Source organism: Ictalurus furcatus, chromosome 14 (assembly GCF_023375685.1).
Source record: "Ictalurus furcatus strain D&B chromosome 14, Billie_1.0, whole genome shotgun sequence".
Classification (NCBI taxonomy): domain Eukaryota; kingdom Metazoa; phylum Chordata; class Actinopteri; order Siluriformes; family Ictaluridae; genus Ictalurus; species Ictalurus furcatus.
In genome coordinates, this window is record NC_071268.1 from 3,747,038 (window position 1) to 3,817,877 (window position 70,840).

At 43.7% G+C, this 70,840-nt stretch overlaps 4 protein-coding genes across 12 annotated transcripts in view; 2 read left to right on the forward strand and 2 right to left on the reverse strand.

Annotated features, from left to right (window-relative positions):
* Nucleotides 1–1,255: 1,255 nt before the first annotated feature.
* gas2l3 (growth arrest-specific 2 like 3) lies at nt 1,256–16,992 on the forward strand. 8 transcript variants are annotated; one of them, XM_053640839.1, is made up of 10 exons: nt 1,256–1,492; nt 2,043–5,026; nt 5,310–5,775; nt 8,018–8,183; nt 9,476–9,594; nt 9,677–9,818; nt 10,075–10,138; nt 11,464–11,602; nt 11,971–12,075; nt 13,777–16,992. In XM_053640839.1, exons 3-10 carry the CDS (start codon nt 5,752–5,754, stop codon nt 14,959–14,961), a joined length of 1,944 nt encoding a protein of 647 aa, XP_053496814.1. In that variant the 5' UTR covers nt 1,256–1,492; nt 2,043–5,026; nt 5,310–5,751; the 3' UTR covers nt 14,962–16,992. The 8 variants fall into 8 exon arrangements, with proteins under 8 accessions (XP_053496814.1, XP_053496815.1, XP_053496817.1 ...); XM_053640841.1 differs by lacking the exon at nt 1,256–1,492 and having other exon boundaries at nt 1,942–5,026; nt 5,310–5,379; nt 5,720–5,775; XM_053640840.1 differs by lacking the exon at nt 2,043–5,026.
* Nucleotides 16,993–18,544: 1,552 nt separating this feature from the next.
* Nucleotides 18,545–43,251, forward strand: arid2 (AT rich interactive domain 2 (ARID, RFX-like)). Of its 2 annotated transcripts, none has more exons than XM_053640834.1 (22): nt 18,545–19,069; nt 21,048–21,233; nt 21,354–21,447; nt 22,227–22,324; nt 29,369–29,502; nt 29,699–29,917; nt 30,004–30,071; nt 30,167–30,236; nt 31,040–31,290; nt 31,473–31,569; nt 31,788–31,997; nt 32,312–32,476; nt 32,912–32,987; nt 33,501–33,635; nt 33,751–33,953; nt 34,040–36,540; nt 40,218–40,381; nt 40,630–40,768; nt 40,920–40,999; nt 42,281–42,407; nt 42,514–42,605; nt 42,718–43,251. In XM_053640834.1, exons 1-22 carry the CDS (start codon nt 18,954–18,956, stop codon nt 42,827–42,829), a joined length of 5,337 nt encoding a protein of 1,778 aa, XP_053496809.1. In that variant the 5' UTR covers nt 18,545–18,953; the 3' UTR covers nt 42,830–43,251. The 2 variants fall into 2 exon arrangements, with proteins under 2 accessions (XP_053496809.1, XP_053496810.1); XM_053640835.1 differs by lacking the exon at nt 18,545–19,069 and adding an exon at nt 19,599–19,804.
* Nucleotides 43,252–44,622: 1,371 nt separating this feature from the next.
* Nucleotides 44,623–56,932, reverse strand: scaf11 (SR-related CTD-associated factor 11). The gene is made up of 15 exons (XM_053640836.1): nt 56,481–56,932; nt 55,609–55,671; nt 53,837–53,982; nt 52,786–52,863; nt 52,572–52,642; nt 52,399–52,463; nt 52,235–52,263; nt 51,420–51,520; nt 50,353–50,478; nt 50,161–50,246; nt 47,881–50,049; nt 47,206–47,522; nt 46,965–47,108; nt 46,761–46,880; nt 44,623–45,442 (listed from the first exon to the last, which is right to left on the reverse strand). The coding sequence occupies exons 2-15, from the start codon at nt 55,628–55,630 to the stop codon at nt 45,332–45,334; spliced, it is 3,585 nt and encodes a 1,194-aa protein (XP_053496811.1). The 5' UTR covers nt 55,631–55,671; nt 56,481–56,932; the 3' UTR covers nt 44,623–45,331.
* Nucleotides 56,933–63,852: 6,920 nt separating this feature from the next.
* slc38a2 (solute carrier family 38 member 2) overlaps nt 63,853–70,840 on the reverse strand; it is an 8,560-nt gene continuing 1,572 nt past the window's right edge. The window contains exons 3-16 of the mRNA XM_053642213.1: nt 70,708–70,789; nt 69,764–69,879; nt 68,786–68,859; nt 68,612–68,704; nt 68,370–68,442; nt 67,856–67,938; nt 67,689–67,747; nt 67,414–67,563; nt 67,220–67,299; nt 66,999–67,099; nt 66,498–66,622; nt 66,222–66,366; nt 65,979–66,076; nt 63,853–65,853 (exon numbers count right to left, since the gene is read on the reverse strand). Of these exons, the coding sequence (XP_053498188.1) occupies nt 65,749–65,853; nt 65,979–66,076; nt 66,222–66,366; nt 66,498–66,622; nt 66,999–67,099; nt 67,220–67,299; nt 67,414–67,563; nt 67,689–67,747; nt 67,856–67,938; nt 68,370–68,442; nt 68,612–68,704; nt 68,786–68,859; nt 69,764–69,879; nt 70,708–70,789 (1,384 nt within the window). The 3' untranslated portion in view covers nt 63,853–65,748. The remainder of the gene's footprint in view (nt 65,854–65,978; nt 66,077–66,221; nt 66,367–66,497; nt 66,623–66,998; nt 67,100–67,219; nt 67,300–67,413; nt 67,564–67,688; nt 67,748–67,855; nt 67,939–68,369; nt 68,443–68,611; nt 68,705–68,785; nt 68,860–69,763; nt 69,880–70,707; nt 70,790–70,840) is intronic.

Genomic DNA, 70,840 nt, shown 5'->3' on the forward strand with positions numbered 1-70,840 from the left:
CTTACAGTGGCGCTTGAAAGTTTGTGAACCCTTTAGAATGTTCTGTATTTCTGCATAAATATGACCCAAAACATCATCAGATTTTCACACAAGTCCTAAAAATAGATAAAGAGAACCCAATTAAACAAATGAGACAAAAAAATATTATAGTTGGTCATTTATTTATTGAGGAAAATGACCCAATATTACATATCTGTGAGTGGCAAAAGTATGTGAACCTCTAGGATTAGCAGTTCATTTGAAGGTGAGATTAGAGTCAGGTGTTTTCAGTCAGTGGGATGATGATCAGGTGTGAGTGAGTGAGCGTCCTGTTTTATTTAAAGAACAGGGATCTATCATAGTCTGATCTTCACGACACGTGTTTGTGGAAGTGTATCATGGCACGAACAAAGGAGATTTCTGAGGACCGCAGAAAAAGAGTTGTTGAAGCTCATCAGGCTGGAAAAGGTCACAATCCCATCTCTAATTCTAAAGAATTTGGATGTATTATTGTTCCTCCTTTAAAAGACTAGGATATAAATGAGTTTCAAGTTGAGGAGGTGTATTCTCTGGCTTTCTGTGGTTGAATTTTGGGAATTAAATGTTGTGACATGAGTTGAAAAAGCTCCTTCCTGAGAGCTCCAGGTGGTTCAGCTACAGTTAGTGTGTGTGCTAATTAGAATTAGCACTAGCAAGAACTGTCATGACATCACTTTCAAGCGCTCTTATGAGCAGTAAGTATTAGCATGTTAGCTTGTGGCTAGCTGAGAATGGAGTGAAAGTGCTAAGGGGCGTGTCTAAAGGATGACGTACAGGATGCACAATCCAAACAAACAAGCTTTCCAGACCGGAACTCTGTTTTCCAGGTCGCTTTCCTCATCCATGTAATACTTTTATCATGATGCCATGTCTTAAATAATTATTTTCTAAATCATTGTTTACATACTTTACCGTGTTATTTGCGTTAGTAAGAAATGGTTATTGCACCTTTAAACTACAGGCTTCAGGTAGTTTACAGTCCTATAATTACAGAAGATGCTACAGCTTACAAAGCCGTTCTAAACAACTGTGTGCTTCCCGACACTTGTGGCAACAGTTTGGGGCAGAATCACGTGGTCAGGGGTGCACAAACTTCTGGAGTATCTCGAGTCTTTATTATATGAACACCTTGCTGTATTTCATTCGGAGCTTTAGCGGTAAAGTCTCTGCTGCGCGCGCTGTGTCCATATGCACCATGTACCACGCCCCCTTTCCCCAGTCTGCGCTGTGATTGGTTGTTTCGAACAGCATTTCCTCCTGCTCAACTGAAATTCCAAGCACGCGGACTGCAAACGTTTTCCAGAAGATGCCGAGCTGGAGAGTGTGTGCGCGCGCGCGTTAGAGCGCGAGACACTGAGTGTGTGTGTGTGTGTGTGTGTTCACCTCGGGCTTCTTTGGAGTACAGGAAGTGTGTGGTTCGGATTTCGCACATATTTAAAGCCATTATTCTGAGATTCCTGATTTTATAGCGCTGGTAAGTTGGCGTGTATCTTGGTGGTGGTGTGTTTGTTTTATTTATTTATTTATTTGTTTGTTTGTTTGTTTATTTTCCATATGAGGCTGAGTCATGTTCTAGGAGAGAGTCTTTCCTGCCTGGTTTAAGAGCAGAGGAACTGGAATAATCCTGGATGCTAAACTGCTTTCTGAAGTTAATAAACACAGGACGTCTTGTAGTTTTGTGAGGAAGTTTGCAGCTGGATAAAAAGTTTTACAGGCTGTTTAAGTTTATTAAACACACACACACACACACACACACACTGCTAGTGCCAAATTTACACCTAGACACCTATTATCTGATTTTCTTACACATATTTGGTACTGCACCCCCCCCACCTTTAGAGGTTTAAATGTCACACATCACCCAGTTCTCTCTCTCTCTCTCTCTCTCTCTCTCTCTCTCTCTCTCTCTCTCTGTGTGTGTGTGTGGCCAGATTTCATTTTGTAAATTGGATTTAAAGGTGTATTCATGTGATCTGCATTGTGTTGAAGGATGTAAAACTCCATATAGTCCCTCTTCTCCACAGCCAAAAAACACGACTCCATCGCTGCCTTGCCAGCAGAAGTGGACTAAACCGAGAGCCTGTTCTCCGTGTCGTTAACGTTTGAAGGTAAAAGGTCGAGGTTGTTCTGGTCGTACTTCCTTTCCCACGGGAGGACAGAAGAGCAGGTGTTTCCCTTTACAGCGCCAGCGCAGGACCTGCTTATTTAAGCTATGTGAAGCTCTTTTGTTTTTGAAGACGTCTCCCGTATTGGATACACCTTAAGTCATGTAAATCTCTAAATCATGACCCAAATTTTGCGATTCGCTGCCACAAATAATGCTTGATTTTTGTTCTGGCATGTGGAATGAGATTGGGCACATGGGAAAGGTGTGAAATGTTGGAGAACCCTGTTGTGAAACGAAAGGAAGGCTCGATGCTGCCTCCAACAATAGAAAACGCTTAGTTTATTAACTAGATCAGTTTACTTATTTGTTTTGGGGCGGAGGGAAAATGAAAACGTCGCCGAGGCGACGGTATCTATTTGCTTTTCCCTTCGTTTTCTATACTCCAACTTCAGCTGTATCGTTGTGTGACTTAAGCATTAGGCCTAGACCAATTCATCTGAAGTGAGGAATAAAGCGCACAATTACATCCGCTTGCGATTAAATAATAGTAAAAAAAATTCCGCAGATTTTGGCCCAAGACGCGTCATGTGACGTCATCATGACACGCGTTCAGCCAAACTTCTTCGATTCATGTGCGTCGAACACGAGTACGGCGAAAAGGTCTCGTTTGCCGGCAGACGTCGCTGCCGAAAGATTGTGCAAAACCTTTTTGTGCCATTGCGATTTTTGCCAATTCAAGTTGTTTTTCGTAAACAAACAAACAAAAACATAACCCTGTCATTCATGTTTATCTTCTGACCAATCAGATTCGGGAATTTGCGTCATGCTTTAAGGTTGCTTATTAAGCTCGACTACTGATCTGTAGGACACTAGTCCTAATTTCAAACAATAGAAGTCGAGGTTTCTACCTACGGCGTCTGTTTCGATCGTGTGCGTGCGCTTGGCCAAGCGGCTCAGCTGTTCGGCGTGGATCTTCATTACCCGAGATCGGGGTTCTCCGGGTAGCAGCTGCGTCCCCGTTTAATTGGACTGTAAAGATGGGTTTTCCTAGAGGAAGCGGGGTGGAGGCTGTGCGCCTTGAGGACGCTATTCAACATTGATCTCATACACACTAATTGTGGGTGTGTGTGTTTGGAGACTCCAGTGAAAATAACTGACGAGTCAATTAAGCACACACACACATACAGAGGCACATCTATCAACAAAAGACAACAATGAGAAAGGATGAGGTGCCCTATCCGTGGATAATTGAAGGGAGGGTGGGGGTTGCTTTCGGGCACGTGTACTTGTGTACTGGCTGGGTGACGTGAGCGCCGAGGGCCACGTCTGCAGCGCTGATCCTCTTAGGCGATTACAGAGATGACCTGCATGAGGAGCGCGCTGATGCCGTCCCTATACTGCGTTTACTCTACTCTTCAGCCTCGGTGTCTGCACATTTAATTACAAATCCCAAATCTGGACAGTGACATCTTCAGCCGGTCATTATTATAGGATTAGGATATTCACACCCGTGAAACAGGCACCTTTTGTTCTGTAAAAGTCCCGGAGTGAAAGATAGAATTGTATTTATTTGTAGTTTTCTTATGTGTCTAGAGTTGAATAAAACGAGCCGTGCCGTCTCTCGGATGCAGCCAAATGTGGTGACCGTTACTGACGGAGACTTTCCGCTTGTCGTGACCGTTGGCCCCGGGCTGAAGCTTGGCATTGCTCTGTGCCCCGAGTCTTGGCGTGCTGCTGAGGGAGAGGAATGTGTCCGAGCCCTCTTGAGAATGTGGCATTGCCCTGCCCAGAGCACCGGGTCACGGCCCGGCCTTTGTGCTGTAAGATCCCCCTCTCAGCTGGGACATAAAACGCCTTTTGTTTTTTCCACTATTTTCCCCTTTCTTTCCCTCCATCCCGTGGCTGTTTGACATTTAGTAGGCTTGAGGCTCAACGCCAACCCAGACGCTTCAAAAGTTGGTCTTTTGTACTTCCTTTTCACCCCCTTGTTTGCAATTGTTTCTCTTGTCCTCTCTTTCTCTCGGCCCTTCTCACTAATTCTCACGCACTTAATTTAAAAAAAAAAAAAAAAAAGAAAAGATTCTTTTACCCTTCCACTGAGACAATCTCAGAATTTCAGGACTTCTATTTTATTAAATGGGCTCAACGCCACATTCGTCTTACCTCGCAAGTAGGAACGTCATTTTTCGACCGCCGTGGTTTCGAGATAGCACGGGAGGGGGGCGGGGGCGTGAGTGAAACATGGACGCTCCATGTTCATCTTTTATTCGCAACAAACTAGCCAACCGTGTAATCAGTGTGTCTGGGTGTTGATCGATCTTGCGCTTGTATGTACAGTGGAACCCATTTAAAGCTAAGAAGTGACGCTGTGTTTACGGTTCTCGCTGTGAGCGGCCATTTTGATTTGACGTCACTTGCTGAACTCTGGGTTTAGGAGACCGCCGTGAGACCTCCCGAGCAGGAGTTCCAACTTGAGGGGGCGTTTTCTTTGGTTTTTCCTAGTCCGAGTTACATGACTAACTTTAGTCTAACGGAGAGTAAACCCCTTTCTCCTGTGTCTGTGTGTGGAGCGAGAGAGGGAGCGATGGAGGAGGGGGGCGGAGGGGTGTAACAATAGGGTTTTTTGTAAACGCCTGGCCAGCATCTGTGGGATAGCTCCACGTCTCAGCCGAGGCACTTCATTAGCCAGTCCCCGAGCTTACCCCTCCTTCCCTACTTCCCTCTCTCCCTCACTCTTCACAACACTCCGTCTCCCCGCTCTGTCGCCGTATCACATCGCGACTGTTTGGGTCTCCTCTTGTTCGGAATACAGCACTGATAGTATTTGATGTACAGCTCATTAATCGAGCCAGTCAGTCTTTACCCATCTGCGGAAAGGAATCTTTTGTTTGTGCCTCTCAGGTGAGCCTGTACTCCACTCTTCGCTGTCATGCTTTGTAATGTGATGCTCTGTATGGTTGTTTATGTATGTATTTCTTTTCCTTCTCATCAAGGTGTGGTGGGGGGGGGGACAACAACTTTGAAATGCTCCATGATTTAAACGTGTGTGAATTTACTGCTCGTTAACTTGCCGACTCATGTCATGATTGTAGCAGTAGATAAATAACGTTGAGTCTAGTTCACCAGGTCCTGTAGGGTGTGTGTGTGTGTGTGTGTGCGCACATGTCCTGCTTTGTTTCCTCAGCTGTGCTGATGTTGACCGAACGGTCTTGATCCACAGGGAAGACGAAGCTTCGGTTGTTACTCTTCTCCTCGTACGTTTTGTGACGTGCTTCGTTCACACGCACAGGGAACCGGAGCAAGGAACTCGGCTGAAGAAATGACTCATTTATTATTTCAGGATAAAACTCTCTTTTTTTTTTTTTTCGCTAAAAAGAACCAAACCTTTTCGAGTCACTATGTGGTTGGTGAAGTCATGTTGGGAACGGGACTGTTTGAGTGGACGTGAACAGATTATGTAGACATGAGGTGGGGTTTGGTGGGTGGGTGGGTGTTTGGTTGCACTGAACTCTCATGTTCTCTCTCTCTCTCTTTAATCATGACTCTCTCCAACACACACACACACACACACTTGACTCTTGTGCTGTGTTTCAGAATGAAGCAGTGAAGAAGTCCTGATCGCAGCGATGGCCGTCCAAGCTAGCCTGCAGGTACCAACCTCATTTCCTCAAACTTTATTTACACACGTGTATTCTGGAATATGACATTTAAATATGACAGGGGCCGTTTAAATGTGTGCCTAGTGCACGATTTGTGACGTAGGGTTAAAATATACATCATGGACATTTCCCGAGTGAAAACCAATCGCTCGATTTTGCACCAAAAAAAAAACCCCCAACCACTCGACACACTAGAACGAATGTAACGGTGTTATTTCAGTGAGTGTAATGATCTAGTATCAGGAGGTTTATTATGAAACACGTGTGTTCATTAAATATTTACTTAATTGTGCTCTGGTGACTGGTGCTCAGTGGATGCCGTTGATTTGTCATCATTTAAAAAAAGATTATATAAATAAATAAATAATTTGATCTTCTTGGTCTTTGTAGGCATTAAAGAGAAGTATCGTCAAACTTGGTTTAATGGGGGGGTTTTTGGAGGTTTATTTTACTACTGTTTTTGCAGACGGTTTGTTAACTCTGTCACGTACCATGATACGCGTCATGTATTTTATAAATGTCCTCAAGAATCGTGATGAGTGGTGAGAGATGGATAGATGGATTAGTCACTCATATGGACAAATGAATGTATAAAAAAATGACATGCACAACTGAATAAACTCCTACATTTTAAAATCTATATCCTGAATTGATGTATTTCTGTAAAGCTGCTTTGGGACAACGTCCGTCGTTAAAAGCGCTATACGATATATCTGGAAGTGAATAGTTTCCTTTACAAACCGGAGAGAGAATTACAGCTTCAGGTTTCGAGTGAAACTTCCCGAAAGGGCGGAGTGACTTATGATACTCCAGCACGTAATCCTGTGCGGTAAGATAATCTCGGATTGATTGTACAGCGCAAAGGTACGCCATCTTCCACGCAACACCTGCACCTGCTTCGAGGGCCGCTCGCGCTCGTTCAGTTTGTGGGCGACCGAGTCTCGGCCCAGGATGTGTAACTCTACCACGCGGCGTGCCTTAAAGTCATAAATGTGGTGCAAACATGGGGGGGGGGGGGGGGAAGGAGGAGGAGAAACCCCCCCCCCCTATTTTACTCCTATTTTAAGGAGTAAAATAGTTTTCTAGGCTTTAGTTCCTTATGATGGACCGAGTTGTGTGTACGTCCTGTGTGAACGGAGAAGTACAGACTCCTCACTCCTCAGCATCAATGAGACACATTATGCGCATTAATCTGGTCAGGTTACATTTCTGGGAAAACACCAATCTGATACCCAGCACCATTATCGTGGCCGATACCGGCGACGACAACAACAAAAAAACGGATAGCGGAGAAAATGCTGGATATCGGATCCTGGAATTGTAAAAGGAATTTTGGAAGTGGGAACTTTTACATGTAAACACACATGACTGGGTTTCTTTTCTTTTTTTTTTTAGGCTGTATTTACAATGTAAGCGATATCTGTGTGGAAGAGTTTGTCTATGAAGTGCTTCAGTTTTTAAAAAAAAAAAACAAAACAACAAAAACCCTGGATTTTAAAGCTTGGTAGTTTTGAAAGAAAATCGTATGGGATGGTTATCGGTTCAGACTGAAGGTTTCAGTAATGTGAGAGAAATGTTTCAGAAATGTGTAAATAAACCCGAGTGTGGTCTGCGTTACCGTGGATACTCTAGTGCTCTGGATGTGACATGACCGAACAGTCCAGAAACTGTTGGGTTAAACGTATGAAAGAATTGTAACAGGAGTGCAGAAGGTAAGCTAACAATAAAGCGAAATTAATTACGGCTTTAAAACCGTGTTGATTAACTGCGGTGTCAGTTTTAGTGTGAAGTTGACCTTCTTTTTTCTTTCCCCTTTACCCCACATTCTTCAAAAATGACCTTCATGCTCAGTTCCACTGCTGCATCTGATGTTCTTGGTTCACTTACGTAACGAGAGAGAGAGAGAGAGAGGTGTTTCTTTTCTCTCTTTCTCTCCATTCTTTTTGCTGTTATCAAGAGCTGGGACAAAAACGAGCGCTGACGGGTCGGGGAGGAAGAGCCATCCCACGCTGCTCAGCTCCAGCACAGTTTCCACCTTAACGTTCCTGGGAATCCCCGATTAGTCAGATTTCTTTCCTCACTCGCGTACGAGTCATCATGTTTTGGAGTGATTCAGACAGCTGATGGGGTTTTATTTTTGGCAGATTCAAAACTACACTAGAGCCTCGCAAAAAAGCAAAAATTGACCGTCAGTCTCTCTCTCTCTCTCTCTCGCTCTCGCTCTCTCAACCAGGCTTGGTTTGGAGAAAAGTTTGAGTCACCACTGCAAACCCTCAGCCCACGCCATGGCCCTGGCCTTGCAGACGTCTTCCAGTACGACCGGTGGATCGCTGTACGACACGAAGCGACACTTTTCCCCATGCAGGAAGACCTCGCCATCTGGCTCACTGACATTCTAGGTGAGTCACGTGACGTTTAGGTTGGTGGTCTACTGAGGATAAATGATCGAGATCAATAAATGATCAGCCTGCGTTAACATCTCTCCTGAATCCACAAAAGCGAGTAGTTGAATATAGAGTACGGGGCCCGGCGTGTCGGGTGACGAACGCGTATACGGTGTCTTTTGAGAAGATTAGAAGTAATCTACTGGTGTAGTACGTGTCTGCATCACGCAAGATGTATTGTTGGGGAAACAACTAGCATTTCGAACAATGGGGAAGCTGATCTGTCTCTCTCGGAGCTACACTGGAGAAGGCTGGACATAATGGAGGGAGGTTCCCTTTCGAGATAATCACCTTAACGTGCCTGTCAGCTAAAACCGAAAGAGAAGCTGTTCCACTGCAGTCCCGCTGTAGGTGAAATGACGTTATGATGGGCCGGTAGTCTTGCAGGAACATGTTCAGGTTTGGGGATGATCAGTAACAGTTCAGCAGGGTTTTTTTTTTTGTTTTTTTTTTTTTTCCTTCTTTTTTTTGTACTCTGACACTGATCAAAATAAATAAATAAGTGTATTTAATCACTTTGTAAATATCATCACCTTATCAAATCTAACACATTATTTGTAATGTGTTAGATTTGACACTTTGAGGTTCTATTTAAAAAAAAAAAAAATCTGTCTATCGGCAGAAAAAGTTTTGGTGACATCCTTAATAAATATATAATAAACTGATTCGTTTATTTCACATTAAACAACTCAAAATATTCTCCATTTACCGTGACAAAGTGAGACCGCATGAGATCAGGGGAAGGGGGCGGAGCTACCTGTGTCGGTTAATATCGCAGATCGTTCCAGATTTATTACTTTTATTTATATTACAATTATATTGTAGGGATGATATCGTTCATCACACAAGCCGACGTGATGCTGTTTGACTGGCTGTGTTTAAATTAAATGTGGAGTGTACGAGTGTCGCAGTGGAAAAGTTCGTCATGTTATGAGATCAGTGGCTCAGGAGGAAGAAGAAGAAGAAAAAAAGTGCGGTGTCGGTCTTGGAGGAACTGCTGGGTGGGAACTGGCAAACGACCAAACTGGGGGTTAAAATAATAAACAAATGCTCGCGGAGAGTCCTCTCTTTTACAAATAGGATGCTGGGATCCGCTCAGTGTCAGAACTCGGATCTTTAAAATGTATGGAAACGTGGGGAAAACGTGACCTGACCGCTCTGTAAATGTGTAAAGTGTACATCAGTATTTAACTCAGGCTCAGAAATGTGATTTTTTTTTTTTCTCTCTCTCTCTCTCTCCCCACAAGGTGACGAGATCAGGGCCGAGCACTTCATGGAGGAGTTGAATAACGGGGTGAAGCTGTGTCGACTCGCTGAAATTCTGCAAAGCAAAATTCCCAAAGACTGTCTCCTGGACAAGAGTCGGGTCAGTCCAGTGCAGGCTGCCACGTGAACGTTGCCTTTATTTAAAGTAATTACCTAATTTGACTACTGTTTTATTTTACCAGCAGTCCCCTATGAAGAAAGTGGTGTTTAAGGAAACCGCTTCTCCGGGGTCATTTTTCGCCCGGGACAACACGGCGAACTTCCTGTCGTGGTGCCGACAAATCGGAGTCGACGAGACATATTTGTTTGAGTCGGAGGGCTTGGGTAAGGGTGCGACAACGAAAGAGCTCTTTGCATTTAGACACGCATATATATAGGTGTATTTTGTATATTGACAATGTTTAAGAGCTTAAAAGATTGTGTGTGCTGAAAATAACTACCTCTGAAAGTCTGTTTTGCCGTTTACTCGTCGCTGCAGCTCTGTGAGCTTGACCTTTTTATGGAGTTTTGTGGGCGTGTTCATGTTTAGTGAGTGATTATACCATTTTTAAGAAAATCCGTATTATGTTTCTCCTTTTAGTTCTACACAAGAACCCTCGGCAAGTGTGTCTGTGTTTGTTGGAGCTTGGCCGCATTATCTCCAAGTGAGTAAATCGTTTAAAGTCTTCTTAAAATGGCTCTCTATACGTTTTTACCTTTTTTTTAAAAAAAAAAAAAAAAAAAAAGGTATGCCAACGATCAATATGCCACGGTCTGTGCGTGTACACGAATATGCAAAAGCGCATTACCAGGAAGTTAGTTGGATATGATGGTTACGCTGTCTCTCACCTTAGTCACGGTTTCACACGATTGCGATTTCGGCGTCAGACTCGAGTTGCGTCTTCAGTGATTTTATAGAACAGCGGCCAAAGCAGAAACTCCATTAGCAGTTCCCAACAGAAGGAACGCGGCTAGCTCAAACATGCATTGTAATCCTGGAAGAAGACGCCCCTCATCAGGATAGAAATAATTCGCCGGAGGATACAGGCGATCAACCCAAAGAACTTTTGTTTCGATTTGCAGTGAACCTGGGGGAGTGAGCTCAAACCATGCTCAAACGAAACGCCTCCCACAGCATCACCGGGTTCTTCCTTTAACTTCTCATCAGTCTGTTGGAAAGTTCTTTTTACAATTCGAAAGCTAGAAACGTTGACTTTGTGTGGCTGTAACTGTCCGACATTGAAGGTAGAGATTGTAAGAAACACTAGTCCGTCCGTACAGGATTTCCATACAGGTTTTTTTGTGGTTCTTGTGGCCAAAAATACTTGATTTTACTGTTATTTATTTATTTATTTTTTTGTTTCTTTTTTCTAAATTTGCAATGACCTTTTATCTGTACTCGTGTTCGATGCTCATGAATCCGAGAGCTTTGGCTGAATGCGTGTCGTGATGACGTCATATGACGCGTCTTGGCCTAAACCTGAAAAATTGAAAGCTCCTTCCTATATTACAGAAATTGCGTGATTTGGCGTTTGTTTCTGCAATCGCGAAATCCTGGAGGGACTGATTAATGAGCTTTTTACAAACGCTGCATTTGACTTACCTTGGAAGAGGGAAGTCGGAACTCTGAACGATGTCACTTTCGACCTGCGCCTGTTTGAGCTACGTCGTGTGGGGGAGGGGGGGATAAAGACATGCGTGTTCATCTTTTGTTAACAACAACTGTGAGTGCTGTGTATTTTCCTTCTCAGAATAGTTAATTGTATAGTCGTTGTTCTAGATTCAAAGCTAAATCTTTACTGTTCATGTCACGCGCATCCTTGTTGATTCCATGTCACTTGCTGAACAAATTCCGAGTTTCTAAGCAGGCATTCCAAGCTGAGGGACGTCTTCTTCCTAGTCGGGGGTCGGAAATTACGAGTTGCAACCTTTAGCCTAAGCTTTTTATGCGCGTTCATGAGGTTCTTGCATTTTTATTGCTGCCCGTTAGGTACGGAGTTGAACCCCCTGTATTGGTGAAACTGGAGAAGGAGATCGAGCTGGAAGAATCTCTGCTAATGGCAAGCGATCCTGCTCCTCCGATCAAAACCTTTACCGTGTGCTGCCAACATGGAGGCCTCCATCAGTCTGTGAGTAGTCACCATGGGGATGGAGCAGGTATTTTAACCCTGCAGGATACTGCAAGCCTGAACTTGCCAACTCGTGTAACGAGCTTTTTGTGTGTAGAGTCGCAGAAAAGCGTCAAGAACAATTTCTTGTGTTTGTATACCAAGTTCATAATGCAACCCAAAGCGTTCCAGAAAGAGAGCTGGCGCTAGCACTGGAAAATGACCGTGACAGTCACGACGTTTGATCCGGATTAACATGGACATGTAGTTCACATCGTTTACCTTTTCACACACGCACGCATACAAACTGGCTTTATATTGTTCCTGTATGCATATGTGTCTAAACTTTCTCCCAGAATATCCTGACTCTTGACACTTTCTTTCCACAGGACTCTGACTCGGATGACCCTCCCTGTAATTGTTCACAGAGGTTTTCTATCGAGTATCTGGCAGAGGGACGTTACAGGCTGGGGGAAAAGATCCTCTTCATCAGGGTGAGACTTGCTCGGTGGATTGATTCGTGTCCGTTTAAGAACAGCGTCTAACTCCCGAAACCGCATAAATGAGTCATGGCACAGATTAAACGGGAGGCTTTGGGAGTGGTGTGTAAACGTCTTTATTACACGCATCTCATACGCAGCCATAGCTAGTTGCCTGTTCATTGGTTAGTCAGAAAACTAGAAAAGGTTCACATCCCAGTGTCTAAGCCACTAATAGCTTCATTCATTCATCCTTCATCAAGTGCTTCATCATGGTCAGCGTAGCGCGAGATCCAGAGCTTATCCCGGGAACACCGGGCCCAAGGTGGGAATGCACATCCACACACTCCTTCATACCTTGGGGCAGTTTAGGTTATCTGAGGCATGTTTTTGGGAGGTGGGAGGAAACCGGAGAACCTGGAGAAAACCCACGTGGACATAAGGATGGCATGTGAAACACCATACAGACAGTAATCTGAGTCCAGGATCGACCCAGAGACCCTGTGAGACAGCAACAGTGTGCGTGCTGCGCTGCTGTGTGGTGATATCAATCACTCTTGGCAAAGTATGCCAACTTTTAATGGAGTAAAATTTGTTCTACCCATATGGCAAGTTGCTTTGTATGAAGTATTCAGACCCTGAACCTCTCGAGTTCTGTGTCTGTTGGGTGAGATGTTCAATAAGATTTAAGTCCCGGTTCTGGCTGGACCTTTCAAGGACCTTCACGGAATAATCCCAAAACAAGTCTTGCATTATCTTGTTGTTTCAAGTGTTTCAGATTAATGATGTTTGAAGGGTGAACTTTTGCCAAAATCTGAACGTTTTTGAAGTTTTCTTCAAGGATGTATGTATATTAAACCTCAATCCTGACGAGCCTTTTGGGCCCTGCTTCACTGTAGGGATGTTGGCATGTTGTTGACTGTCTGTTTCCCTCCAGATGTAGCACTTGGTATTCAGGTCAAAGAGTTCGCTCTCGGATTCGTCAGCCCATAGGATCTTGTTTTTAGTCCCTGAGAGTCCTTTAGCGCCCTATTGTTAAACTCCAAGATAGCAGTCATGTAGCGTATACAGAGCAGTGGCATCTGTCTGGTGGTTGTCCATCTGGCAGGTTCTTCCATCTCCACACAGGATCCCATTTTCTCGGTCTGGTCCAGTTCTAGGAGTCTCTGTGGATCCAAACTGCTCCTGTTTAAAAATGACGCAAGCCGCTGTCTTCTTCAGGACCTGCAGAGATCTTTCCCCAGTTCTGTGCCTGAACACAATTCTGTATCGGAGCACTATAGACAGTTCCTTTTACCTCATAACACGTCATTTCCCCCTGACGTGCTGTCAGCTGTGAGGCTTTATATAGACAGAGCTGTGACTTTTTTCAAATCATGTCCAGTTGACTGAATTTCCCACAAGTGAAGGAGAAACATCTGAAGGATGATCCACATGACCTCAGTTTTGCTCTGTTGAAGCCAGTGATCTGAAATACTTTTTGTCTCTAAATGCTTAAAATACAGAGGCTTATCGACTCAAGACTCAACTACCTTCTAGCTTCCTTTGTGTGTTTTTCTTTTTGGAAAGTATTTAGGGTGTTTTTCTTTTTGTAAATAATTCCTATTGTTTTGGGATGATTGGGTTTGTAAAGACCCTATTTAGATGATGTACAAGCTAAGCTGCTTGAACTTTGTGATTTATTTTGCTTTGTAATTCTCTCATGCTTTTTTCCAGATGCTGCATGGGAAGCATGTGATGGTGCGTGTGGGTGGGGGTTGGGACACGCTAAAGGGTTTCCTGATGAAGAATGACCCTGAACGTGTGCTGCAGTTCACCACTCTTGAACAGAAGATTCTGGCGTTTCAGAAAGGCTCCTCTGTCCCTGACTCTGTCCTCAGCACACAGACTGCGCAGCCGCCCGCCATGGACCCTCTCACTGCCGTTAACCTTCTCCCATCCTCCTCAGCCACATCCTCCACAGCCTCTTCCTCTTCAACTTCTTCTATTCCACCTGGCAAACCTAGCACGCCTGCCTCTGGTGCAGTTACGCCACGAGGCGCGGCCCGATCCCCAGTCTCCACCCCCTCCCTTCCGAGGAAAGCTGTAGCTCCTAAAAAGAAACTTCAAGTGCCCAGTGTCTCTCCCAAGACCACTGCACTCTCTTCTAACACTACAAAAAAGAGTCCTTCACTCCAACCTTCACCACCAGTTTTTGTTGCCCAGAAATTGCCTCTTGTCCTCTCTGACCGGAAACAGCGCCCACGTGGCGCCCCCTCTCAGCCGCGTAGTCCTGTGTGCCCAGAGCCCAGCTGCAAACAAGCCAAGCCGTCTGCCAGCCAGGTAGGAAATGCTTCTCAGCGAGTCGGCCGGCCACCTCGAGCACCGCTTCGCACTCGTCTCGCCCCTAGACGCCCTTCCTCTCCTGCTGCCACACGTCTGCAAATGGACGCAAGAAAAGGGCGCCCCATTTCCCCTCGACCAGCAGGCTTGGCAAGGACTCCCAAAGAGACCAAGCCCTTGGCAACAAAAGTTTCTGTAGAGCCCAAACCGCCAGTAATGAAAACTCAACGAGAGGTCAGACCTTCATCAGCAACTACCAAATCCAGAGTTCAAATCTTCACTCCCACTTCCCAAGTCTCCACATTTTCTCATCCTTCCAGGACAAAAAACCCAGGAGGATCATCTGCCACGGGGACTGGAGCTCCACGGACTGCACAGACGCCCAGCACAAAGTCCACACATGCTGCAGACAAAAAAGCCCAAAGCAGCAATAGTAGGCCACTCAAAACGAACCCTGCTCAGGTCAGAGCGGTTAAACTGACCCCCAGTGCCACCCAAAAGAAACAAATAAGCCGAACTGTGGCCTCCAAAAAAGCAGAGGAGCCCTACTTTGAGATGAACAGTAAGAAGAAGAGGTGAACGTAGTTAGAAGCTAGAACTCTGAGGGGTTTTTTTTTTTTTATTTATTTTATTATTTTTTTTTTAACTCTGTTGTGGTGGTGGTTTTGACATTTTTCCATTGGTGTAGCACTTTAAGGTACAGGCATCAGCCTCGCACGTCGAACTGTTTAACAATATTTCACAGCTCAAATGTGTGTTTTACATTTTTATGTTTTATAATTTATTTGGTTTATTTTTTTTAATTGTGCCACAAAGGTCATTTGTGGAAAAAGGTCAAGAGATAATGTCTCTGGTCTATTTTAAGAGTAAACACTAAATATCCTTTAGACTAGCCCTTTAACGAGAGGAAGGGAGGGAGAGGCCTGTGCGGAGTTGTGTAACTTTTACTTTAATCCAAATAACTTGATTAAGAATCTTCATCTCAGTAAGCAAGGCATTAAATTGATACTAACACACTGATCAAGCCAGTTTTGACTCAGTTTGGCATTGTAGATGAAGTTACACAAGTTGTAGACTTGCATAGTTGTAATTATTCATTATGATGTTAATACATAGATGTACTCCTGAATATGTATCAAAAACAATAATGGTTAAGGATTTAACAGTTCATTACCTGTCTGAGTATTCTCTTATAAGTAGTAATTCATTCTAATTGCTTTTTAACATGACACAATGTAATCTAACCACAGAGAGCTCTTGCAGGTGTCGTGATCAGCTGATTAGCCATTTAAAGAAACCAATAGGAACTACCTCTGGACGTGCATATTAATTACCACGTGTCCTGCTGATTGAGTGAAGCTCGTGCTGATCAATATTAATGTCATGATTTACTGTTTTCCATTAGTTATTCACAGCACAAGCCAAACCTTGTTTTTTTTAAAACTTGCCGTTACTTTGTGTCGTGTTCTGTGTCAAGGTGTGAATCTTTTTGATTTACCTATATTTTTTTACAGCACTTTACAAGATTTATTTTAAATGTAGTCTCTCTTTTAATGTCGTGTGAATTGTGACTGTAAATTCTTCGTGTTTAATAAAGGTATCCTTGGGTAACGCATCTTATGTGCTGATTTTTATCATGACTGAAAGTAATGTGCACGCTTCAAGGCTGGAAATGCGTTCAGACGTGGATGAGAACGCTAGTTCTCTAATGTAATTGTGGTTCTCTGAGTCACAGTGTACATGATGGCACCCAGTTAGCAGCAGTGTAGATTTTCCTGGAGCAGCATGCCGGTGAGCAATGCCCATGAGGAGGCACTGCTTGTACAGAAGAGTGGCTTTATGATGGTGATTGCTGAGGCAGTGACCACTTCCACAGGTTTCAGACATGAGTCTCGCAGCGTGACTTGTTTAATCGTTCGGCTAAACCAAGAACAATGCGTGTTACCTTGGGGTCAAAATGCTCACTCTGACCAGTTTGGGTAAACACGTGCCCTCACATTCCTGCTCTCGGCTGACAGGAGTGGAACCCGACGTGGCCTTCTGCTCTTGTAGCCCAGCTGCCACAGGGTTTGACGTGTGTTCTGAGATGCTTTTCTGCTCACCATGGTTGTAAATCGTGTTTTATTTGAGTTACTAGACAGTTCCTGTCGTATGAATACGTGTAGTGAAAAATAGAAATGAGGAGAGACCCTTTGAAATGTTTGCCCCATCCTGATTTCTTCTGTTTTTAATGTACATCTCAGAATTATCTCATGTTTCAGAAATTAAAAGAAATCCTAAGATAAAACACAGGCAATCTGAGAAAACACAATGAAATAATGATAACATTATTTATTGAAGCAAAAAAAAAAAAAGTATCTAATACCAACGGGGCCTGTGTGAAAATGTATTTGCCCCTGTATTTAATAAGGGGAATTAATTCCCCAAATCTATGAAACTGCATTCAGTACGGGGTTCACCTGGACTAAATGTAACAAGACCTGATTACTGCAAACCCTGTTCAATCAAATCCACACTTAAATGCAACTTTTTCACCTGCAGGAAGTTGGTTAAAGGATCTTACTCAGTAACACACTATGACAAAGTTGAAAGAAATTCCAGACATGATGAGGAAGAAGGTGATTGAAATACATCAGTCTGGGAAGGGTTACAAAGCTATTTCAAAGGCAACTACTCAACCAGGCAACCCCAAAAGAGCCAAGGACAACATCAAAAGACCTACAGGCCTTTCTTGCATCAATAAAGGTCACTGTTCAGGACTCCACTATCAGAAAGACACTGGGCAAAAATGACCTCCATGGAAGAGTGGTGAGGTGAAAACCACTGCTAAACTAGAAGAACATTTAAGGCTCATCTGCATTTTGCCAAAACACACCTTGATGATCCTCAAACCTTTTGGGAGAATGCTCTGTGGACTGATGAGTCGAAAGTGGAACTGTTTGGAAGACAGGGGTCCCGTTACATCAAATTCCACAAAAAGAACATCATACCTATGATCAAGCATGGTGGTGGAAGTGTGATGGTGTGGGGATGCTTTGCTGCTTCAGGGTCTGGGCAATGTGCACTAATTGAGGGAAACATGAATTCTGTTCTCTAGCAGAAAATCCTAAAGGAGAATGTCCGGTCTTCAGTACGTAAATTGAAACTCAAGCGCAACTGGATTCCGCAGCAAGACGATGATCCCGAACACAGGAGTGAGTGAAAAAGACTGATCTCAAGTTCTCGGAAGTGTTTGGTTTCAGTTATTATTGCTAAAGGTGGCACAACCAGATTTTAGGTTTAAGGGGGCAGTTAGTTTTACACATGGTTACACGGGTCGTCTTTGTTTTATGTTGTATTTTGTTTGAAGATGTAAAACTATTTAGTATGATGCATACACAAAATCAGGACTGTATATCACTTTTAACATTAGATATTGTCACAAAGCAGCTTTAAACTTTAAGATTTGGATCTAGGTCCTTAATAAACAAGCCAGAGGGGTCAGTGGCAAAGACAACCTACCATCCATCTATCCATTTTCTGTACTGCTTATCCTACACAGGGTTGCGGGGAGCCTGTCCCTATCCCAGAAAACTTGGGGCACAAGGTGCCAACCCATCACAATCACACACATTCACACACTATAATTTCAGTGTACAATGCATGTCTTTGGACTAGGGGAGGAAACCAGAGTACCTGAAGGAAACCCCTGAGGCATGGGGACAACATGCAAACTCAACATGCACAGGGTGGAGGTGGGATTGGAAGGTTGGTTAGTTATATTTATATAGCGCTTTTCTAGACACTCAACATAGTATTGGGGGGGGGGGGGGGTTATTAAATGTAATGTATATGCCTTTGTATAGGCAGGGTTATTAAATATAATGTCTTTTACCCCCGACATGTTTTTGAATATGTACTGCCATCTAGTGACCAAGTATGTAACTGTTTATGTTCAGAATCTGACTGACATATTATAACATGTCTGAAAAACAAATATTTGACTGATTATGGTTGCATGTATTCCTCCATAAAATACAATTAAGAGTTCCAGCTTGATATAATGCCTTGCTGTGCATTATTATAATCATCATACTGTATACTTATCAGATTCACTATAGCAACCTTTTCCGATAACACATTCTTTTAACATAACACTATTACAAATCATCAAATTTGCTTCTAATTACATAAGAAATGAACAGGAATGAGAACAGTTCAACACATTTACACCTGAACTGCTGTCCCTCGTAAGACGTCTCGGCGTTTTCTTAGGAACATTTATTCTATACGTTCTAAACAAAGAAAAATGTAATGCTCTTGCAATATCTTCTTTCCCACACACGTGCAGTCGCTGTCCCTTTTCCCCTCTGTAATAAGCTCTTATGAGCACTAAGCTGTGGTATTAGCATGCTAGCTGAGGGCGGAGTGAAAGTGCTAAGGGGCGTGTCTATAAGTTGACTGACAGAAGGCGCATGCAAACACAAACTTTCCGGACCGGAATACGGTTTTTCAAGCGGGTTTCCTCATCCATGTAATACTTTTGTCCTGAGACCATGGCTTAAACCATTATTATTTTAAAAACTTTCTACATGTTATTTGTATTAGTAAGAAACAAAACAAATTTCTATTGCACTTTTAAACCCGATGGTTGTCTAGTGTTGGACCAGTTTACTGACTCTCTGGCGACCTCTACAGGAAAGAAAAGGTCAGTTCTTTATGTAAATACAACCAGGAGATATCACACATTCACTCCCACTCCTGTCATTAAGTGCTGAGTACTCAAACTGTTAAACATGTGGATGATGTAAATACAGTGGATTAAAATGAAAATGTCTTCAGGTTCTACACTTGTATGAATGAATGTGTGTGTGTGTGAGAGAGAGGTGTTAAACCAAGCTGCTGATGTTGTTCCCTGATTCCAGGACAAGTTACCAGACGACTAGCTAGTTAATAAATATTTTTGAACAAAATTTGCTAAAATATAGCAAGGCATTCAGGTAACCAGTAACTAGTCAGCAGGTGTTTCAGAAATACACTCGTCTTAACTAGAGCTATCAGTTAGCCTAGCTTAGCTTAGTTTCATACACGGGTCAGATTTAGGTTAAATAACCCAGAGACGCCCCACGGCTTGTGTTTACATCCCAAATCTCCGGTTCCGCTCACCCCCTGGCTGCACCCCGAGTACACAGTGTCATAAATAATGATTATTAAATTGTATTGTTTTCGGTTTATGACGTAGAAGGTGACCGTTAAAACTGTTATTTTTCAAATTAAGGTCGCGTGAGAGTGGGTGCTAAGCTAATGAACCAGCGCGCGCGCGGGCGGCAGCTAACCCGAGTTCGCCATGTCGCCGCGGATCAGCGACCAGGCGGCGTTTCGTCGACGTAACGTTTGACAAACGTCGTCTCGTGATAATTCCGCCGCATAAAGTTGTTTCCGAGTGAGTACCGAGTAACGTCGGTGTGACAAAATGGGGTCTTTTGATGTTGCTCTCCGCCATTTTGTGACAGCGCTCACAGGGGTACGAGCGTGTAATGGTTGAAACAGTAGTAACCCCGGCTAGAGGATAACACATCCGCCTGGGGTTAGGGAGCAGGAACAAATTCACATTTAATCTCAAACAGACACCGCGCTCTTCCCTTCCCTTCCCTTCCCTTCCCTTCCCTTCTCTTCTCTTCTCTTCTCTTCTCTTCAGGGAAGAAATGTTATCATTTCTAAATTATTAGTAACGGCTAGCCATCGCGCGCGAGGTTTTATAGAGTCTGAAAATATACAAGTAGACAAGTTTATAACAATTAATACTGAAAATACTGACTTATCCCATCATTAAAACATCGGAAAATATAACCGAGCATTGGAACATCGGCAAATATAATCCGATATAATAGAATAATAATAGAATAGAAATAGAATTGGAATAAATATGGAATAATAGAAATAGAATTGGAACATGAATAAAAATATAATCGAGCATACCAGAAAGTTCTAAATCAGTTCAAGTTGAGTATGATTAGGTGTTTATTTTATTTCAATGGAAATTCATAGAGGATAAGGCCATCATATTCCTGAGTTTATGTGTGTGTGTGTGTGTGTAATGAATGTTATCGTGTTATCACTTTGTTCCGTTTTAACGGATCTCCGAAGTTTAAAGACGAGCCCTGAGAGAGAGAGAGAGATAGAGAGAGAGAGAGAGAGAGAGAGGAAAAACAGAAGCTCCTCTATTGTTCAGATAAAGCGCGGTTGGACGGAGCTGCAGTGCGCCGTGCTACCTGTAGAGGGCGCTGAAGTGCGGCCGAGGCTTTTCTCCCCGCGGCCTCACGGCTCTTTTTGTCTGAGAGTGGCTGCTGCTTCACACACTGAGCGTGTGTGTATATGTGAGCGTGCGCGCGCGCGCGAGTGAGCGAGCAATTCGCGCACACACACTCACACACACTGTCAGATCCACTCCAAACCCGAACACGGCCGTTTGAAATCGATCGTCTTTGGACCATGACGGTTTTAGTGCGCCGTTAGATCCGGTTGTTTGGGTGAACTTGGGATCGGGCTCGGTTTTTTTCTCCCCCTGTTTGTTAGCCGTGTGTATGTTGTGTGTGTGTGTATGTGTGTGTGTGTAACAGACCTTATTAGCGAGCTGGCGCTCTTCTCTCCATCTGCCATTTCTTTAACTTTTTTAAAACACTCAGCGTGGCGAGGCACCGCGCGCTGCCGGAGAATGGGCTCCCCGGTGTCTTAGGCAGCCAGAGAGCGTGGTTCGGGCCGATTCTGCGGATCGACATGATGGCAAATTCGACGGGGAAAAATGTACCCGAGCAGCGGAGGAAAGGACTAGCTTTCCTGGACGAGCTGCGGCAATTTCACCAAAGCAGAGGGTGAGCGAGATTCTTCAATATAATATATAACTTTAAACCGCGCTCGTGCGCGCGAGTCGGTCGGTTTGGAGGCTCGTGCAGGCTTTACCGTGCTCACCGGACTGTTTTATTTCTCCGCAGATCGCCGTTTAAGAAGGTCCCGGTGGTCGGGGGAAAGGAGCTGGACCTGAGCGCTCTGTATGTCAGAGTCGTCTCTTTAGGCGGCTTCGCGAAGGTGAGTGGCGTCCCGATTATAACAAAAAGTAACCGCCAGTCCTCACTTTACCGGCACGCGCCGGAAAACCCGAGCTCCAGGCTGAAATTGTGCACTTTGTGTGTGTGTTGTTTGCGCGATCACGGCCTCGCTCGGCCGGCAGTGTGCTAGCAGGGCTTCTTCTCTGTGTGTGAGAAGAGAGAAGCTATGAATCGAGTCCGGACGTTAGCGGCTCTAGCAGAGAGAGTGTGTGAGTGTGTGTGAGAGTGAGAGTGTGTGAGTGCAGTTTGAAGAGCGGCTCGAACTGAGCGGCACGTTTTAGCCCCGAGTTTCGTCCATCACCGAGCCGCGGGGCTTCACCGCGCCGTTCTGCCCGCTCTCCTGTCGAGGAAGTTGGGCAAATTCGCCATAGCTGGCTGGGGCTTGGTGGCTAAGGGCTGAAATGTAGGCCTCACACAGGCCTGTGGACGGAATACTGGGAAATAACTCGCAAAATGTAGCCGCCGCCGTCTCTCAGCTGGACCGGGGCTGCTGTGCTCGGGAACCGGGAGCCCTCGGTGCTCCCAGGACTCACGAGGAGGTTTTAAAAGGATAAATAAAAGTAGCGTTAGCCGGGAATGCTAACAAGGGGTTAGCAAGCTACCTGATTCAGACTGCTGGTTACCGGCTATCGAGCAAACACACACAACAAAGTCGCCCAAATCTACAGAGTAACCAACTTCTTTTAAACCATAATCATACATGGAGTTAACTGTGTGTGTGTGTTTGTTTTTGTTTTTTCTTTCCTTTTTAACTCTCAGGTCTCGGATAAAAATCAGTGGTCGGAACTTGGAGAAGAGTTTAATTTTCCCAGGAGTTGCTCTAACGCTGCTTTTGTTCTGAAGCAGTACTATCTGCGGTAAGTTTCCTCCTCATCCAGCTCTCTCTCGCTCTCTCACACACACTCACACACACACACGCGGCTGTGTTTACATCCTTCAGCGACTTTACCGGCGTCCGTGTGATCGCCCTGCTCAAGGAACCACAACACACACCACTTACTTTACACTCCATTTATGCTGTACACTACACTTACTATACACTACACTACATTTATACACTACACTTACTTTACACTACATTTATACACTACACTTACTTTACACTACATTTATACACTACACTTACTTTACACTACATTTATACACTACACTTACTTTACACTACATTTATACACTACACTTACTTTACACTACATTTATACAATCTACACTACATTTAAACACTACACTTACTTTACACTACATTTATACAATCTACACTACATTTAAACACTACACTTACTTTACACTACATTTATACAATCTACACTACATTTATACACTACACTTAAACACTACACTTACTTTACACTACATTTATGCGGTACACTACACTTACTATACACTACACTACATTTATACACTACACTTACTTTACACTACATTTATACACTACACTTACTTTACACTACATTTGTACACTACACTTACTTTACACTACATTTATACACTACACTTACTTTACACTACATTTATACACTACACTTACTTTACACTACATTTATACACTCTACACTACATTTAAACACTACACTTACTTTACACTATACTTACTGTACACTACATTTATACACTACACTTACTTTACACTACATTTATACACTACACTTACTTTACACTACATTTATACACTACACTTACTTTACACTATATTTATACACGCTACACCACATTTAAACACTACACTTACTTTACACTATACTTACTGTACACTACATTTATACACTACACTTACTTTACACTACACTACATTTATACACTACAATTATACACTACATTTATACACTACAATTATACACTACACTTACTTTACACTATACTTACTGTACACTACATTTATACACTACACTACATTTATACACTACACTGCGTTTACACTCTACACTACATTTAAACACTATTTATTTTACACTACATTTATACACTGCACTACATTTATACACTACATTTACACTCTACACTACACTTACTTTACACTACGCTTACTTTACACTACATTTATACACTACACTACACTTACTTTACACTACATTTATACACTACACTACATTTACACTCTACACTACACGTACTTTACACTACGCTTACTTTACACTATGCTTACTTTACACTACATTTATACACTACAATACATTTGTACTCTACACTACATTTAAACACGACACTTACTTTACACTATACTTACTTTACACTATACTTACTTTACACTACATTTATACACTACACTACATTTATACACTACACTTACACTCTACACTACATTTAAACACTACACTTACTTTACACTATACTTATTTTACACTACATTTATACACTACACTAACTTTACACTATACTTACTTTACACTACATTTATACACTACATTTACACTCCACTACATTTAAACACTATACTTACTTTACACTACATTTACACACTACACTTACTTTACACTACACTTACTTTACACTATACAATACATTTACACACTACACTTTGCTCTACATTTACACACTACACTTACTTTACACTACATTTACACGCTACACTTACACTATACTTTACACTACACTTACATACATTACACGTACACTTTACACTACACTTACTTTACACTACGTTTACACTACACTTACTTTACACTACGTTTACACTACACTTACTTTACACTACATTTGCACTGCACTACATTTGCACTGCACTACATTTGCACTGCACTACATGTGCACTGCACTACATGTGCACTACAATTGCACTGCACTACAATTGCACTGCACTACATTTGCACTACAATTGCACTGCACTACATTTGCACTACATTTGCACTGCACTACATATGCACTACACATATGCCCTACACTACATATGCACTACATTTGCACTGCACTACATATGCACTACACTACATTTGCACTGCACTACATATGCACTACACTACATTTGCACTGCACTACATTTACACTACATTTGCACTACATTTGCACTGCACTACTTATGCACTACACATATGCACTACATTTGCACTGCACTACATTTACACTACATTTGCACTGCACTACATATGCACTACACATATGCACTACATTTGCACTGCACTACATTTACACTACATATGCACTACACATATGCACTACACTACATTTGCACTACACTACATATGCACTACACATTTGCACTACACTACATTTACACTACATTTGCACTGCACTACATATGCACTACACATATGCACTACATTTGCACTGCACTACATATGCACTACACATTTGCACTACACTACATTTACACTACATTTGCACTGCACTACATATGCACTACACATATGCACTACACTACATTTGCACTACACTACATATGCACTACACATTTGCACTACACTACATTTACACTACATTTGCACTGCACTACATATGCACTACACATATGCACTACACTACATTTGCACTACACTACATATGCACTACACATTTGCACTACACTACATTTACACTACATTTGCACTACACTACATTTACCCTACATTTGTACTGCACTACATTTACACTACATTTGCACTGCACTACATTTGCACTACACTACATTTGCACTGCACTACATATGCACTACACTACATTTGCACTGCACTACATTTACACTACATTTGCACTACATTTGCACTGCACTACTTATGCACTACACATATGCACTACATTTGCACTGCACTACATTTACACTACATTTGCACTGCACTACATATGCACTACACATATGCACTACACTACATTTGCACTGCACTACATATGCACTACACATTTGGACTACACTACATTTGCACTGCACTACATATGCACTACACATTTGCACTGCACTACATATGCATTACACATATGCACTACACTACATTTGCACTACATTTGCACTGCACTACATTTGCACTGCACAACATATGCACTACATTTGCACTGCACAACATATGCACTACATTTGCACTGCACTACATTTACACTACAAATGCACTACATTTGCACTACACACATACACTACATTTGCACTGCACTACACTACATATGCACTACATTTGCACTACACATTTACACTACATTTGCACTGCACTACATTTACACTACATTTGCACTGCACTACATTTGCACTGCACTACATTTACACTACATTTGCACTGCACTACATTTACACTACATTTACACTGCATTACATTTACACTACATTTGCACTACATTTGCACTGCACTACATATGCACTACATTTGCACTGCACTACATTTGCACTGCACTACATATGCACTACATTTGCTTTACACTACATTTGCACTACACTACATATGCACTACATTTGCTTTACACTACATATGCACTATATTTGCACTACACTACATATACACTACATTTATACTACACTACATTTGCACTACACTTCACTCTATTTGCACTACACTACATATGCACAACGTTTGCACTACACTACATATGCACTACATTTGCACTGCAATTGCATTACATTTACACTACACTACATTTACACTACACTTACATTACTCTTACAATGCACTACACAACACTTGCATTATTACTACACTACACTGGCATTACTACAACACTGGCATTACTCCTACACTACACTGGCGTTAGTCCTACACTACACTACACTGGCATTACTACAACACTGGCATTACTCCTACACTACACTGGCGTTATTCCTACACTACAGTACACCGGTGTTACTCCTACACTACACAACACTGGCATTACTACAACATTGGTGTCACTCCTACACTACACTGGCGTTATTCCTACACTACACTGCGCCGGCGTCACTCCGACACTACACTGCGCCGGCGTTACTCTTGTTTTCTTTTTGCTGTACAGTAATACAGCCCCCAGTACTGATTTTGTCTCGTCCACATGTGCATGAAACGCTGAGCTTTGAGATTTTACACTGAAAGATGAATTTAAGTCCTGATCCATCGTACTGTCTGAGGCATCATTTATGGTGCAAAAATAGACATTTAACCGAAATTCTTTGTATAAACATCCAGAGTGATGCTGACGCTCCGGTCCTGCAGCGTCACCTGTTGACTGTATGTTTCACATGTTTTGTGGAGAAGTTTCCCGTGTAGTGTGTGTGTGTGTGTGTGTGTGTGTGTGTGGTGTGATAGAAATAAGAACACAAACACACATGACTGGCTTTTTGCCATTGTCAGGCTGTTGTTGCTGCATCAAACACTCCAGTTGAGTGAGTTACAGACGAGGTGAGACGCGAGGGCTGAAAGTGTCCCGAAAGGGGCTGAAAAGGTGCAGGGAGGTCTGGTGGGGTAGAGAGTGTAGTATAATTACTCTTCAGTACACAACACGCCGCATCTCTCTGCCCTGCACTCGTCTTCCACTCATGTGACTCCTTCGTGAACATATTGGTAAAAACGAGGGAAAGGGGAACTCGATCGCTTACGCGGAATAAACATGGAAAGGCAGCGGATATTCCATCTTATCCACCGCATGTTGTAAAGCGCTGCAGCGATCGCTATCGGAGTGTGGATTTATCTTTAATCGGGTCGAACCAGAGCGCACCGGCGCACCGTCGTCTTGTTTTCCGTTTATGGATTGATCTGAATATGGTTGAGAATAGTTTGGTTCGAATTAGGAGCAGAAAGCGGTGAATACAGACTCGGAGGAAATTGAACACTATTTAGCGGACCTGTGTGAAACTTGGAGTTGGTCCGCCTGTGTCTTACCATGCAGATAAAAAAAAAATAAAACGTTTTGTAATGCTAGCTGGACTTAAAGCTACATTGTTTATGTATTTGCATCTCATCAGTCTTGTGTTTACTTTGTTTCAAGCACAAGATATTGATGGATATTTTTTCCCCTCTCTTTCTTCTTGTGCAGTTCTCTTTCAGCTGCGTTTAGAGATGCACGTGGTCTTAAGAAACCATCCTGCTTGGGTTTTTTTTTTGTTTTGTTTTGTGAATTTGATGTGTCTGTGGGGTTCCTTACGATGGCTTGGGTTGGGGCTCGGAAAGGGGTTATAACACAATAACTGGATACGTAGGTGTAAGGTCCTTATAGAGGACACACACACACACACTGCTTGGGTGTTTATTAGAGGATTTATCTGCCTTGTTCAATTGCGCATGCACATCTGGCAGAAACAGAACAGGTGAGTGTTTCCGACTTTTCGTTCCAGAAGAGCTTAAAGATCTTAATTCGTAAAGATGTGCTGTTTTTCAGCAGACTTTCTGTCAGAGAGGAGTCTGATTTTCATCATCACATGCTGTAATAAAGGGCAGAACCCCACACACACACCCACCCACACACACACACACACACACCCCATGGCCACGCCGTCTGATTCCAGCAGGGGGTGGTGTGCGTGTACTTTTTTCTTTTTTCCATTATTAACTGTTGATTTTAAGGTTGAAAGTTTGAAAGACTGTGTCTGGTAAACGGCGTTACATCCTGAGAGGAAGTTGGATCGATCCGGTCATTTGAAGATGGTACACGGCTCTCGGGCGTGGCGGGAGAAACACGGTGTCGGTGTAGAGCTTAAATTCTCTCAGGTATGTTGCTTAACTAAACAAACGGCGTGTTCCAGGAATGATGGGATTTGCATACGCTGCTTTCACTAGGGCCGTGGGTGCGTGACCTGCTCGCATGTTAGTTAGGATGAGATGCCGTCGAGACTGGGTTTGGGAAGGGAAAGGGTTTGTCTCGTCTTGTGAAGGAAATGCAAGAGAAGTGTATGGATTGAATTTTGAGGGCTGGTGAGTATGTGTGTATGTGTGTGTGAGGTGCAGTGTTTAGTCAGTGTATGCGGGATTACTGTGTATACGAGGGGAAATCTCATTCAGGAGACTGCCTCAGTGAGTCACACTCTCTCTCTCACACACACACACACACACACACACACACGGTGTTATTTTGTGCGTTAGTAGGTGTACTAGTCCCATAACACTGATGTAAAATTTGCATGACCGTCTCATTGACAGACGTTTTTCGTCGCTTATAATCGTTTACCGATTTTCTGCTGCTTGAAGGGTGTAAAGAAGTACAGAGCGTGCTATCGGCGTGAACGATCCAAGTGTTTATAGCGTGACCCAAGCCTGAACTCGATGATGATGATGAGGAGGATGGTGATGTAATGTGCACTTGTCCTACTCTTCAGGAATTCCTTCAGCAGTCTGGTTGCTCTTAACACGGAGCGCCGCTGCCAGAGTCAAATGAGGTAAAGAATTCAGATCAGGTGGAGCCTAAGCCCTAACCCTCCACGTGACCTAGCGAGTTTTGCTATGAAAGAAAGCTGTGTTGGAGTTGAAATGGCGCACGTGTATAAGGAGATACTCCAGAGAGCTGCAGAGATGAGAAAAGAGAAAAGAAGAAGGAAAAAAAAAAAAGGAGGGGGAGGGAACGGCACGTGAATGCAGGCGGATGATTGATGGTTTGTACGAATCTCCCTGAACAATCTAGCGGCACTGGCAGGTGTTGCCGAGAAGCGCGCTCCAAGTAAACCACATGTTTGAACCATCTGCTGATCATGTGAAAGGGCTCGATGCAAATGCGCGAGCCTCGCTCTCCCATTCAGCGCCTAAAGGAAAGCCTCGTCCGTTCCCCTTCGCGTGCGTTTTCAAACACGAGGCGTGAAGAGTGTATTAGCCTGCCTTAAGAGCTGAGGGCTACGGGGCTTTTCTGAATGACAGACTGCTGGCAGGGATACTCTGTTTCTGTTTCTCGCTCGCTCACACACACACACGCGCACACACACACACAGCCTAACTGTACTTGTGCATCTAATAACCAGCACCTCTACAGCGCATGGTGGTTCTCTCCGTACACAGCAGAGCAAATTGTTCACTTTTGAAGCCTCCTAGATAACGTTTTCTATTTCATTTCAGCTATTTAGAGAAGTATGAGAAGGTCCATCACTTCGGAGAAGATGACGACGAGGTGCAACCCGGAAACCCCAAACCGTCGCTTCCGATCGGTGCAATACCTTGCTCCTACAACTATCAGCAACACACTGTCTCAGGTACGACGCCTTTCTCCTCATGCCCTAGAAGGTGGACGTCATGAGTCAGTTCAGATCTTCAAGACTCCTGTTCTTGTGTCCTGTTAGGAGCTGCTCTGCTTCGTTACGACCGTCATTACTGATCTTACACTGATGAAGTGTTTTGTTGTTTTGTTTTTTTTTGCTCAAGCGTGTTTGTGTGACTTTTGATTGACAGACTATCTCCGCCAAAGCTACGGGCTGTCGACGGATTTTGTCCCTCCGTGTGACTACAACAAACTGGTGCTGTCCCTGCTGTCGGGGCTTCCTAACGAGGTGGACTTCGCCGTCAACGTGTGCATGCTGATGTCCAACGAGAGCAAGCACACCATGCAGCTGGAGAAGGAGCCCAAACTCGTCACGCTGCTGCTGGCACACGCCGGAGTCTTCGACGACTGTACGATCTCTTTTACGGCTACGTTTAACCCGAACCTTTTCCTCGTATACGGTGTGTAGTAAAGCGTTCTGTTTGGTGTGTCTCAGCATTAGGTAGCTTTTCTGCTGTATTCGGCATGGACTGGAGGGAGAAAACGTCCCGAGACTTCGCCAAGGTCAGGACGAAACGGCTGTGTCAAATATGAACGCGTAATCCGTGTTTATTTAAACCGGACGAATAATCTGGATCTGTTTAAATCTGTGTTCGTAGTTTTGGAAAGATATTGTTGAAGACAATGAAGTAAAAGATCTCATCTCAGACAAGAGCTGCACACCACAAGGTGGGTGGACACGCACTCGCTCATTCACTTTTTTCCCCTTCAGTTTCTCTGTTGTGGCGACGGCGCGATCGTCGGCATGGTTTCGCTCTCCGTTTCAGTTTATTTAAGGCGCAGTGAACAGGCGTAAACCGCTGAATCCTTTAACAGACAGATCTTAAGAGCGTGACTTGGTGAAAGTGACTGTCATTATGAATGATCTAATACTGTAATGTAATACGTTTTGTGAAAACAAGTCGTTTTACTTTGTCAACCTTAATTAAATAATATGGAAAAATATAATGTAAAAAAGAAAGCGAATAAAATGAAAACACAAACCAATAAATTAGGACAAATAATCTGGTGGATTTTAGCGCTCGCTTATTATTATTTATCGTTATTATTCTTATCGTTGTTGTTATCGTTGTCATCGTCGTTGTTATTATTATTATTATTATTACTTTTATAAATTATTTAAAATTTTTATTTGCAATAGAAGTGAGTCAGAATAATTTCCGCTTCAGTTTTACGACCTTTTCCTCCGATTGCTCGTTTCGTGCTCCGAGCTGTCCGTGCGCGTGACCTTTTTATGGAGTTGTGTGGGCGTGGCCACGCGTACACGAGGTGTGTCCAGAACGCACTCGGTGCTTTACAGGTGCAGTTTGTAGTTCAGACGATTTTAGTTTGGTTTGCGCAGACATTTTTACTGTAAGATCGATAAATGGAAAAATCAGGTCTATTTCTCGAGGAAAGGTTAGGAGCTCGGAGTCCGAGGGTTTAACCCAGAAAGAAAAACCCAGGCTTTTCTGTTGTTTTCTTGTCTCCAGATGGCACGGAGCAGAGTGCCGTGCAGACCTCGCTGTTTCACCCACAGCGGAACATGGGCACGTCTGACGTGGAGGCTCAGCGCGTGCTGCAAGTAGCCGTCATCCTGAGGAACCTGTCCTTCGAGGAGACCAACGTCAAGCAGCTGGCGGTGAACCGCACGTGTCTGCGCTTCCTCCTTCTCTGCGCACACTGCACGTTCATCTCGCTGCGGCAGCTGGGCCTCGACACCCTGGCCAACGTAGCAGGAGAGGTCGGTTTCCACCTCATCACGTCCTCTTTTATCGAGAAACCGCTCTCGTCTCGGAGCAGACCGAGCCGTTTTTATTTCTCCGCAGGTCTCCGCAGGTCTCGGCGCGACGTAGCAGTGTTTTATAGTTTGGTTTGATAGAGTGAGCGCTGTACTCGAGTTAAAACGTGTTCTCTCGTTTACAGCTTCAGCTGGATCCAGTGGACTTCCGAACGACACACCTAATGTTCCACACCATTACAAAGTGTCTGATGTCAAGGGACCGGTTTCTAAAAATGAGAGGTAAGACCAAAGCCAGAAGAAAAAAAAAAAGCTAAAAGTGTGTGTGTGTGTGAAAACAAAATATCACATACTGTAGCTTTAAGTCATTATTTATCTTCTCACATCCACCACAATATTATTATCATCATGCTGTCATTGGTGTTCTCTCTCTCTCTCTCTCTCTCTCTCTCTCTCCCTCCCCTCTCTCTGTCTCTCTGTCTCTTGATTTTTTTTTGTAGCCATGGAGATCATGGGCAACCTAAGCAAGGCGGAGGATAACGGTGTTCTGATCTGTGAGTATGTGGACCAGGAGTCGTACCGGGAGGTGATCACCCTGCTCACCCTGCCAGACATCATGCTGGTTATCTCTGCCCTGGAGGTGCTTTATCAGTTGACGGAACTCGGAGAGATCACCTGCTCCAAAATTGCCTCAGTGGACAGGAGCATAGGTATCGCATCTACAAAAGCTCATCCTCTACTGAGGCATCGATTGTGCTTGTCTTCTCTTTTAGTATTAAAATACTTTAAAATAGTCGCGTACCTTCTTAAGGGACATGCCTTGCTACACAACCCAAAAGCGTGGAGAAGTGAACACGTCAACAGCAATAGACGCATTGTTGTGTTAGACTTTCTCTAATGCAGTTATAAATTAGAGATCGGTGAAATATCACGTGCATCTAGTTTCATTATTGATTCCAAACTATAATCTTCTAAATCACTGCTTGTGTGTTTGTGTTTTTTATTTTTATTTATTTTTATAAAGATCTCCTGGTGCGTCTAGTGTCGGTCGATTTGCACACGTTCGGACCTGAAGCTCTGACGGCTATTAAACTGATCGAGCACCAGAGCGCAAACAGCCAGGTGGCGGAGGTACGGCCGCAGCTCGTAGAGAACGTACCTACTCCGGTGCAAGGCGCACCTGTGACAGGTAAGAGCTTTCATTTCTTCTGATAGTCTCGTATATTTGAGGATTTCTTTAATAGGGCGTAAACCAAGGTTTTGAAAACTACATTCAGGTTAAACAAGGGGTGTTTTAGTTCATTATTCTTCTGTTTTGGAGAAGTAGGTTGTTTATGGAGCTCACGTTCTGCCTGATCAGTGTTTCAGAGCACATACATCTTTCTTTCTGCTCAGATAGGAAGTAATTTACAGCAGTGGTAAACCTGTTGTGTTTTTATATATATATATATAAATATATAGAGAGAGAGAGCACTATATCTCATGGCTCAGCACTGCCCTCTAACGTTCACAACAAACATTACACTTCTCTGCTCTAGAATGTGCGTTTGAACGATAGTGGTCATCTTTATCCTGTTGATGTTCTCATGCTAAATATGACTTTTTATCTCCTCTGGTTTCATAGTGACAAGAGTTCCTGTCCAGACCAACCCTCCACCTGGCATCGTAGAGATAGATGGAGAAAAGTTTGCTGCTCAGTGGTAAATCCTAATTATTCTTATTTTTTCTTTAATAGTTTTCTTAAGGTAACAGTTTAAAAGCGAATATATTACGGTAAGCTCTGTTATCTGAGCCGAATACGGAAGAAACGTGCGAGTAAAAACGCACTGCTCTACACAGTCATGCTCCTCAGTGAAGTCGAGTGTTTATCGAACCCAATCCTCCTGACCCACAACAGGCTACTTTTCCAAATTTATCCTGACTCGTGCGACACCGGGATCGAGCAAAGAGTGGACTGAAATAGTTTTGACACACTTTGTGTTTGGATGCAGTTAGATTGGATTTGGTTATCTGTCTAAGTGGGGTATTGTTTTGTGTGCACCTGCACACCCATGGTTGGGTGTGAGAGATTAAAGGGAAAACCGCTGGCTCGAAGACAATCAAGAGTTAAACGCTAGATCACGCTTTAAAAATTCCCAATGAGCTACCACTTTTTATGTATTACATTGTGTATTACATTCTCTCTATCTCTCTCTCTCGCTCTCTCTCACTAGGCTGAGCGCTCATTACGAGGCGCAGGCAGAAGGCTCCATTTCTCGTTCGGAGATGTACTCGGACTACCTGGCAGCCTGCGGCAAGCTGTCACGCGGCGGTGTTCTCACATCCAATGGTTTTTACAAATGCTTAAGGTGTGCGCGCGTGCGTCTTTCTCTTAACGTAACAGAAAATATTCGAATGTCTATGTGGTGAAATCATTTTTGATGCTTCATGCACGTGGGCTCGAATTCCTTTTGTTTCTAACAGGACGGTATTCCCGAATCATACGATAAAACGCGCGGAAGAGTCTAAAGTAAACACTCAAGCTCAGATCCATGTAGTTGGTGTGAGGAAGAGGGCAATTCCTCTCCCCATTCAACTGTATTACCAGCAGCAGCAGCAGCAGTCCTGCCCTGTACCAGGGCCCAAACACGAAGCCTCCTTAGAGCCTTCACATCACACCCAATCAGGTAGGCCACTGGGCTGCTTGTTGCCTTTTTGGGTTATATTGTTTATTTCTTTGTACTAACGTCCGTCTTTGCGTATATTTTGCTAGCGTTGCCGCCTGGTGTGGGTGGGCAGTTTGTCCGGGCACCAGCACCAAGCCTTACTGCCAACCAGGCAGCACCACCGGTTGCCTTCAACATTCATGGAGCACCACAGGCCCATCCTCATGTTCCCATCGCTCCAGTGCCAGCTCACGCTGCTCCACAAGCTCCACCACCACCACCTTCCTCCCCGGCAGCTCCGCCGATGCTTCCACGGCCTAACGACATCCTAAAGACAGCCATGATCCAGAGCTCCATCCCCACAGCACCCACTGCTCCCCCTGCCTCCAACCATAATAATATTCCCCCTGCAGTCTCTCTACCCCAAGCCCTCCTTCCGCATACTCCAGTAACGCTGATACAGAAGGCACTACCACAGGGACACATACTCACAGGAAGAGTACAGGCAGCGTGCCCTCCCTTGGAGCAACAGCGGCTTCCGGTCCCACAGAGCCAGCAAGCTTCCTCCTCACAGGATACCGTGGTATTGGCCAACCCTCCTCAGTACTCGAGCACTCCTTGTACGCCATTGGTGGCAGAAGGGCAGGTGTTCACTGTAGCAGGTGTACAGAGTGCCCAAGGACCACGTGTGACTTTCCAGAACATTGCCCCAAAACCTGCCCTGCAGGCACAGCATCCACTACACCACCAGCCACACCATCACCACCAACAGCAGCAGCAGCAGCAGCAGCAACAACAGAGCTTGGTTATTGTCAGCCCTAATCCACAGCCCAATCCTGCCTTTGCCCCAGCCATCCACCACATTGTGTTGGCCAACCCCTCAACCATGCAAAATGCCCAGACTATCCAACTTTCCGGGCAACCTGCCACCTCTCCTCAACCAGCCTCTTCCCCTGGTCAGCTCGGCTCTTGCCCCAGTCCGCAGATGCTGTCTCCATCTTCGAATCCCGGCCAGGGCCCTCCTCCCACTGTCAGCCAGATGCTGTCTGTCAAGAGGCAGCAGCAGTTACAGATCCACACATCACCACCTCCTCCTCCGCCAACACCACCACCCCCTCCTCCAACCCCTCCCATGGCTCCACCCATGGCCCCCGCCCAGACTACCTCCACAGAATCTAGCTTGATCAAACAATTGCTGCTTCCAAAGCGTGGCCCTACAACGCCAGGAGGTAAGCTTATTCTCCCAGCACCGCAAGTCCCTCCTCCTTCCGCCAGCACCAGGGCACCTAGCCCACAGGTAGTTTACCAGGTAACCAATAGTAGCCAGGGAACTCCGCAAACACCGCAGCTGAATGTACAGCTGATGCAAAGCTCACTGCAAGGTGCGGGAGCTGTACAGACTGTGCCCATCTCAATCCTACCAGGGCAGATCCTTTCCACCTCCAACCCTGCCGCCATCTTACCTAGTAACCAGGTCACCTTCACGGTAGTGCCAAACTCTAGTTTCCCCAATGCTGCTGTTAACAGCCAGGGGACGCCGTCTTCACTGGTTCCACAGACTGGTCTGACCATCAACGCGTCACCCCCCACGCTTGGTTTCCAACTGACCCCGTCCGTACCACCTCCGGTGTCTGCCTGCACAACACCTGTGCCACCTTTTCGAGGTGACAAAATCATCTGCCAAAAGGAGGAGGAAGCCAAGGACGCTACAGGACTTCACGTCCATGAGAGAAAGATCGAGGTGATGGAAAACTCCTTGGTAACTGAAGTCTCCACCAAAGCCAGCAACGGGCAGCCTATGGAGGTTGATGGACCTGGGGCCAAGCTGCTCAACGGTAGGAAGTTTGACTCAAGTCTACCTCCATACCACTCAGGGAACAGCCAGCCAGAGGCTCTGCAGGGCACACAGGCACTCAATGGCCCCACCGTGCAGGGCAACGATGCCACGGCCAAACCGACATCGGGAGGCCCGCCCTCTGAATTCAGAAAGCCCCTCGTAAACGGGGTATGTGACTTTGAAAGAGGGGACACAAGTGGTACCCATCCAAGCAAAAACATTCCAAATCATAAAGCTTCCAAACATATGGGCAATGGGGAGGTGCTGCTTCCTCAGCAAGTACATGAGACTTTTACTGACTCGCTGTCACCCCAGCAGAGCACTGCCAAAGCAGAGCAGCTGGAACGCCTGGCCAACGGGCCAAAAAGCTCGGGTCACAGTGCTGAGATTTCCAATGGCCCCTCAGCCCAGAGCTTGGACACGACAGGCTTGAGGCAACAGCACCCACCTCGCAACCACATCTCTCCGCTACCTGCAGCCACACCTACCACCCAGAATCCCCCCGGAGCAGACCTGGCCACCAATGGCACATCTGAGAGCAGGCCCCTAAAGAGACCAGCAGAAGATGGGGAGCGGGGTGCTTCAGGAATTCCCAACAAGGTGGGAGTGCGGATAGTCACCATCAGCGACCCCAACAACGCTGGCAGCAGTGCTACGATGGTGGCAGTCCCGGCAGGTGTCGACCCAAGCACAGTAGCAAAAGTAGCAATAGAAAATGTAGCGCAGCAGAGACCCAGTGTGCCTGCTACGCTTCCTGAAACTACCACTCGGGTAAGACTTCTTCTACGCTTATAGAATACGTTTGCCTGGGGCTAGATAGCGGCGTAGTCCTCGTTCCGTTTGAACTGCATTACAGAGAAAAATTTGATCGGGGGTAAAACTTTGGATTATCCATACTTAACGGAGGTTAAAAAAAAAAAGAAGAAATTTGCATATGATATTTTCATTTTATTATCCATACTTAATGGAGGTTAAAAAAAAAAAGAAGAAATTTGCATATGATATTTTCATACGAGTTACAACGCATATTAAAGGAAAAATAGGCAAAGTGCCAAAACATATAAACAACTCTGCTAATTTCATTAAAACGCCATCCACGGGAAAAGTCATTTTTTCTTTAGTTACAGCATTTTGTAAGGTGCTTATTTGTAACGCTCGGTCATTTATGTACACATCCACAAGAACAATGTAAAGATTACAAGGTAAACTAATCAACAAATTTATGATCCAGTAATTACGATTAAAAAAAAATAAAAAAATCATTGATTAAATTAATCGATCTTGTATTCTGACCTAGCCAAGACATGGTGAATCTGACCTCACCACGGTTGTAGAGTGTGGTTATTCGTGGAGTTAACACAAGTCTTGCTGTCCATTTGAACCAGTCTGGCTGTTCCTCTTTGTCCTCTCGCATCAACGAGCCGATTCCGATCCGGTCCGGCAGAACTGGGTTGTTTTTTGCTTTTCGCACCATTCTGTGTAAACTCGGTGAAGGGTAAAGAAGCTTTAATAATAATAATAATAATAATAATAATAATCTGACCGTTTTCATTTGTAAACTTTGTCAAAGTTAGTAAAAGTAAAAATTAGTAAAACTTGAGAACTGAGGTATAATCTCACGCTGAGTAGTAGAATAAGCAGAAGCTTAGAAAGTGAGAAACGAATATATTAACCATATATTTATTTACCCAAATAATTACCCCCTACACAACCTGCCAGTGATGTCTGTGCGGTTGTTTCCTTGACGATGAGGCACATCAGGCTACCGTGATATCGGGCCATAAACCAGTCAAAGGAACGCTAATATTGCCGTATGGAAATGATTGACGCGCTACATTACTTTATTATTAACAGGACTTTAAACAGCTTAATGAAAGGATGGTGTGGATCTCTGGCCTCCTTAGTTTACTTGATGAGTTTGTGTTTGCTCACTTACTTTATTTTTCATATTCTTTCATTAATCCCAAGAATAGAATATAAAATGAGTGATTTTCACAGAAATTGTGCTTGGTCTTCTCAGTCCCTGACCTCGTGACCCCCAGCACGAAGAGGCGGAGTTTCGATCGAGACTCCGAAGCTCTTCTATAAACGACTCCGGATAAGGGCGTCGATTTTAAACTCGATGGTATATTCCGTACATGTTTAAAAGTGCAGTAATCCACGCGTTTAATCTGATTTTGAAGTCGATCGAGTCGAGGTTTAGGTGCTCAGGAGCACGAGTGGGATGCGAACGTTACCAAATTTCTTGTCCGAACGATTTCCGAATAAATCTCTTTGTGTCCATCTTTTTTTTTATGTTTTTTTTTTTTTAAATGAGTTTTTCAAAATAATCAGCATAAACAGTAATGAATAAATGGAGCGGTAACAATGTACAATGTTTAGGGGAGAAAAGATAAAAATAAAAAGTGAAAAGAACAGGAAAGACAGCAGTGTGGTCAAATTCAGAATTACACTATCATCATGTGAGCATAGACAGCTGATCACACACACCGTTCCCACAAATCAGCAACCAGAGGGCATTCCCAGAGACAACGAAAGACCGTTCTGATACCGTCACTGCGTTCAGGACATTGTAAACAATAAATACAGTAGTATATAAGCTCTACGTACGATATTAAATTGCATTTCTTTGAATCTGTTGCAGACGGAGATATTCAAGCGTAGTCTGATGATATCTTCCCAGACATCTTCGTCCATGTCGCATTTTAAGTTCTTACTCCACGCCACCTGCAACAGAATCTGATCGTCCGCTTTGTCATGGCTTATCGTAGAGTAAAATTTAGATATGAAGTGTTTAACTTCAGTATCCTTAAAAAAAAAAAAATATAAATAATCTATCTGAAAAGAGATCGGAGCTCTTCAGGGTAAGACTAGCATGTCCAGTCTGAACGAAATCTCTTATCTGCAAGTATTTTTTTATTTATTTTATTTTTTAAAAATCGTTTTTGGGGGATATCATGCTTTAAAATGTAACTCGTCAAATGATATAAAAACACTCTTATGGAACAAGTCATATGTCCTGTACATTCCCACATGAATCCAGCTAACAATATTGATTGCCCATGTTAGCATGGTGAAAATTTGCGTTCCCGGTCAGTGTGGACAGGACAGGCAAGCTCTGATTATACAACTCTAATAACGAGTGGGCTTTCTTTTACCTTGTCCAGGGATTTCCGATCTAACAAGTTGATCAGACAAATTGGATTACAAAACTGTTGTTTTATATTTGCTCACAGAGCATGTTCAGGCTTACGGATGCAATCTAGGAGGACGCTAGCCTGCGTTGGCCGTACGGAGTTCGGACGTGACCGTCCACCTGTATCGGTGGGCGATCGTAAAGTGTGTGGTTTAACTTTAGGTCGCTTACTGGCCCAACTAAATTTAGACATGGCTTTATTAGGATCTTTTATGTCAGCATTTGTCAAATAATTATTTATTTATTTTTTTAAAAGTCACTGATAGCGGGTGTACAATCTTTGGGAAGATTATATGGAAGTTTTGATCCTCTTGCGAAGTCTTCCTTCATACGGGATATTGATATTTTAATACTGGCGTCATAAAGTTGTGAAAGTTTGGGTGTAATACGGATACCTAAATATGTGACGCGTTTAGCAGACCATTTGTATGGCTTAACACAGGCTCGGATATGTTTAGTGATCCTAATGGCATTATCTGACTCGAAATGACTCCAAATTGCTCGATACGGTCAGTTAATTCAGGTAGCGACGTTTGCGGGTTAGTTATAGTTAATAAAATATCATCAGCGTAAAGCGTTATCTTTTGTCGTCTGTTACCAATACTAACACCGTAAATAAATTGCCATATCTCTATGGCGAATAATAAAGGGGAGAAGAGGCAGCCCTGACGAGTCCCCGTAGGAAGCACAAATGAGTCAGAGAGAACGCCGTTAGGAAATACGGCAGCCTCCGGTAACGTATAAAGCAATCCGACCCGTTTTATAAAGCCTTCGCCAATTCCAAATCTGGTCATAACATCAAACTTATAACGCCACTCCACCCTACGAATGGCTTCCATCACTAGTAAGATTCCAGATCCGGAGTTTTGATCAAGGTGGCGTATCGTATTAAAGAATCTTCTAGTATTACAGTGGGAGTGGTGGTGTTTTATAAACTCTGTCTGGTCCGGAATTACACGCTCGAGACGTTTATCCAGAACCTTTACGTCTACATTTCTCTTTGTATCCGTCTTAATAATCGAGGCCCAGTGTCTGCAGTTTATTTGTGGTGGAACCTCCGCATATGTTTTCTGTTAATTGACTAGAACGTGCTCGAATACTTACTGGTCGGGTTTCGTGAGTCGGAACGTTTTCTCTTTGTTCCCACTGGGCTTTGGGAAGAGTCGGAAGATCGACGCGGTACTGTGACATGTCTGAAATGTAAACGCTGGCGTTCATTTGATTCAGAACCCTTCCCTTTTTCTCTGTGTAGCAGCCTGTGTCGGCACAGTCTCCACCCCCGGTGGTTCCGACCGCGCAGGGAGCCGGTCAGAGTCCGGTTCCTCCAGGCGACGGGCCTCAGGCCGCAGCGCTCCCTCTGGAACAGACGCGCAAACCCGGACAGAACTTCAAATGTCTTTGGCAGGCCTGTAAAAGGTAGGGATCGGTTTGTAGCGCTGATCGGTTGCGCTGGGTTTTGGGTTTTTGGTTCATTCATGTGCAGTAGAGCATTACTGTGGTCTCTTTCAGACCCCTTCTACAGCACACGAGAGTGACTGAATGGTTCAGTGATGGTCACTGGTTGTAATTATTACTGAGTATTTGTGGGATTTAGTCCCGTCCAAATCTGTCGTGTTGGTAGTAAATCAGCAGTGAACTACACATCATTATGTGTAATCTTCCAGGTGGTTCGAGACGCCGTCGCAGGTGTTCTACCATGCGGCTACGCGACACGGCAATAAAGAGGTTTATCCCGGCCAGTGCTTGTGGGAAGGCTGCGAACCTTTTTCCCGCCAGAGACTCTCTTTCATTACACATCTACAGGTCAGACCTCGATGAGTTTGCTGAACCTCACTGCCTTATTATTATTATTATTATTATTATTATTATTATTATTATTATTATAGTTTGAGAAATTTTATTATTGACCCGGGAACGAAGGGAGGTGCTATAACACCCAATGCGTCTTCCCCAGGACAAGCACTGCTCTAGAGAAGCCCTTCTAGCTGGACTCAAGCTGGAGGAAACGCAAGGCAGCAATTCCAACACTTCCAAGTGAGTAGTAACCCTTAACTTTGAGTCGAGCCGAGAACACGTCCGTGTGTCTTTTTGACGTCGTGCAAAACATCTAAATTAGAGCTGCAACAACTGATCAATAAAATCGATAATAATCGATTATGAAAATTGTCAACGAATCTCATTATCGATTAGTTGGTCTGCGGGCGGTGCGTTTACGTTACTTCTTTTCTGAAAACACGCTTCGGAGAGTAAATACTAAAGTTTTGTCCCAACTGACCACACTTACACTATGCACCCTGTACTCTACTGTCTAGTGCAGTGATTCTGCCGACTCCTAGTGGTCAGTGGTGTAATTGCAGGGGTCCATGGGAAAGTTTTAATGTTTAAATAATATATTATTTATACATTATACATATTATATATATATTTTTTTGTTAAATGTATGAAAATATATCCAAATGAGATGTTTTAAAATGAATCAATTTGGTTATTCACGTGCATTCACAAATATCACGTTAGCTGAGCTGACGATCGTTCATTGATGGATTTTATTTTCAATTTATTTACAAGTCAAATGATAATTTGCAAAAACTTATGAGTGGTAGACAAGTTCAGGTGTCGCATTGATGGATAAAATAAACAAAATATAATTCAGAGAGTCGAATTAAATGTCACACCAACAATAAAATGCAATTGAACCTGGTATCTGAACCAATCCCTGGGGAATGACTGGTTCTTCCACTCACCCAGGGATTTCTGGGACTGTAGAATTCTGTGCTTTCTGTGCATCCATAAAAAATAATACAGAAATACTATATATCTATCTATATATATATATATATATAATATAAAATAGTATTTGTGTATTACTTTTTATAGATGCACAAAAAGCACTGAATTAAACTACAGTCCTAAATGAATATATATTCTGGTGTGTGTGTGTGTGTTGGGTTCTTTTCAGTCTTATATAATTGGACAAACAGTTGTGTGAGGTTTTAGTCTGAAGTTTATATTTTTAATACTCAGTTTGTGGATCTTATTATAAATAAATGAAAAAATGTTACTGAACGTTTGCTCCGCCCCCGCCATCCGATTAATCGATAAATAAATAAACATCGGCCAACTAATCGATTATGAAAATAATTGTTAGCTGCAGCCCTACTCTAAATACAATACTGAAGGCAAGCGGTGATTAGATCTTCAGCATTTATAACGCAACAACGGATTCCCTTTGATGTGTGTGTGTGTGTGTGTGTGTGTGTGTGTGTGTGTGTGTGTGTGTGTGTGTGTGTGTGTGTGTGTGTGTGTGTGTGTTAGGTCTCCCCCACCGGCAGGCAGCAGCCCGGCTCCTCCCAGGCCACAGAAAGCTATAGTGAATCACCCGAGCGCGGCTCTCATGGCCCTGCGCCGGGGCTCCCGCAACCTGGTGTTCAGGGACTTCACCGTGAGTAACCTCCGTCGTCTCCTCTTCCCTGTAGAGATTCTTCTTTATAGATCGTTTCGGTGTTTTCGGTCTGCCGGATTCAAAGTTCTCATGTTCTCTTTCTCAGGATGATAAAGAGGGACCACTGACCAAACACATTCGACTAACTGCTGCCTTAACGTTAAAGAACATTGCCAAGTATTCAGACCGTGGACAAAAGTAAGTGAAAATTGTGTGTGTTAAAAGGTTTTCCTAAATTGCCGATTGACGTCGGAGGATAGATGGCAAAGGTTATGAATCGGCATGCTTAATGTTGTGTGTGTGTGTGTAGATTGGTGAAGCGGCATGAGAATCACCTCTCGGTGCTGGCGCTCAGCAATATGGAGGTCTCCACCACGCTCGCAAAATGCCTTTACGAACTCACGCGCACACTGCAGGCTTGAGCCCAGCTGAACCCCAAAAAAACATTTGAACAGGAAACGGATCTTATTGTCCTCGTACCTGGTGCGTGAGATACCGGCGTCGGCAATGCCTGCCTCCCTCCCTCCCTCTCTCTCTCTCTCTCTCTTTCACTCCCTCTCTCTGTCTCTCCCCGTTCATCGTTTTCTCCCTCCATTCCGTTCTCCGTGCGTTGGGATTTGTGCATCATCATCTTCACCTTATTCAAAAAAAGAAAAAAAAAAAAAAACTGCCACGGGTCTTCCACCAGCCACACAGAAACCAGCGCACACGCAACACTTTTCCAAACAAGCCACCTTCTCCTCTTCTAGCCCCGAACAAAGCTGCCTCTCCACTCTCAACCAAACGAGCACATTCTCCTCGGTCCTGAGCGAACCGCCCGTAGCGGACGAAGGGGTTGGGGTGGGGTGGTTGGGGGGGGGTTTATTTTTTGGAGAGTGGGTGGGCTCAGTAGATGCAGGGGTGGAGCAGGGGCAGCAGAGGTGTGGCTAGATGGATTGTTTTTGTTTGTTTTTGTTTGTTTGTTTGTTTTTTCTTTAGAAGTTGATAGCTTTGGTTTTCTTACTTGAGCCGATTATATTTTCACTTATTTATTATTGAAATAAATACCAATATTAAATGAGAAAAAAAAAAACAACAACTTGTAAATATTTGTGAATAAATATAAAGTTAAAAAAAAAAATCTTTCATGCCGCTGCAGCCACTGGAGAGTTCACTCTGTGGAGAAGCGTTATCTCGGTAGGTTCAGAGGTTTTTTGGGGGTGGGGGTGGGGGGTGACTTGTACGGTGAGATGTGATTCAGCAGTGGATGAATGTACTTAAGAACTTGTAAATATTCTACAAAGGTACTGATGCTGTAAAGTTTAGGGAGGGGGATGGGGAACAGGTTTGTTTTCTTTGTGGAACTGTGACTTTTTTTTTTTTCTTCTGTTTTTCTCCCCCCTCACACATTTTTGTACTATTATAACTTGTAGAACTCATTTTGCTGGCTGAAAGAGTATGGAATAATATATCTTGTTATTTTGTAGAAGAGCGCAAAAAAAAAAAAAAAAAGCAAACCCCCCCTCCACAAATATTGAAGGTATTTCCCTCCTCCACGTCTCCACTATAAGCGTCACCGTACAGGCCGTCTCTGCCCGTACTCGATTCTTTTTGTATTTGTAAATTGGTTTAAATACATCATGGCGTTTTTATACAGGTTTTCTCCTGTGTTCTTTGCTTTCTTGTGTGTATACACCCCCCCCCTCCCCTTTTTTCTATCTTAATATAGTGTGGAATTTTATTGTACTATTTTTTTCATTCTTAATACCATGCCACATTCCGGCTCCCTGCTTCCCGTCCCGTCCCCTCGAGTGTGTCGTGTAACATTTATAAACTGCCTGTTGTGTTAGCATCCGAGCGGGGTGTCCCCCCCCTTCCCCCCTCCAACTTCACCATTTCTGCCGTGTCAGTAGGGTGTGTGATTATATATACATATACCTAACAGTCTGTTCTAGGTTGGCTTACTTTACTGGGTGACTGTTTATAGTTTTTAAATAAAAGACTGAACATTTTTGCTATTGTTTGAGACGAGGGTTTCTTTTTGTAACGGGTTTTGGTTTTGTATTTCTGTGTCCTCCCCCAATGCTCAACTTTTTTTTTTTTTTTTGGGGCCTGTTGAGAAATAAAATCTTCTAAAGTTTTACATGACAGGCATGTTCTGATAATCGAAAGATTCTCTCTGAGACTTGCTCACTACCTCATGAAGAAGTTGGTAAAAATGCAAATGGAAACAGAGCTTGTTTAGTTAATATTATTATTATTTTGTTGCTCTGGGAGGTAAATAAATACATTTGTGTGATACAGAAAGCACTCTGAAGAGACATTAACCCACAACTAAAACAGCTCTGTTCATATTTTAATTGAAAATCTGTGCACAGGCTCCCTGCACCTAATGTCCAGGATTCACATAGAAATGGCTCCAGCTGCACCCATAGCAAAAAAAAAAAAAAATCACATTGTCAATGGACATTTATTGATGATTAAGATTAGGTTCAGTTTAAAAAAAAAAAGTAAAGAAGAAATTGAATTGTTACATCAGTAAAGTCATTGACGCAGAAAGAGAGAGAGAGAGAGAGAGAGAGAGAAGAAGAGACAAGCAAGATAGAAGTACCACTCCGTTCATTTGATGAAATCATTTAGAGCAATGCCACGGACTGGGAAACAGCCAGACCATGATTGTTTTGTTTAAGAGTAAAGTGTGATGTGATGTGATATCCAGCCCTCAGCGAATGTTTACAGCAGCCCCATCAGAACAACAAATAAAGCAATTAAAGGGCAGTGTGCACTATATGAAATCCAAATTAAACAAAAATAATGCAATCTATAGAAAAGTCTTCATTACTGTTCTCAGATACGAAAAGAAGCTCCAGTCGTAACGGCCGGTGGAACACGGGCTCCTGTGGAGGAGGAATTGCACTTGTGCGGGCGGCAGAGCGGCGGCTCCCTCAGTTCTTGTCCGTTTTGTTCTTGCGACTGTGTTTGTACTTGTCGACGTACGCTTTGACGAGGTTCGCCACTTTACTGGCGTCAACTTCTCCGCTCTTGCTGTGGCAGACCTGGGGGGGGGGGGCAAAAACGGTCAGTGCTTTTGAATTTCGAACATTTTTTCCTTGAAGATATTTAATCTCTTCAGGAACAATCCCTCCCCCCCCCCCGACAGTCCAGAGATCTGTAATCATGCAGCTTTGGATGTAAATGAAGACATGTTTACAGATTTCCAAGGCCACAGCGATTAAGACCAGGCTTTAGCTCAGGAAACAATGCAGCGGTGAACTACAGCAACACCACCGTATCTGTATTAATGACGCAGGCACAGCAGATATTTAAAAAAAAAAAAAAAAAAAGTCCTACACGCCCCAGTTAAAAATCTAGGTTTTAACCCCCTCCACCTTTACGGTGAAACAGCAGCCATCAAAATGATACCCTTTTATACTGGAAACTGTTGCTGTGCTCAGAATGAACCAATCAAACTGGGGTTCGAAAGTAAATCATCGATGAAGTGATTCTGATTAATCCCAAATAACGACTAGCTGTTTCTGTAGGACTTCCGTTCGACTGCCGAAGCCGTGGTGCGCAAGACCTCACTGATGAAAAGCAGGACAAAAGAATTTCCAAAAACATAAGCTGTACCACAAAACACCATGAAGGCCATCAACGAGTGGAGAAACTAAGGCACCACGGTGGCGTTACCAAGAACAGGATGTCCTGCAGTAGCACAGCAATATCTGGCAACCGATCTCGATTATTCTAGGTGGAGTAGTGCGGCTGGACAGAAGCCCTCTCGCACCAAAATAAAAACCTATCCACGCTCAACAAAAATCACTCCAAACCTTGTGACAAAATGTTTTGATCTGATGACACCAAGGCTGAGGAAAAAAAAACAAAAACACACCCACAGTAGAGCGTGGTGGTGGTAGCATCATGCGATGGGACTGGGATCAAGATAAGACTGGCATTTGGAGCCATCCATGATTCCCTCCATTTTGCAGAAAACCTGCAGGCCCCTGTTACCCAGCTGAAGATGAAGAAGAATTCCAGCAAGATTACGACCCAAAGCACAAATCCGGCTTCAGAAGAAGAAGATAAACTTTTCTGAATGTCAGTCAGATCTAAATCCTATCAGAAACCTGTGGAAGGACATGAACAGGGCTGTGTCCAGGAGATCCACTCACAGTTGAACACATTACTGCAAGGAAGAGTGGAATAAAACTGCCAAATCGGTGGCCTCGTACACCAAGAAGACTGTTAAAGCAACTTTTGCTTGATATACAGCACTCAACGTTAATTAAGGGGTGTGTAGACTTACGCAGCCGGGTTATTATAAGTCCGTCCCTTTTGCGAACGTGCATAAATAGAAAAAGAAAACTTGCTTACTTTTTCTACGGCTTTGCGTACAATCTCTTTGTACTCCTCCTTGGTGATATCCTTCTTTTGGTAATATGGCTTAATGGCTGCTTTCACCTCGGTGATGGCTTTTTCCTGAATCTGTAATTTCTGTCATAAAACAGTCATAAATATATTTATACATATATTTTAAAGGCCCAGCCCATACTGCCCCCTGTGCTGCTGTACACTTACCTTCTCCTTCTTGGAACTGTCTGCGTGGACCCTGCTGTGAGACGAGGGCTGTGTGGTGGAAGACGGCTGCGCCATGTTGGTATGGTGAGCCGCCTTGTTGGGCGATGCCTTCACCGGACCTTTTCCAGGCACACCTGTAATCACCTGGTTAAAGAAGTGAACAAACCGTGCCAAGATCATTTCAATACACAAACCGGAACGTTTAATACAAATCCTGAAGTGCACAACATCAATCCCTAACCTGAGGGAGAGGGTCAGTGGACAGGATGGTGAGGCTGCCCTGCTGTACAGGAGGAGGCGGCGGAGGAGGTGGAGGCAGACCCTGTACGGCCATTGTGTGCATCTGAAGAGGGGGGACAGATGGGTGCAGGTGGACCGGTATCTGGGTGGGAATGGCGAACGGGGCTGGTTGGACCGTCACAGAAGGGCCTCGAGGGCCCATAGAACTCACTGGGTAGCGCAGCACTCCGAGCATATTGATCTGGTGAGGAAGTACACTCGGAGGGGCAGGTACTGCTTCGTTGGGTATGTGGGTGTTCGGCTCACTCTGTGGGAGGTCTGAAAAAAAAAAAACACGGGGTTTGGCCAAGTTTAATAATGAGCTCTACGCTAATAGACGGGTTGATTATGGTGCTGGCAGTATACCTGTTAAAAGACATTTCCATGCCCAAAAATACAAAATATTTGGTCAGTGGTGGTCCTATTGTGAAATGGAGAAGCCAACAGTGCCTTAAGGTACTGGGCACAAATTCTACAAGTCTCTGGAGCTGTACTGGAGAGATGAACCCCATTCTTACAAAAAGGTGTTCCCTTAGCTGCGAGCCTTCCTGTCTAGGTGGAAACTTTATACAAGGTAAACAGTACTCAAAATCCTAATTGGTACCATACATGTGCTAAAAATCTAGTAAATACACACCAGTTTGTTTGGAGACTCCAGCTGCAGGCTGCTCGTCCTCTTGTTTGTTCCAGATGCTGCCACCTGGCCCAGGTCCTCTCTCTCTTCGCGAGTAGTAGTTCTGTACGTCAGCAGGGAGGGTTCGGCGAACTGCCCAGCTGGAAGCAGCAGACCATCCTGACCGGTCCAGAAGTGTATCACAGGTCTCGGACTCTTTCCTCTTCCCTCCTGGTCTGTTCTCGTTGAACTGACTGTAGGAGTCACTCCCAGTGTTGTTTGTTGTCCCTGAGAAAGAGCCGCGCTGCTGCCGCCAGTTATCTGCCGACTCTCCATACTGGCCGTAGGACCGCTGACCGGCCCAACCTCGTCCAGCAGGACGCCCTTGCTCAGAGCCCCAGCCCCCTCGAGACCAGTGGTCTGTGGGCGTGTCACCAGAGTTCTCCTCAGAGTGCTGATCTCGTTCCCTGCCATCGTTATTAACCCATGACCTTTCCTTTATCCAGTGTGGGTTTTCTGACTGGCCTCTTTCTGGTGACATCTCCTGAGGATAGAGACTGCCGTTACCTGAAGAGCTGAACTCCCTCGGTGGAAACGGTCTATCTGGATTACTCCTCCTGTTGGAGTTGACGAAGGGACGTCCAGATCTCCGGCCGTCCCCTCCCCAAGAGTCTCTTTTCCGTGGCGATTGTGCCCGTTGATCGCCGCGCTCTGAAGACATGCCCCTCTGATTTGGCCTGTTTCTGGATCTTGAGCGAGATCTGGAGCGAGATCTGGAGCGAGACCTGGAGCGGCTTCGAGAGCGTCTCCTGCTCCGTCTCTCTCTGCTGCGATTCCGTCTGAAGCCACCTCGTTCCTCGTCGTGCTCACGGCCTCGACTTCGGTGTGGTGAACCAGCATTGCGACTACGGTCTCTGGACCGTGACCGCTGTGACCTTTCGTTTCTGGCCTCACTTTTAGGGGACCAGGTGGTTGTGGGCGAGTGGAATCGAGACTTGCGTTGCCGACCATCTCTCCTGTCTGAAGACGTCTGGTCCTTGGAGAGCTCGCACTTATCCCGTACCTCAATCTTCTGCTCTCGGTCCTGAATGAGGATTTGGTCAGCAGATAAGATCTGGGGTTCAGCAACAGCACTGTTAATCTCCAGCACCATCTCAGCAGCAAGGGAAGTGTGCTCTGAAGCAGGAGAGTCACAGTCCATAGGTATAGACTCGGTGTTGTCCTGCTGACTGCTAACGTCGAGAGACACCTCTTGTTTTGGATCGGTAGTTACTGAAGTGTCTTGAGTTTGTAAACAGTCTCCAGCTGTATCGAGAGTGGAGATCTTGTCAGGCACAGGAAGTTGACATGCTTCACTGGCTACATTTCCACACTCAACTGGCTCTACTTCAGCTTCAGATTCCGGATTATCCTCCGTTCCCTCTGAAGAGCTCACGGTTGCAGTAGTCAAATTATTGTTGCTCAATAAGGACTCTGGTGCGTTGCTAGGTCCCTCTAGCATCACCTGCTCAGCAGATGGAGCAGAGGACTGGTGGAGATCATTTTCGAGACACGCTGCTTGTTCACTCTCGGACGTGTCCTGTGAAGAATGATCCTCCTGAGATGATGTCTGATTATCCTTTGGCTTGACTGAGTTCTCTCCTTCTTCATCACACTGAGGTGAAATGTTCTCGGTCTCCACTGGAGACTCAACGTTCCTTTTTTGTTCCTCCCCATCCTGATCAACAGAATCCGAACCTTCATCTGCATCCCCTTGACAGGAACTCTGGTCTTCTTCGGTCTCCTCTCTCGTCCCCGCCACCTTCAACTCCTCCGTATCGCCGTCAGGTTCCTCTTGACTCGTCTGTTCATCCTCCTCGCTGAGTTCCTCGTTTTCGACCGCCGCTTGCCGGGTGCCCGCTTTCTTCCTGCCTCCTTTCCTCTTCGTGGTAGGCTTCTGTTTGCTAGCAAGCCTTTGCTTACTTGTAGAAGCGGGCACGTCGTTCGAAGCACTGCCGGAGGGAGAGGACGAGCCGGAGCCAGACTGAGGAGACTGTCCGGATACAGTATCCTCATTCCCACTTTTGCTCGTTCGGGACGAGCGCCTTGTATGATTCTCGGCCTGTTTGACGGAGCGCTTCGATCCCGATCCTCTTTTACCTTTCCTCCCCTCGCCTTTGGGACACGTGACCGCACAAGCCTTGCCATAAAGAACTGAGAAACGCAAACTGGATGAAGAATCTAATTTTTACAACAACAAGGCACTGAATGCAGTCGAAGACTCGGATTAGCATTCCATAACGACACACAACCTGTGGTACTCACCAGGGAACCCGGATCCCGGAGAACAGGGAGAGGAACGCGTTACGGGGTGTTGGAGAACTGCACGAGGGCACTGCCTGGACAGAATGCTGATATAAGAAGGACAAGTCAATTTCAAAAAAAAGAGTCGGTGGCTGTCCATGACAGAACGCCGTAAACGATTACGATGCGGAGACAGAGCAGAAAGAAAGTCACCTTGGGATACATGTAGAAGGAAGTGGTATAGGAACAGACAGCCACTGGTGTTCTGTTGGATTTCTCCAGCACACTCTCCACTCCTCGTCCAGAGTCTCATCCTCAGGGATCACTGCCGTCTCTGTACTGCATCACAGAAGTTTATTTGTTCATTTATTTTTAACGTCAGGGAAAAATAGCCGAGACGCTTAAAATTTTATTTATTTTTTAAAAGCTACAAATTTTAAAGAACGTGCTTCAGAAGTTCCGAGGTCAAGAGCCAAAGAGGCCATGGGAAGGGTTATCATTTAAAAAAAAAATTATTTATTCAGTAGTATATAATGACTGGATTCGACTGGATTTTCTCATCAGAGCCACTGATTTTCAAGTAGATTTTTTTTTTGGGGGTAAATGAGGTGCAAAAATGACTCAAAGCGAGATTTTAGAAATAAAAATGTCACCGAATGATCTCAGACTTCAAATACGGAGCGTTAAAAAGTGCCTAGCCGTGTTGCTGTACCACGGAAACGGTTTAACGAAACGCCGCGGTATTTCTCCCGTGGGTTTCGCCAAATTCAGACGGACCTCGTTTGAATCAGGAGTAGCGCTCTTCAAAAACACACAGCCGAAGCGGGACGATAAAACGTTCCCTCGTAACATCCAGAACTTTCCGTCTTCTACGGATGAAAAAGCACCTTGTTAAAATCTCCATATTCACTCGGTTAGTCTCATACGTACTCCTATGTGGAGTCTTTAATAAAAATCTCCTATGATTAGACTCCTGCACTGAACAGCGAGTATGGATGAACACGAGCGAGCCCCTCCCCCCCAAGCGATATGATCGCATTACTGTATCAGCGATTTATTTAAATAAAACTACAATCACGATTGTACGCTGTAAACCCGTTATAGTTCTGGATGCGACACGGACACCGATGGTCCGGTCTCGTCTTCCTGCCCTGGTGCAGATTCGAAAACCCATAGATCAGAGAGCTGATGGTCAGAGCATGAGCACAGCTGAATCGATACACAAAACGCAGACCACACGACATCCCCCGCGTTCTTCCCGCTGCCTGTGGAATATTTACATGACTTGGGCGAGTATGCCGAGTGTCTCCCCCTGCTGGGCTGGAAGTCCATGATCGCTGTGCTGAGTGAGCAGCTGTGAGCGACACGTCTCCCCTTCAACCTGCACAGGGATTTAAACACAGTCTTTATCCATGAAAATAACTTTCAAGCAGAAGTTCAAATCCGAAACATTATTGTATTGTACTGCACTTTTCATGTTTCAATTTTTCATAAAATTCTCTCTCTCTCTAAGATGCTTTCTCTGAACCGCCAGAGCCAAATGTCTCACTCGTTTTCTGTGAAAATCTGAATTTTTTTTTTTAAACCTGAACCTGAATTCTACCTGAATTTAACCTAAAAATAATAAATAAATAAAAATAATAATTCTACCTGATTTTTATAACCCAAGTTTTTCTTGTTCTACTTTAATTTGTTTTATTCTACCTGAACCTTAACCCGAATTTTTTATTCTACCTTAACTTTAACCCGAATTTTTTATTTTTTTTTTACCCGAACTTTAACCTGGAGTTTTGTTCTACCTCAATTCTTGTTCTACCTTAATTCTTTTACCCTGAATTCCCGAAAGCATTTTAACAGGCGTTTTTATTAAATAAATAAAAAGTCACACTTGCACTCCAACAAAAAAAGTATTAGGAATTCAGGTTCTGCTGACTCCTGATGATTTCCTTTCACAAGTACTGGGAGTCAAGCTGCATTTAAATCAGAAGTTCTACCATAAAATAAAAAAACCCCAGTGACGTGTGGTCAAGGCGTGGAGTCGCAGAAAAGTCATAATGTTCTTCTGGGTTCAATAAAACACTGAAAAACAACAAACCTTTTTTAGTGCAGAGGAACCGAGATCACCTGTTAGGGAGGAACAGGTACAAACTGCACGTTAGTCCCGCATCAACCTTCAAATGCAAAACTAACTCGCATGCAAGTAAAATGACTTCTGAGTTATTCAGATTATTATTTTTAAACAAACTGTAGTTTACGTACATATTCTACATGTCCGTCCAGTGCTGGCTCTTTCCTCCTTCCCGTCTGTTTTGGTTTTTTCCTTCCTACAAAATCAACCCACTTATTCAGTTAAGAGCACGCTTACCGTTTAAGGTAAAAATAAAGAAATAATCCAGTCATAATGAACGGAGGAGAAAATATTCTTCACCTACCCTGACAAACTTTGCAGCCCCTCGACGTCTTGAGAGTTGCATACGCAAGTGTTCGATGGTTTTACAGGAATCTGTAGACACAGCACGGGTCCGTTAGGGCACGACAAGCAGCAAGAGGGGAATATTTCAAGTGCTTGAATGGACAAAAAATAATAATAAAACACGGATAGAGAGCGAGAGCGAGAGAGAGAGAGAGGGAGGAACGCGGCTCAACCTCGACGTATCCCAGAAAAGGGTCCTGTGTACAGATGGCGCTGAAAGGCCTGCGGTCCACCGGACAGATCTGCAGCATCTGCGTCAAAGCAGGAGAGTTAAGATAAGTAACGGACTTTATTACCATTGTAACGTTCAATTAAAAAAAAAAAAGTTATAACAAAACGCAGGAAACACCAGCACTGCTTCTGACTGTATTATTACACAATGTGAGATTGTTTAGTAAGGTCTTCACGTCACAGAGACACCATGTGGCTCTTTTTGGTTGCAGGTGTTGAGGTAGTGTGTGTGTGTGTGTGTGTGTGTGTGTGAGGGATGTCACGAGAACCGATACTTTGGTACAAACATTCTTAAAACGTGACGGTACTTGTTTTTCTGGAGAAGCGTTAGTACCGATTGTTATGAAAGTACAGAGGTTGCGATTCTTCCGGACCTGAAGGGGGCAGCAAATACGCGCAAGTGTTTCAGTCGGTCCACAAGTGGAGGGGAAGAAGAACAATACCTACAAGCACACGGGGAAAACTACAGAAGTTTAGCTTAGCTTAACAAGTTTAGCTCCGCCCCGACTTGCTGAGAGGAAATGTGGTAGGAGTTAAATATGGAAATACTTCGCATTCGAGGCGGATGACAACAAACATAATTGATGATCTGAAACCGGTGTGCAGCCGATGCTATCGTTCATTTCAAACGAAGCGAGGAAACACCTGGACTTTGGTGAAGCACCTGAAAGACGGTCCTATATTATGTTTGTTTGAGGCAGCTGCATTGTGCCGTGAAACCAGCTAACGTTATGCTCCGTGTAATGTTAGTGATAGACTGTTATTTGTTAACGACGCTAACGCATTGCAGCGTTATAAACTTCCTCCTAATGTTCCACCATGCATCTCCATTCAGCCCGGGTCCTGTCAGATACATGTAGTAATGTCACTAATAATTATTCACATGTTCATGCTTTTAATAAATTATTTTTATCCTGACACCATATCAGTGAATTTAAACTAATGCTTGCATTCAGAGTATAAGGTGTGTGTGTTGTGACGGTGGATTCTGACCTGAGCCCAGCGCAGGATGCAGCTGAGACAGTAGACGTGGTTGCAGGCGTCAGGAACAGCGCGCTCTACAGGCCTGGGGGGGTTCAGGCAGATAGGACAGAGCTGGCTTTCCTCATCCTCCGACACGTCCTCTACGCTCTGCACACCTACCAACACACACACACACGAAACCTTACAGTCCTGTTCACTCGCACACGGAACCTGGGGTTTAAACCAGGACGTTAAAACTGGCTTGCTCTAACGATCACCCAAAAATGAAGTCAGCTACAGCCGAACTCGTGCTCCGGAACCGGATCCTGGAAGCGTGGTCCGTTAATTGAGGATTCATGACAGCCCTGATGTTTCACGTTTGATAAACCATGTCCACTATTATAATCAACTCAAACATACCAGATTCACGTCGGTAATCTTACTTTCAGTATTTAACACACGAGGCAGTTTTGTCTCCAGCTCGGATCGGCTCGGGTGACCGACTCGGGCTCCTGCAGAACCTTCCACTCCTTTGCCTTAAAGATTCTCGGGTCACTTTAGAAGTACGTTTCGGGTAGCCGAGTTTGCATCCCAATACGCTTTATAAAACTCATCCTTCTGCTTTCCTCAGAACTCAAATCACATCAATAAATACGAGGTGGTACGCTTCAGATCACGAGCACTTCCTTCCCTTCTCCACGCTCCATACACCGCCATCTTTCTCTCATGTGTCCAGAGGATGTTGTTCCAGAATTGTACAGATGTTTGCTTTGGGGTTTTTTTTTAAAAGATGTTTTTGGCAAACTCCAATCTGGTCTTCGTGTTTTTGAGGATTTATCAGGTGGTGTACATTTTGCATTTTGTAGGAAAAACGTCTGCATTTTCTCTGGTGAAGTCTTCTCTTGATTGTTGACTCCGATACACCTACCTCCTGGAGGCCAAATGCTGTGAAGGGGTTTTTACATCTTTCACCAGGGAAGGAATTCCTCCGGGCCTTGTGGTGTTCCTGAGCTCAGCAGTTCCTTCTTTCTTTTTAAGGATGTACCAGTCGATTTGTCGACTCCTAATGTTTTTGCTCTCTCTCTCTCTCTCTCTCTCTCTCTCTCCACTGGAAGTCACAGCTCTTTGGACTTCATACTGAGAATTAACAGCATCAGATTGCAAACACAAATACCACGCGTAGAAATCAACTCTAGATGATTTACGTGCTCGGTGGTAAGTGGAATAAATAAATAAATAAATAAATAAATAAATGTGGAAATAAACACACACCTGGCCATGAAACAGCTGCGCAACCGATTACATTCTCTCGCATAAAAAGTGTTTTCATTCCTACGCCGTCCATCCGAATCGGACGTGAACACCCTCACGTTAAAAAGCTGAAGGCCGGCACTTTGAGCTCATCATCGTTACTACAATTTAATTTCCAACAACAGCCGGAGTCGACGTCCAAATATTTGTGGACGTTACTGTATAGGAAGGAGGTCCGTTCGGGACAGTCTACGCACGCGACATAAACACGTGACGAACAAGCGAGAGCTTGTTCCAGAAAGTTCCACGGATCATACGGAGATTTGTTCTTAAAAGACTTTAACAGACTTTATACTTTAAAAAAAAAAAAATAGAGTAAATAAAAATTCTCCTTGTTTTGACTTCATGCTTCTTTTACATCAGACTGAGAAACAAAACAAAAACAAACGTTCCTCCACTTATCTTCGCTAACTGCTTTATCGTGGTCAGGGTCACGGTGGGTCTGGAGACTTTATTATCCCCGGAACGTCGCCTACAGATTAGACACTCACCCTGTCTGGGACATGTAGGCATCTTCGGCTCAGCGTGTCCACCACTGCCGCGCTCAGGTAAGTCTGTAAGGGCGACAAATCCATGAAGGATTAATGACAACAAGTACATAGAAATGTGTAAAGTGGACTAAAATCTCTCATCATCATCATCATCATGCCCAATATTAAATACTATGCACACGAAGTTAACACCTAACATTATGCTCTTCTAGTGAGCTTGTAAAAAAAATAAAGGCGTATGATATATATCTCATGAAAGGGGTATTGCGTCATAACATATCGCGATATTTGTTTCGTACCGTCACATCCCTCAGCCCTAAACCCGGCTGCTACATGTTATTTACATCACTAACTGCTTCAACCACACGTCGCCTGGGTTTCCATGAAAACTCGGGTCCAGACTGCCTCACACCAACGTGACCTTTGACCTCCAGCAGTAAACTTAGGCCCAAATCCTGTGATGTAACCGACCCGCTTAAGTTTTCACACTTCTGACAGCTTGTTCGAGATTTAAACACACACAAAACAACTAGTTACAACCGAACCGTAATTATATCCTGTTGTTACCGGAAGTCAGACAAAATAGTTGGTCCAGAGAACGTGCTAGCTAGCTTAGCCGCACTGAGTGTTAGCGAAGTTGTGTAAGCTGTAAACTTGTTTAGCTCTGTCGGTGTGATTAGCCTGGAAGCTAACTATCCTAACACAGCCACGGATACGTTTCAGGAAAGCGGCTAGCTACACCGTGCTAACTTTTAAAAGTTGTTAGCTACGAAGACCTACTTTCTTTTTTATCCGATCCCTCGCCGACGCCGTGTTGTTACTTAGCATGCGAGTTAGCAAAGAGCGAGTGCACAATACATGAACTGACTTACCTTAGCCGAGAGGCTTAGCCAGCCAGCTAGCCCGTGTGTTACACCGCGGTGCCGCTTCTCCGCTACAACCAGCATGCGAGCCGCTGAAACAACGCCAACACCGACCTGCGCGTTCAAACCGAACGCGGACGAAGTGCACAAGCAGCGGCGACGGCTTTAAAGGTGTCCCGGCCACATGTAGAGGGATCAGGTACTTGTAGCTGTCACTCCTGACCCCGTGGCGGCGCTGCTGCATGAGACCGCGAGAACGAGTGCGTCATCACGCCAGACGTCGTTACACCGTTAATGCTTCCTTCAAGTGCTTGGCGTGAAGCGGAGTTCTGGCGAATGAGTGCGGAAGTAGTGTACGTCCAAGTGGTATTTATTTATTTTTGTATCGACGAGAAGACGATTATTTTTACCTCACTGAAATAAATAAGTAAATAAACAAACAAACAACCAAGCAAATAACCGGCTAGCTAACATGCAAAATTATCACTTACAGCTTACATTCCTGTTATGTTCTTATGCCGCGTTCACGACAACTAGGAAGTCGGAATTTTCCAACTTTCTTCCTGAAGCGGATGTGATCATGCATTTGAATAGCGCCGAAATCTACGTACAGAAGCAATCTGATATTGTTTAGAGAAAATTTTTTTCGCATTAAAGCGAATTAACGTTAAATCACAAGGTTGTTCTTATTTTGACTCTTTTGAGCGCCGCCATGTTGAAGTGACGTCACGGAACCGCTCTCAAAAACAACTCCGACGTTCCGAGTAGGAATTACGAGTTGGAGAGCCTTTCGAACGTTTCTTTCCCACTGGGAAGTCGGAAACTTTCCTATCCTAACACAGTCACGGTTACTGGCAAGTCGGAAAGTTCCCAGTTCCCACTTGGACATGCATGTAGCGTTATGCTGCCTTCAAGTCCTCCTCGGAAGTTTGCGTGTCCGAGTTCTGAGGTGGTGATTACGACGTAATGTGTGTTTAAGTGGTTTATTTTGTATCATCAACGACAAGAAGTTAATTTTGCCTTTCTGGAAGAAAATAAAGACCCGAACAGTTAACATGTATAATTATTACTTAAATCAGGGGTCTTCAATCTTATCCAGAAAGGACCTGATTTCACTTGTTTAATCAGTTCATTTTGGTCTCCATCAAGTGTGTGTCCCATTTGGCTGTAATGAAAGAGTCTGCAGCCACACCGGCCCTTTCTGAAGACCCCTGACTTAAATTTTACCATCAGCTGTAGACATCACATTCATATTGGTGGCCACAGTAACTTTTTGTTATTAACACGCTCCCAACTCGGAATGTCAGGGCTCATGGGAAAATACAAGGTCCTGAGCTGTATTTAATACATTATGGTGGTGTTCAAGTGCTTCCACCTCATAATTACAATATTTCTGACACGACTTGAAGGAACTTGTTCTATATGCTTCATTCACTAAAGGTCATCACTCGTACTTTCCAACCCCTGACCTAGATAAAAAAGAAAGCACCCCTTCATCTCGGGGACCCAAGACGGTCTCCTCCTAAGATGGTATTTTGTGCAGTGATTAGACATTATTCATGTTTATGGAGCTAATGTCTCTGTGGAAGCCATGGACAACACCAGAAATGTGTGTGCTGCCTCAGCATTGACCATATCAGAGAAATAGTCTTCGGTTCAGATGTCCCCTATACTAATTACACAGCAACAGCAAGGCAGCATAGCACACCAACTGGGATAATTAGATCTTGATTCAGAGCCAAGAAAATGATCAAAGTCTCTCTAGAAGCATGCTATGTCTGGAGCCACATCTAGGAGACATTTCCCAGCTGAGAGTGGACCGCAGTGTTCAGCTCTGGCTTCAGAAATGTCAAGAATCTGATTTAGCCTTTACCAGCTCACATGTACTGTTGACAGGCTCCAAACACTACCACCCTCAAAAGGCAGATGGCCCAGATTGGACTGGTGAGCAGCATAACACTGAATATGATGTTCTGCACAACCCTGACCACAGGGCCTCAATCTAAGATCTATATGGAGAGCATTGGACAAGGTTTATAAATGTTTATAAACTTGTCTACTGCACCACACCTGAGCTTTGCAACACGTGCTTTAGAAAACAGGATGGATTGTAATCAGGTCAGCCTGGAGCAAATACCAGATGAATGCTATGTTCAGAAACACAATGGCCAAACACTGAATGCAGATGCACTGGTGACTGGTGAGGTCTTATGATATTGCCAATTCTTTAAGAGTTTTATTGCTCACATTATTGGCACCCCTATGTGTTTATATGAGAAAAAATATATTTGAAGTATATTCCCATTGATACTTTTTTTTTTTTTAGTACACCTGGGTGACTATGAACAGGAAATTGTTCAACCATGACTTCCTGTTTCACAGGGGTAATCATTCATACCAATGGGTAAGACCAAGGAATATATCTGTGATGTTCGGCAAAAGGTTGTTGAGCTTCACACAATGGGGCGTGTCTATAAGAAAATAGCACAAGCATTGAAAACGCCAATTTCCACAATCAGGGCAATAATTAAGAAGTTCCAGTCCACTGGAAATGTTATGAATCGACCTGGAATTGGACGTGTGTCTATATCGTCTCAACGCACTGTGAAGAGGACGGTTCGAGTGGACAAAAAATCTCCAAGGATCACAGCTGGAGAATTGCAGAAGTTAGCTACATCTTGGGGTCAGAAAGTCTCCAAAACTACAATCTGAAGTCACTTACATCACCACAAGTTGTTTGGAAGGGTTTCAAGAAAAAAGCCTCTACTCTCATCCAAAAACAAACTCGAGCGTCTTCAGTGTGCCAGACACTACTGGAACTTCAAATAGGATCGGGTTCTATGGTCAGATGAAACCAGAATAGAGCTTTTTGGTAATAAACACCAGAGGTGGTTTTGGAGCACACAGAGAGGTAGCCACATGGAAAAGTACCTCATGCCCACGGTTAAATATGGAGGTGTATATTTAATGTTTTTGGGCTGTTTTTCTGCCAGAGGACCTGGACATTTTGATAGGATTCATGGCATCATGGACTCTATCAAATATCAACAGATATTAAATGAAAACCTGACTGCCTCTGCCAGAAAGCTTCAAATGGGCCGTGGTTGGATCTTCCAGCAGGACGATGATCCAAAACATACATCAAAATCAACACAGAAATGGTTTACTGACCACAAAATCAAGGTCCTGCCATGACCATCCCAGTCCCCTTACCTGAACCCCATAGAAAACCTGTGGGGTGAACTGAAGAGGAGAGTCCACCAGCGTGGACCTCGAAATGTGAAGGATCTGGAGAGATTCTGTATGGAGGAACGCTCTCAGATCCCTCGCCATGTATTCTCCAACCTCATCAGGGGTTATAGGAGAAGACTCAGAGCTGTTATCTTGGCAAAGTGAGGTAACACAAAGTATTGACTAAAAGGGTGCCAATAATTGTTGCCCACGTATATTTAACAAAGTTTTTTCTTTTGATAAACCTGTGTTTTGTTTGCAATTGTTTCATATCCATGAGAGCAGAGTATTTTTGTCTATTTTTTTTCAACAAAAGATCAAAAATTAAACAATAAAGCCAATTTTTCACAGGCTTCTTTGCTCATATTTACCAAGGGTGCCAATATTAGTGTAGGGCCGTGTATTTAGTCCAAACCCAGGCGTCAGCCAGGTACACATAGCCTCTAAGTCACAGTTAAATAAGTTCTGGGTTCCACGACTATAATAATTTGTAGGTACATTAATACATGTCTTTAATATTTCATTTTTGAGGACTTTGATTATGAGTAAACCACACTTTCCACCAAATGTACACCGTCTGATAGAGTCAAATTGAATCTTTTCATTTTGCGCTTTGATGTTGTCCGAGTAGCGTTGTACTCACCAGCAGGGGACGCTTTTGTCCAGCTTAATGAAGTCTAGGTCTGCCCCAGTGACTCATGTGGCTTTTACAACCTTATTTGTACACAATCTTTTTCGTCACAATCTTTTTCATTGTGCTTTGAAACACACACACACACACACACACACACACACACACACACACACACACACAAAAGGAAAACCATCACCAATCTGACATTAAATAGCCTTTTTACATACAACCCCAATTCAAAAAAGTTGGGATGCTGTGTAAAATAAAAACAGAATGCAATGATTTGCAAATCTCATAAATCCGTATGTTATTCACAGTAGAACATAGAAAACGTATAACAAGTGTAAACTGAGGAAATGTGCCATTTTAAGGAAAAAATAAGGTCATTTTGAATTTGATGGCTGCAACACATCTCAAAAAAGTTGGGACGGGGGCAACAAAAAGCTGGAAAAGTAAGTCTTACTAAAAAGAAACAGCTGGAGGTTAATTGGCAACCAGTCAGGAAGATGATTGGGTATAAAAAGAGGATCTTAGAGAGGCGGAGTCTCTCAGAAGTAAAGATGGGATAGAATCTGGATGGAAGCAGATGTTGCACTAAAACCTGTACAGTATATCCCTTTCAGCATTGTTGATGCCTTTCCAGATGTGCAAGCTGCCCATTCGATATGCACTAATGCACCCCCACCCCATACCATCAGAGATGCAGGCTTTTTAACTGAGCGCTGATTAAAAAAAAACACGGATGGTCCCTGTCCTCTTTAGTCCTCTTTAGTTCAGAGGACGCGGCGTCCATGGTTTCCAAAAAGAATGTAACATTTTCGATTCGTCCGACCACAGACCAGTTTTCCACTTCGTCTCAGTCCATTTTAAATGATTTAAAAATGTTTTTTTTCAGGAGTTCATTTTAAGGACTAATTCAAGTGTCATATGTGGAGGAAAAAATTTCTATACAGTGTTTAGAAATGCTCAAAGCGGTCTATACAGTACGATCTGCACTGGTATTCTGGCTTTTACATTTAAATGACTTTCAGAGAATTGTCTTGTCAGGATGACCTCAATCCAATGCTACAAACACACACACACACACACACACACACCTCAGTTTGGCAAAACCTTTATTAATGCTTCTGTTCCAAGGACGTACTATAGACCTTCTTTCTTCCAAAATACCTGTCAGTTGACTCCAGAGGCAGGCATAGTAAGCACAACCCTTATTGTTGACTTAGCTTTCAATAGCACGATACTCTAAATTTCTGCTACTAAAAAAAAAAAACTGTACCGTGTATAAGCGGTTTTGGTTTCCAGAGGAAGAGGAATTGCAGCACTTGATAGTCAACTCTCTGTACATCTGAAAAGGTAAATATTAAAGTGTACAGAACACACTACACTGATGAGTCTAATTACAGACTGTCACAGGATATACATGAGATATATATATATATACACGAGAAAGCATGAACGTCTCAGATCGTTGGTGAAAAAAACAGCGGAAGTGAAGATTAACTTCTAGGAACGTCCTTTCACTTCACGTCTCTTAGAACTGCTGTTACTGTGGTTAATGTCTTAAATTCCTGTGAGCAGATCTGTCAGATCTAACTAAAAACCAAGCCCGTACCTTTCCTGCCGCTGTACAAAGTGTACAAACCCCCCCCCCCCCCCTGGTTTGTTCATGCAAGTCATTGTGGTGACCATTGTAACGTCGAATGGAAAAAAAACGTTTCGATATGCTCACCTCTCCCATCTGACATACCGAGCAATCCTAATAAGTCAAAGTTGCTCAATTTCAACTAAACCACACCTCAGAATCATCCAGATTACACCCACATTCCTTTTCAGCACACGAAGATGGCCTGGTCTGATGAATCATGTTTTCTGTTTCATCGTGTGGACGGCCGGGTGCGTGTGCATCGCTTACCTGGGGAAGAGATGGCACCAGGATGCACTATGGGAAGAAGGCGAGCTGGTGGAGGAGGTGTGATGCTCTGGGGAATGTTCTGCTAGGAAACCTTGGGTGCTGGTGTTCATGCGGATGTTACTTTGACTCGTACCACCTACCTTAAACATTGTTTCAGACCAAGTACACCCCTTCATAGCAACTGTATTCCCCAATATCAGTGGCCTCTTTCAGCAGGATAACGCTCCCTGACACACTGCAATAATTGTTCAGGAACGGTTTGAGGAACATGACAAAGAGTTCAGGGTGTTGACTCGACATCCGAATTCCCCAGATCTCAATCCGATCGAGAATCCGTGGGATGTTCTGGACAAACAAGTCCGATCCACGGAGGCCCCACCTCACATCTTACAGGGCTTAAAGGATCTGCTGCTGACGTCTCGGTGCCAGACTCCACAGCACACCTTCAGAGGTCTTGTGGAGTCCACGCCTCGACGGGCACAATATTAGGCAGGTGGTTTTAATGTTATGGCTGATCCGTGTATGTTTTACTTAAGATGGGATATCGTGTTTGTTTTGTTTGTTTGTTTTTTGCAGTGGATGTGTGACGGAATGGGGAAACTGTTCAAATAGTCCAATTTTGACATTTTCGTTTAATTCTTAAATTCGAACATTTTAAACTTCTAAAGTGGAAAAAAAACCGGAAAGTTTCTCCACAAACTCAAGAAAGATGAGCCGCTTGCCTCGACACTTACAACCTAAACTACTTATGGAACATTACTGCCAAAACTGACGAAATTCTCCGTTTACAATGAGTGGAAATAAATTCATGAGCCTTATCGTCATCATCGACTGACCTCTGTCCGTACGAACGTAGGTGGCGAGAACAAAGCAGATAAACTCACTCGGTTCTGTTCTGTTGACTTGTTTATGTCTGGGTTAGAAACTAGCCTGACTGTAATACGTTTCTTTACGTTAGAGACGTCAAAGTATATTAACGTCATATTTCCATTAAAACCAGATGTTCTTACGTACATTTACATTTATTTCGTTATTTATTTATTTATTTAGCAGACGCTTTTATCCGAAGCGACTTACAAATGAGGAAATGCAAGCAAATCACGATATACTTCAGTATATTACAAAATATTTACACTGTATTTATAGTTCACTTTTGAGGAACCAGTCCATACTTCCTGTTTTAATGAGCAAGAAGAGAAGCTGGAGAGAGAGAGAGAGAGAGAGAGAGAAAGAAAAATGGTACGCCACAGTAAAGACGGCAACAGCCTCAACTGAGGAAGAGAGAAAGAAAACGAAAGACAAAGGCACGCTGTGGCCGTTAATAATTAAGCATGAGGACAGTTACGAAGTTAAATGAATGAATTTTTTACCAAGAGAAGGTGTGGGAAGACCAAATAGTTTTCGATGCACTTGAAGAAACATGACTCGATGTCCTGAAATGATTTTCATTTTGATTTTTTAGGGCGGCGTGATCTACCAGCAGGTTAAACGCCAGTGTTTTATAGAGATGTCGTATTAATATAAACACTGCACAAATGGTTGAGCAAAGATGAAGAAGAAACGCCACTCAGAGCTGTCCAAAGACAGAGCGGGACACGACACAGAGTTTATCTTTATAGTTTATTGAACAGTAATTACACGATGTACATGGTGTTTCATTGAAACAAGAGCACGTATACGACCGGCCATTCATATTCCAGGGTTGCTCTCCTCGCCCTCTCTTGTTTAACTACAGCAGTTTAGTCTTAATGTGTGAGAAGTTTCGATGAGCAGCGTGGACTCTTTGTGTTCTTAATGCCATTTTTTTTAAAAAAACAAACAAAAAAAAACTCAGTCGTTCGTATCCAGCCACGTTGCAGGGACGAGCCTAACACTGATCTAACATTAGACAGTCCTTTTCCCAAACCAGTGGGTAAGAAGACCCATCGGTGGCAGATATTTGTATTCGCAAATCTGAGCAAAGCTCAGGGGAAAAAAAAAACAAACAAAAAACATCTGTAAATGCAATACAAACTGCATATATATATACACACTTCATTTTATATACATATATTTACAATATATAAATATAGTAAAATAGATTAAATTACATTGATGTTCTTCTATAAATAAGTGTTGGACAATACATATTAGATGACATGAGGTTAGTGACTAGTAGCACAGTGAGGTTGTACTAATACGTGTCTGTGTGTGAAGGCTGCACAGCGGCGGCCTAAATTCACTCAGCGGCTCATGACAGACCAGTGGACGTGACAATTTTAACTAGACCCTCTTGTCCTCTTCCATCTTTCCCTCCCGCCCTCCTCCTGTGTCACTCGACCCGAGAGTTAAGCTGCCGATGGTTAATAAATACCGGAGATGGAAATGTCGAAAACCTCATCTTACTTAACGTACTGTCTGTTTAATAACGCGATTTGAAATTCCGACACGTTTTCAACCACCGGGCGTGGTTCAAAGTCAAAATCTTCTATAAAGAAATACTCTGGTGCCTTCTAAGATTCAGAAGTACAGACGTCTATCGTTCAGTCCTGCCTTTTGAGCAGTGAGGTTACTGCTGTGAAACCGCTTCTCAAATAGGTTTTCAGTGTGTCGTAGTAAATTCATCCTTCATTCAAAAAACAAACAAACAAACAAACAAACAGGTACTAAACCGGTGGATTTTCTGGTTCCTTCTGTGAACGTAGTGTACCTCTACAATGTGAAATTCTTGTACCTTGAGGAACACAAATGTACCTGTATAGTACCTTCTTTTCTTGACAGTGTCTTGTTCGACTACCAGAACCTCAGGTGAAAGACTAAAGATAAGAACTTTGTTCATTAGTAAAATCTATGCATGTTTTTATAAAAAAAAAAAAAGAAGATGTTGACTAATATAGTACAGTCAAAATGACATTGTAACTAGTACGATCGAAGCGGAGTAGTAAAGCTTGAATTGACGACGTTCACATATATTTCGATTATTTAGTGCTTTTCAATATACAAATCAGTAGGAACGTGTTGGTTTTTTTTTTTTTGGCAAAGGTAAAAAGAGAAGTCTGATACTAGGGTACTTGATATTAGGGTGAGTTACGAGAGTTTGGGGTTTTGGTTGCGAGTTGTTAAATACTGTGCACTGAGACGTTGTGTTGTTAAATACTGTGCACTGAGACGTTGTGTTGTTAAATACTGTGCACTGAGATCAGTCTCGCGATCAGTGTCTGAAAGACCAGGATTGGAAAAGCAGAACGTAATATATATAAAAAAAACAAAGCATATCATGGCAACAGAAGTATAAGATAAAGCACCATCTTTGTGGCCTAACAGCATACTGTACAGAGTTCAGCACATTCTCTCAGAATGGTATGTAAGTTCTTTGCTCTGAGCTGGAAGAAGAGCAGGGTTTGTCGATTTTTGTTTGTGGTTGTAACAACGTGAACAGGAACAGCGAGGGACTGGACAGCAGCAAAGCGACGCTACAGACGCGTCCTGTCACTCGCCTGTCACTCACGGTCTGCCTCTTAGTGACCATCGCCCTGACCGGTAGCATTGTGGACCCAGTCCAGGATGATCAGACTCATGCAGCCGAACATGACAAAGATTCCGCCGGCCAGGAACAGGATCGCCTGTAGGACACACGGAAGTTCATGACTTACGAGAAATACGAGTTTGAACCAGCTTGTTGGCTGTCCATGCTTGACCTTCCCACTTCGAACACAATCACAGTTCAATGACTCCAAGACTTTCTTACCCCAATCTTCTGCACAGACTTCAAGGGTTCCTTCTTCACCAGCTTGATGTAGAAAGCAGACGGCAGGATGAAGATCAACATGGCAGCAGCAGAAGCACCTTAAAAATGCGAAAATAAATAAATAAATCAATCAATCAATCTTAACCGTGACACTTGTCGACTATTTTTATTGTTGACTGAATTCTGATTGGTTTTTGTCCTTTAAGCCGTCACTAGGCAGTCGTGTCGTGAATGTTGACCTACCAATGAATCCAAAGATATCCCTAATGGTGGGGACGAAGATGACGAGTACGTTGACCCCGATCAACAAAGTCACCGTGATGATGGTGTGACGGATCCAGCTGAACTCTTTAGACGCGCCTAACAGCTGATTCACCGAGGTACGGATCTGAAACGGCAGACAGAAAAAAAAGACATTTCTTCATTTTCCGATCTCTACCTCGGAGTCTCGTGAGTTCGTGCTACTGAGATTTCTATCTTGATGAAAGCTACGTCGTCGAATTCGATCGCGAAACTCACGGGGAAGAGGACGACGGGGACCGTAAGCGTGACGGCGGTCAGCACAGCCAGACGTACAATCAGCAACACCACGTCGAATTTGAACAACCTCGAGTACGTGTGTAAAAGCTCAGGCTCGACCATATCTAAGAATAAAACACAAAAACAGGTTGCAGTTTTAGATGATTATAATGAGGGGAAAATAAACGATAAAAAATAGTTCCTTGTTTTATTTTAACAAGGGGAAAATAGCGTCCTTGACTGTTTAACGTTTCCAAACAGCCCAAAGAACATCAGCAAACACATGGGTGTTGTTTTTCCTGCCATGACAAACAGCACAGAGGCCAGATGTCAGGGCCTGCGTCTTTCTCAAACCTTACGTAAGAATTACTGGAACTGGGGTGGGGTTGGTATTAACTTACAATCCATTTTAATGCGTGTCAGTATTTGTAACATGTACCAGCGCTGCAGGATTTATCAAAGCCGTTTTATTCTCAGACCGAGAGAATGTGCCGGACTTACCGTGGAAGGTCAGGTAGCCGAACAGAGCAGCGAGGAAATACATGATGAACATGGACAGGAAAGACACATTAGCCACTCCCTGCATCCTTTTCCTAGAACGACTGTGGGGGAAAGAAAAAAAAAAAAAAGATCAGACCTGATGAGATTATGCTGAAGCTGTAACCGTGTATCTCAGTGCATCGTCTGACTGGACTTTAAAAACGCCGAAGCTTCACACTTACTCTTTGAGCTCCTCGTACATTGGCAAAATGGCCGGGTGGCACACGAAGGCAAAGGAGAGAATAGGCACGGCGTACACGGTCTGAAGAGAGGAGGTACGGGGGGGGGGAAGAAAAAAAAAAACGAATTATAGTCGATCACATTGAACGCACTCACACGAAACCCCTGAGGCATATCTTCTGTATGTACTCCGTACCTGTGAGTTGAAGACAAAATATTTAGGTTTGCAAGAATCCTCGCTATAGTCGGTGATCGTGGCGTTGAGCTGTGCAAGCGTGCCGTTTACTGTCATGTTGAAGAAGTCGTTGGATAGAGGGCAGGGGATCTGGAACTTCTTGTAGATCACCTGAAGAACAAAGCCAGGTGTTGATCTTGCTCTCATGAGTGGAAACATGGCAAAAAAAAAACCACACGAAACAAAACCCAACAATTATAAGAATCATTTTAAGAATACAAATCGCATTTGCTTACCACAATCAGGAAGAAGACCATGCACAACAACGAGAACCCACTTGTGTAGCCAAGGTAGCCTGTGAGAGGTAAAGATGAAATACCCAATTAGTTTCTTTCTGTCTGGTTTAACCCAGCTCTGGACGAACCTTTTCAGTCTGGTTTTTTTTCTTTTTAAAGACACTCACCCAGATTTTTAAGTAGTGAAAGTGGCAAAATGACGATAAGAGTAACAAGCAACACCAGGTAGTCTCCGTTACTGTACCACACCCTAAAACAAACAAACAAACAAACAACAAGATTTAACATTAACACTGATGGAGGATTTTAGAAATCAGTACAAACCTCATTACAATAACACATGAATTCATTATTATTATTATTATTATTATTATTATTATTACCCAGGATGAACCCTACTTCTACTCTGCAAGCTGAATATTATTTTTCCCAAGATAACATCCATGCATTAGGTCATTGTAAGCTACGGCTCTGTGTGGTACGAGACTGTCTAAAAAGACCCCTTTGATCGGCACTTGAAACACATCTCGTCCTGACCGAGACTACAATGAAACACTTCACCGCTCAGAAGACACTTAGACAAGCAGACAAACAAAAAAAAACAACCTATCACTAAACATGCAAGTATGAAGAAAACTCAAGGAATATGGGTGAATAAAATGTGAAAATAGTGAATCTTACTCTTCATTCCCTATAAACGCTTTGATGACTATCGGCAATTCGTACTTCACGATGTAGAGGTAGCTGGACATGGCTGGAGTAGAAAGAGAGGAGATGTTAGAACATATTTACCTCCTTAACGTGATGTACAAACATACTGTGTGTTATTTAAACAGGCAAAAATGCTTCTTGAGACGTGTAATGTAAACGTGTCGTTACGTGATGTCACAAAAGCTGTTCGAGTGACGAGTCCTGCAAATTACCTCCAAAGTTCTGCATGGTGATGGAGCACGATGCCGCAAGCTTGCCTGGCAAGCCGAAAGCCTTTTGGCCCAACTGCTCGTAGACCATAGAACCTGGCGTAGGAATACGATACACAGTCAGTACCTGTGGGTTAGAACTCTTAATAAATACTGCTTAGAGGAATTGGTCCTAACCTCCTTCATTGGCGGTCTTGAGCAGCAGATGTACAGAGTAGAGGGAAAATATGGACACCGCTATCAGCAGGATGCTACGGAACAGAAACCAGAGAAACAAAGTATAAATTATAACGCACACTCATACGACCGCTCTCACGGTCCGTATTCTTCCGCAAAGCAGGTTATATCAGTTAAAATTCAACCTGTTCGACGTTTCAGGAAGTTTGATAAAGACACGGGAGGGGTTAATGCTGTGTGTTTACGCGATAATCATAATAGATAAAGGTGACATTACGAGCTGCATCCTGAAAAACCAGTCGCACAACTGCAGGTCTGTCCGATCTGATCACGTTTCCCTAGGATTTTAGTACGAGCTGCATCTAATATGGACCAGACACTCGGGATTCGATTCGATATGTCTACACGACCTTCGTAAGCTTCCGTACAGGCTCTGATCCTGTATTTATATTTAAAACAGATATCGGATCTGATCTTAAGATTGGGATACAGTATACAGTCCGCACTCGTGTAACCTGTGAACTATAGCTAGAGTTAAACTCTAGTAAAAACAAACAGGATGCGGAAACATAGCATACAAATGATCTGACACACTGTTTATACACCTGGCAACCCGCCTGCAGAAGTATTAACGTGCTTGCTAAGAGGCTTAGCCTGCCTGTGTAATACTGGCCCATTCACACACTCTCCTACACACACTTGAACAAATCGTGTCTGTTTGTCAACACGTATTAAGTACGGCGGAACCTGGAGTGCTGATTATCCCCTGGAACTAGGGCGAACCTCAGGCCGAATTAACATGAGATAGTGTAGAAAGATGATAATTATTTATTGTTTATAATACCTAAAAATATTCCGTGTGTTCTTTTGATTCGGAACTGATTTGATCGGTGATGCTTTATAGCCGTGAGCCTCTGGTCCATGCTTGAGGATTATAATCTAACACCATGAGCACCACCGATAACGAGTGATACTCACACAAACAGGGCGATGCCCGTGTTGGCCATGGCGTACGATAAGCCGAGTATCCCGCTGCCCATGATGGCGTTGCCCAGGTTGAACACGGACATCCCAAACGAAGCCGTGCCAGGGTGCTAGAAGAAGAACAGAAGAAGGCACAGGTGAAACACCTCCCAGGATGCACTAGCAGGTCTGCACTTGCATTCCTCACTCTACCCCACGCACCTTCCCTTATTAGTTTCACTGAATCATTCATGCTTCATGACTCACTGATATTATATGCTTTAAAGGAAATGACTGAACAATAAGGCGGGGTATAAAAAAATATCCAAAACATGTTTCAAATTTCTTACACTACACGGTCAAAAGTATGTGGACACCTGACCATCAGTTGATGGATTTATTCCCTCTATTTGGTGTTCTAATGTGCTCCACTCTTCTGGGAAAGGATTTTCAACAGGATTTTGGAGCGTTGCTGTGGGGATTTGTGTTCATTCAAGCGACAAGGAATGAACATTTCACAGTTCATTCAGGGCTCTGACGAGTTCTTCTAGTCCGACCATAACACACCACGTCTTGGCGCGTCGTCATGCTGGAACCGGTTTGGACCCGGTCCATAATTTCCAGTGAAGGGAAATTTAATGCTACAGCATACAAAAACATTCTATACAACTGTGTGTAGGGGAACCGTTCGGAGAAGGAACACACTTGGGCGTGACGGTCAGGTCTCCACAAACGTTTGGCCTTATACTGTATCTCAGGGATCACCAACCCTGTTCCTGGAGATCTACCTTCCTGAAGACTTTAGCTCCAACAATAATGGTGCCCACCTGACCCTCTAATCACTGCCTTAAGAAGTTCTCGATCAGCTGTTTGATTTTGGTTGGAGATGAAACCTGCAGGAAGGTAGATCTCAAGGAAGAAGGTTGGTGACCAGTGGTGTATCTAATAACGGCACTTACATATTCAACGTCATATTTCTTCTTTCCTTGGGTGTAACTCGGGAGGAAGTTCTGACTTTCGGCGTCGACGTCACCGTATTGACTGCAAAAAGACACGCGTATATATATATAAAATTTTATTCCGCATAATAAC

What these genes read in the sequence shown, in the direction of transcription:
- gas2l3 (XM_053640839.1), top strand. Translation starts at nt 5,752, where the DNA reads ATGGCCGTCCAAGCTAGCCTGCAG. An exon ending in CCGTCCAAGCTAGCCTGCAG is followed by an intron (nt 5,776 to 8,017) that starts GTACCAACCTCA and finishes TCTCTCAACCAG; the next exon opens with GCTTGGTTTGGAGAAAAGTT. An exon ending in GTCTCCTGGACAAGAGTCGG is followed by an intron (nt 9,595 to 9,676) that starts GTCAGTCCAGTG and finishes TTATTTTACCAG; the next exon opens with CAGTCCCCTATGAAGAAAGT.
- arid2 (XM_053640834.1), top strand. Translation starts at nt 18,954, where the DNA reads ATGTTATTTGTATTAGTAAGAAACAAAACAAATTTCTATTGCACTTTT. An exon ending in CGCCGGAGTCTTCGACGACT is followed by an intron (nt 29,918 to 30,003) that starts GTACGATCTCTT and finishes GGTGTGTCTCAG; the next exon opens with CATTAGGTAGCTTTTCTGCT. An exon ending in TGGTGTTCAGGGACTTCACC is followed by an intron (nt 42,408 to 42,513) that starts GTGAGTAACCTC and finishes TCTCTTTCTCAG; the next exon opens with GATGATAAAGAGGGACCACT.
- scaf11 (XM_053640836.1), bottom strand. Translation starts at nt 55,630, where the DNA reads ATGCCTACATGTCCCAGACAGG. An exon ending in GGCATACTCGCCCAAGTCAT is followed by an intron (nt 50,479 to 51,419) that starts GTAAATATTCCA and finishes TCTGTGATGCAG; the next exon opens with TACAGAGACGGCAGTGATCC. An exon ending in TCCGGGATCCGGGTTCCCTG is followed by an intron (nt 50,050 to 50,160) that starts GTGAGTACCACA and finishes TGCGTTTCTCAG; the next exon opens with TTCTTTATGGCAAGGCTTGT.